The 72,089-nt window shown below is 36.0% G+C and overlaps 1 protein-coding gene across 1 annotated transcript; it reads right to left on the reverse strand.

Moving 5' to 3' along the window:
* Window positions 1–27,517: 27,517 nt before the first annotated feature.
* LOC131860181 (uncharacterized) lies at window positions 27,518–57,961 on the reverse strand. The gene is made up of 3 exons (XM_059214558.1): window positions 57,730–57,961; window positions 31,870–32,418; window positions 27,518–27,522 (listed from the first exon to the last, which is right to left on the reverse strand). The coding sequence occupies exons 1-3, from the start codon at window positions 57,959–57,961 to the stop codon at window positions 27,518–27,520; spliced, it is 786 nt and encodes a 261-aa protein (XP_059070541.1).
* Between the last annotated feature and the right edge of the window lie 14,128 nt (window positions 57,962–72,089).

Consider the following 72,089-nt stretch of genomic DNA (forward strand, 5'->3'; position numbering starts at 1 on the left):
ACCTCCACAACATTGTATACCCAAAACAATTTCATTAACCCTTTCCATAAAAGCAAAAAATATTTCATCTTCTTCCATTTTCAAATTTTCATACCTGACCCAGAAGCATTCTAGTTTTGCAATTTTGACAGTGGTATCTCCTTCATTCAATGTCTCCAATTTATCCCAAATAGCTTTAGCAGCAGATTGGTCTGATAATCCCATGATTTGTTGATCTGACAAGGTGTTCAAAAGTTCTTCTCTTGCTTTGCAATCATTCTCTTGATCCTTACTCAATGTAGGTGGATTAGGTTGACCTGGTGTAGGACCAACATATCCATTCTATGTAACATCCCATATGTCTTTTTCAATGTAATTCAAATGTGTCTCCATTCTGATCTTCCATATACCATAGTTAGCTCCATCATGTTTTATATTGTCCTTCCTGAAATAGTTAGTTGCCATAGAATCTCCTCAAGTTGTTAAACTTCTACAAAAAGAGAACTTGACTCTAATACCAATGGTTAGAACCCGGAGGCAACTAGGAGTGGGGGGGGGGTGAATCAGTTGGCAAATAATTTAAACTCAAATATAACTTAATCAAACTTGATACTTAATATCGGTAAACCAAACTTAATGTCGGTTAATAGATTAACAATCAATATCAATATCGGTGAAACTTAATGCATGAAACGGAAAGAGAAACAACATCCACAACACATAACATAAAGATTTGTTCATGGAAACCCTATAAGGGGAAAAACCACGGTGGGAAACCTTACCCATAATCAAATGATACTACTGTAGATAGTATGTACGTACAAATGGAGTCTGCACATGCAGAAAGGCCAACTGCCTAGAGCTCATTGCTCAATCACAAGATGGGAGTCACACTGACTACAATTGGATGATTAAATCCAATGATAATGTACTGCTGAAAGTAGCATTTTCTATGCTGGATTCAGTACTGGTTAAGCTCTGATAATCTCCTTCAAACCTTCCTTGAATCTTAAAATCATTTTTGCATGAGTAGCTCTACTTATATTGGCATATACCAAATATCAAAACCATACCATACCATATTACATACCATTACATTACATAATCTCACAAATGAGATCTTACATATATACCAAAAGTGTAGGTCAGATCACTAAGAATACTACAATAAAATTAATTACAAATAAGTCAAGATGCGATGCATCATGTTGGCTCAATGTAATTACAATAATAACCAATCAATTAATAATCTCCATAACGTGTCGTGCTGATCTGGAAAAGATAATGCATGTCGGTCCATAACATAGACCAATTTGCCTATAACAACAAATATGTCAGGCCGATTATACCAATAATCAAATCACCAAAACCAAGTGTCCAAACCATGTCTTCAACATAAACACATGATCTCTAGATGATAACAAGTCATCCTCAGTGCTGGTGAACCAAATGCCGGTGACTATGCATAAGTCACTGAACTTGCCGGTGAACATAACCAAAGATCTCCAGAAGGATAAGTGTTGATAAGTGTTGACATCAATGACAAAACCAATGCAACACATCCATAATACCAACACTGATTATTCCTATTTCTACATTGACTTTCTATATGATCATATTTATTGCAAACAAAGCATGTACCATTGAATTTATGAGCATTAGGTTGTCTTATCGATGATTTTTGGTTCCGATTGTTGGCACGATTTTGCTTCTGATAGGATGATTGATCTTGTTGTAAAGTACCAGAGCTTTCTCCTACTTCATATCCAAGACCTCTCTTATCATTAACATCTCTTTAGCTTTTCAACAATTCATCAAGTCTTGCAGAGATGGCTTTGAACTTATCTTTGTACTCATTTACAATGGCCAAATCATCTCTCATGATTATGATTTGTCTTTCAAGTTACTGATTGTTATTTTGGGACTGAATTAGTTCAAGTCTTAGCATATCATTCTCATGTGTTAGTTTGTTGCATTCATATGATCTTTCCTTCAATGCTTGAGATAGGTTTTCTTCATTCTTCTTTCTATCTTCAATCTCCTTGCACATTCTCATAGTTAGGGTTTGAATTTCATTCTTCAAGGAAGTATTCTCTTGAGTGAGTTTCTAACATTGATCTTTCAAAGTATCTTCTTCATTTCTACTCTAATTTTGTAGTTGATCATAGAGTTCCTTCATCTTAGCTTGAGCAACTGATAGCTTTCCCTGTAATGAAATGATGTACTCTCTAGCTTGCCTCAATTCATTCATTAGTTTGTTTCTTTTCTCCTTTTCATCATCAAGATCCTTAAGAGAAAGTTGAAGTTGTTGATGCAAACCGGTTTCATTAACTCCAAGTTCTGGATCTTCCTCAAGTTGTTGAACTTCTTCCAAGGAATTAGGCTCTGATACCAATTGTTAGAATCCAAGAACACTGAGAGGTGGGGGGGGGGGTGAATTAATGTTCTACTAGTAAATGAATCTCTGAATTTATTACTGATCAACCAAATGATAAAATATAAAATTAAAGTGCATAAACAAATCAACACACAAAGCAATACCATAACACCAATATTTTTACATGGAAAATCCTGTAAAGGGAAAAACCACGGCGGGGCTGATACCCACAATATCTATATACTTGATCAAGGTATTCAAATATTACATAAGGGGTATGCACATGCATACAAACTCACAACCTAGAGCTCACTACTCAAATGGAAGTCTCACTGACTTACACAACATTACATAATGATTTCAAACATAAATAAACTTAAATAGTGCATCTGACCATGTTGGATAAGTTTTGGTTTAATCTCTGAGAAACCCCACTGAATCGATGTTTATGTTACTCTGTTTAGCTATGTTCAGCTACAGGTTAGGATTGTGCACGTGTAACTGTGCACAAATGCTCACTCGCACACCAATTCACACACTATCAATTTATGACCTTTTCACATCTCAAATCGCATCACCATAATAATGAAATCCATCGCTAAATAATCTCCCTTATATACCCTTGTAGCTTGTTCATCATGTCGGCCTAATAAAGAAAATATACTTGTTGGCTTCTTGTTGGATTTGGATGTGTATTATGCATTATCTCAATGATCATATTTGATGTTGGCCTACACGCTACCTCCAATTCCACAAATTATTTTACTAGGTCCCATAATAACTTAACCAGATCCTAAATATAAGTTATAGGTACCAAGACTAACCGGTTAACAAGAATAAACAATAGGGTGTATATCGGTTGGCACAATCTAAGAAAAATGATAAAGCAATGTTTCTAGATGAAAAAATACCAACACCTAAAGATGAGTTTCCATCAATGACAACCCAAAATTCAATTTACTCAGAAGGTGGCTACCGGATGAGTGTCAATTGCCAACAATACATTCAAATGATGAATTATAAGATCAAGATCTAAACCTGGCATGTCTACATATGACTAGTAAAAATTTATTTGTCTCTCCTTGAAAAACTCAATGTTGTTTTGTTTCTCTTGCTCTAATAATGATGTCGCTAGATGCAAAATCTTTGGATTGTCTGATGTACCAATATTGATTGTTTATGTTGGCTCAATCAAAATAGAGGATCTTTCCCAATAGTACTTGGGTAAAGTGTCAAATCTCCCATCTTTAGCTACCTCAAGGAGGTTTTCACCATTGGATATGTCCTTTCTTTTTACTTTTCCTTGATCTAATGTTGCCATTAAATTGTTTTCAGCATTAGACTTGATATTTATTTTTTTCTTTTCACTTTTGAGATTGAGAGATTTGGCACTCCCTCGAGTAGAAGATGTGCTACTAGATTCACTAGTGGAAGTTGTTTGAGGTTATACTGCATTGAGGTATATGGAAACGGTATGATCATTAGAGAAGGTATCTACCTCAATGGGTCCATCATTTTCCCAATCAATAAGTTTGGGATGCACTAGACGTAAAGGATCATCATATTATTGTGTGTCAAGGGAACTAAAGATCATGATAGAGATATCAAAGTCTTTGATGATTATTTTGAAGTCCAAGATGTTATTCTCCTTAGAGTGACCGCTCGCGAGTAGTTCCTGATCATCCTCAATGAAGTCAAAATCAATATATTGTGATTCTAATTCAAGTGGTTTGTACTTTGATGTTTTTCCTTCATATGAGTGAACTACATCGACATCAACATATTTTGCATAACATGAATCTTCAAAGGATTGTTTAGAGTGATAGGAATCCCATTCCGACTCATTAGAATTTGTTTCACTAGAAGCTTGTAATCTAAAAATTTATTCATAAAGATTATGAGTAGCTTCTTCTCCCTTTTTAGCAAGTTCTTCTTGTCTTCTTTCCTCAGAATCTTCCTGTCGCCTGCAAGTTGTTTCTTGTTCTTGTTGTTGGCAAATGGATTCTTGTTGTTGTTGTTGTTGGAAAATGGTTTCTTCTTGTTGTTTGTGGATTGCTTCTTGTTGTTGTTTATGTGCAACTTCTTGTTCTCTCTTAATGGAAAGTTCTTGTTTTCATTTTTATTCCTCTTCCTATTGTTGGCGGCTTGCTTCTTGTTCTTGTGGATCTACATTGCTCTACCCAAACCCTAATCCTGATTTATCCTTATCATGTTGAGAAGAAGGTTGTATGGGTTCTAAGATACCTTCTTTTCTTTTGCCTACTAGACCACTATTGCCATATCCCATTTTCTTCATGATATCATACCCTATTCCATATTGCTCTATTGGGATGCTGAAATTGTTAACTTATGGTTGAGTTTCTATTTCATCTTTGTATAACCATTATTAAACTTCTTTTTCCTTAGTTTCCTTAGCTAGAGTTTCTGCTTTTACAAATGATTTGTTGAGTATTTTAAGTTGTTTTGAGACAAGTTGTTGTTTTGATGCGAATGGATTTCTATATGATTTTGGAGAGAGTGGTAAGTCTGGCAATGAATATTCTCCTACCCATTTGTCTTTCAACTGCACCTTTTTCTCAAAACTGGACAATATTGAGGCAAACCCCTTATCTTTGGGTGGTGTACTAGAAGAAGATTCTTCTTTGTTGTGTGGAACAGTGACCTCTTGCACTAGTTTCAGTTTACTACAATAATGAAATAGATTTGAGTCTACTGAAATTGTGATTTCTTTCCCATTGTAGGGAAATTTGAGGCACTGGTGGTAAGTGGAAGGAATAGCCTGCATGTCGTGGATGCGTGGTCTACCTAGGAGTATATTGTAAGATAGATTTAGGTCTAACACTTGACACACTATATCTTTTTCCACAGGTCCGACTCTGATTGGCAATACTGCAAGTCCTTTGGAGGAGCACTCTTCTTCATCATAAGCTTTTATTGTGATCTTTTTGTGAGGGTCAACTACATCTTTAGAATAGCCTAATGCATGAAAAAGACTTAACGAGCAAATATTTAGGCCAACTCCCCCATCTATTAGGACATGTTTTATGCATATTTTATACACTTGACACACTATATCTTTTTCCACGGGTTCGACTCTGATTGGCAATACTGCAATTCCTTTGGAGGAGCACTCTTCTTCATCATAAGCTTTTATTGTGATCTTTTTGTGGGGGTCAACTACATCTTTAGAATAGCCTAATGCATGAAAAAGACTTAATGAGCAAATATTTAGGCCAACTCCCCCATCTATTAGGACATGTTTTATGAATATTTTATGGATGACAACTTTGATATGTAAGGGAGCATTATGTAGATGTTGTAAAGATATATCATCATCTTTAGTGAAGGATAAGAAATGGGGAATTTTTAGGTGTCCCATGTTTTGGATATTAGAGTTGTTGGAATGTGTTGTTGTCATTGATGTCCACATATTCCTGTATTTCATAGAATTGGTTTGTTGCAGAGAGTTGATTTGGTGATCTTTTGCAGATGTGCTAATACAGTTTATTGGGTTTTGAGACACTTATCTCTAGTTGATTCAGTATGATTTGTATAATATTATGTGGTAATCTGATCGAGTTATGACATCCGGCATATGGACTGGTTTTTCAGTATTCTAGGTTGCAGAGTTGTAGTATTTGATCCACATTACTTCGGAATAATGATATCTTGAGTTGCGGATTTTGGATAATGTTTGGGACATTCATGTGTGTCCTCTGATCAAATGGTTCATGATTTGGAACTTCACAAGTTTATCTTTCAATTTTCCATCTGGTGTTCTTGATCTTTGGTAATGTAATAATGATGATTCTTGTTATCTGAGTTGTTGCGATGGAATTCACGTTGCTTATTGACGTTCTCTAATTGTGTCCTATGCATCTTGGTGGTCCGCATTGATTGTGGTGTGTGTTATTGAATATTTTATCGGTCCGATGTTATTCTTCATGGTATGTGGCATATTTGGTTGTGTAGCGTGTTGTGGATGATCTTGGAAAATTATTTGGTGGTGTTGTGTGGTCAAGGATTTGGTTTGGATCCATGCTATGTCGTTGCCGAAATTATATTGGTCTGGTTATGGATTTATATATCGTGTGATATAATTTTGTGATTAGGTCTTATGTGTTGATCCAACCTTAAGGTTAAGGTTGATGACTTATATAAATAAGAATTGTAATCATGTTATTTGTGTGTATGCAATTGGATCTATGACCTGTAAGAGTATTGTATGTGTGAACAAGCGAATCTATCATTTGGAAGTGTGAAGAAAAGCAGAGAAGAGTTGTTGTGCAGATAGTGTCTGTTTAGCCAGTGCGCTTGAATGCATGTATATTCCCCACTGTAATATTTACACATACTACTACAAAGTATCATCTTATTGTGGGTAGGTTCCTACTATGGTTTTTCCCTTAACCGGGTTTTCTACATCAAAAATCCTTGTGTTATGTGTGTTGTTGATGTGGTGTTTATCCTTGTTGTTTCTATTCCTAATCAGATCTACAGTTAAGTTTAATTTGGTTGAGGTTGTTGAAAAATGATTCACCCCCCTCTGAGTTTTCCTGCATTGTTGTTGCCTTGCTATCAACAATTGGTATCGAACCTAGTTCCTCAGGAAGGAGCTTGATCGCTCGAGGAGATCCGGGATGGCAGTTGTTGTTTTCAAGAAGGAGAGTTTGAGATTTTATGGAACTAATTACTTTGTATGGAAGCACTGGATGGAAGTTCACTTGAATTGTCTTGGTGAAGATTATTGGAAGATCATAAAGAATGCATACATTGTTCCCTGGAATGGTCGTGTTACTGTAGTTGAGATCAAGGATGTTGAAAGTAATATAAGGGCTAAGGAAGCATTACTAAGTTCTCTGATTGATCTAAATATGAAAAATGTGATGGGACTGCAAACTGCACATAAGATTTGGGTGAGGCTTGAAACCTTGTATATGAAGTAGATAAACATGTCAAAGTTGCTAAATTGCAAAGCTTAAAAGGAAAATATGAGTTGCTAAGAATGGGGGAAGATGATAATATTACATCATTTATGGCTAAAGTGAATTATCATGTGTTGAACATCAAATGGGTTGGTGGAGTCCTTGAATGAGATGAGATTGTGGCTAAAGTGTTGAGATATTTGCCTCTTGCTTATAAACATAAAGTTTCTATTGTATGCTAGAAATGTGGTATCAACCTGCAAGAAGAGAGAACAATTCAAACACACACATGAAACATTGCATTAGAGGTTAGAAATCCAAACAAAGCAAGTTAAATGAATATAAACTCTTTAAAATCGTTCCATGTTCCTCTATCTCCAAGGATCTTTAAGATTCAAGGTGGCTCTCAGCTTGGAAGAGCACTTGATTCTTTAAGATGACAACCTAAAGAACAAGATTTAAATGATTCTAAGATCTAAATGGAATGAAACCATGATCTTAGTGACGATTTAGATATGAAACTAGATGATGATAGGATGCAAGATATTGATATGAAGCTTGAACTAGTATGAAAATGATATTAAGATGAAGCTAATATGATATGAGATTAACATGATATATCTAAGATTATAATGCTATCAAATGATCTAAAATGTTATTCTATCAAAGAGAGATAATATGCTTAATGTTATGAGACTATAAGTTTGATGCACAAAGACTTGATTGTTTTGAAGAAGGAATGTGGTCTATTTATATGGAAAATAGGGAAATGGAGGCTTGAGATTGATGAATAAATGATGAATAGTTAGTACCAAACCGATACTGAGAGAGGGGGGGGGGGGGGTGAATCAGCACAGGTAAAATCACTTTTACTTAAACTGATTTGACTGCAAACAGTGCACTTGACTGGCAATCACTAACACCAGTCTAAACCAGATTACTACCGGTTAAACACAGTGAGACGGTGAAGGATCTAAACCGGTAACACTAAGCTTTTCACACAATCTAACATCTTATTTCCACTTCACCCATACACATACACTAGTGATAAATCAACAGAAAGTCAAAGACTTACTGGTTCAACATGTTTTACCGCTTGACAGAAAATAGCAAAGCATCACATGAAAAGGCATCACACATAACACACATATTTTTTCACGTGGAAACCCAACTAGGAAAAACCACGGTGGGGATGAATACCCACAAGCTGTTCTTTGAACCCTTTTGAAGTCTGCTCTGTTAGGATCCTAGTCCGGTTAGAGACTTTACAATAGGTTATGTTAGGAATCGATCCTGCTAGGGATCACCTGGTTAAGGGATGGCTAAAATACCCGGTTAAGGGTTAAACCCTGTTAAAGGTTACCTTGTTAGAGGATTTTAAGAACTCAATGATTATGAGTTACCCTGTTAAAGGATTTTACAGCAAGCTGGTTAAAGCTACCCTGTTAAGGGATTTTCCAACTGTTGAAGTGGTTAGAGGTAAATGGGCAATATAATGATCTGGTAGAAGCACTCAATGCCAATGTAGATCCGCTCTAGTTCCTTCCTTCTGCACTCACACTCTGCAGGTATCTATTCTCTTATCTGGTCTGGTAAGAATCACGTATCTCTGCACTTGGATACACACACCACTTTTTCCAACAACCTCAACATGAAGAACAACATCGACCTTATAGGAAACAGATAGGTCGATAGCATAAACCCTAAACCCTAAACATTTTTAGGTTTAGAAATTCAGTCGGTTCAATCCTAACTGTTGAACATATTGCATTGATTACAACAGTTTTGAACAGATCTCAAGACGTTCTCCATCATTCGTTCTTCACCACTTCTAGGAGGCAGATAACCCATCACACGTTCTCCACCATTTATAGTTACTTCGCACATTCCCGAGGTAGATAGGATCAATCTCCTTCATGCAAGATCCTTCACGCGCACAAGGCTGACGTGGAAACACAGTCTATTTTACATTACAATGCTAACTCATCACACAGTGTCATCGGTTGAATCACACATGCTTGAAACACTTCAACCAGAAACCCTAAAGCTAAGACTACCAACCGGTAGTCATACCATATGAAACCTTAATACAATTCATTCCATATATCAGTTCTTGTTTCATCATACCGGTTCGCCTTGAACAAACATACTGCTTCACTTTTTCACAAATATCGGTTCACAACATCATACCGGTTCTCTTGCCAGTTGATTACTTCAATATACTGGTTCACTCTTCAGCATATTGACATCAATGACAACATACAATATCATCATGTCATCATACCAGTTCATATGCCAACAATATATCCCTTTGGCATTGATGGCAATATTTGAGGATATCTCTCCGCTTCACATCTTCTCCCCCAAAGTTGCAGATATCTTCTCTCCATGACATCTTCTCCCCCTTTGACAATAATGTCAAAGTGGAGGCACAAGCTATCCTGTTCCACTATGCTGCTCCCCTGAGGAGTAGCATCCTTCAACACATCAATCCTGAAAAGATTTGACACTGCAATACCTGACTGATGTGGAGCACATACCTTTAGTTCACCTCTTGAAGGGGCAACACCCCTAATTCACCTCTCAAATAGGTAAAGGTAGCCTTCAATAGAGGCTTGGTGAATATGTCTGCTAACTGCTCTTTACTGGAAACATGTTCCAATACAACTTCTTTGTTCTGAACCTTTTCCCTTAAGAAATGATACTTAAGCTCAAAGTGCTTGGTTCTATAATGTAAAACCAGATTCTTAGAAATGTTAATCGCACTTGTTTTGTCGCAAAATATACTTATCGGTTCAGATATAGGGACTTTGAATTCATTTAATACATGCTTCATCCAAATTGTTTGGGTGCAGTTCATAAATGCTGCAACATACTCCGCTTCTGCTATAGACTGAGGGATACAACTCTACTTCTTACTCATCCATGAGACTAGTCTACCACCAAGAAAGAATGCACCACCGGTTGTGCTCTTCTGGTCATCCACATTACCAGCCCAGTTAGCATCTGTAAACACTTTTAGGTTGAAATCATTACTATATGGATACCACAATCCATAGTCAATAGTTCCCTTTAGATATCTCAGAATCCGCTTGACTGCTACCAAGTGGGATTCTCTTGGGCTTTTCTGGAACCATGCAGTAATGCCCACTGCATGTGCAATTTCCGGTCTACTATGTACTACATAGTGCAATTTACCAATCATTGATCGGTATTATTTCTCATTTACCAGCACTGAGTCATCCTCCTTTGATAGTTTGCAACCGGTCACCATCGATGTACCAACCGGTTTGTTGTCTTCCATGCCAAAGGTCTTCAACACCTCTTTGCCATATTTGGACTAAGTGATAAAGATTCCATCCTTCATTTATTGAATCTATAGTCCAATGAAGAACTTAATCTCCCTTGTAAGTGACATCTCAAATTCTTTTTTCATCTCATCTGCAAAGTCATGACTCATCTTGTCATCTCCTCTAAAAATTATGTCATCAACAAATACATCACAGATTAGAATCTGATCTCCTTCTGGCTTTAGGTAGATGTTACTATCCTCACTTGTTCTCTCATATCCAATCTTCACAAGATGGGAGTGCAAGCATTCATACCATGCTCTAGGTGCCTGCTTTAGTCCATACAAGGCTTTATGTAGCCTACACACCATGTCACTATCTTCTGATAGGGAAAACCCATCTAGTTGCTCTATATACACCTCCTCTTCTAGTATTCCATTCAGGAATGCAGACTTTACATCCATTTGATATACCTTGAATCCCTTGAATACTGCATATGCAAGAAGCATACGAACTCCTTCCAATCTGGCTACTGGAGAAAAGGTTTCTCCATAATCTTCTCCTTCTTCTTGAGCATATCCTTTACACACCAGTCTAGCTTTGTTTCTAACCATTGAGCCATCTTCATTTGGCTTATTTCTGAAAACCCATTTGGTGCCAATGACATTTTTATGCTCCGGTCTGGGTACCAAAGACCATGTACCATTCTTTTCTATCTAGTCAAGTTCCTCTTCCATTGCCTTGATCCAGTCTTCATCTTTATGTGCTTCTTTGAATGCTTTAGGCTCAAATTCAGATATCATGCAAGAGTTTTCTCTGACCTTTCTTCTTGTAAGAATTCCTGCATCCTTGTCTCCTATGATCTACTTTGGATCATGATTCAGCTTTACATACCTAGCAATGATCTTAGTTGTTTCCTCTTGTTTTTCTTCTTCATCCTCATCTTCATCAGCATCAACATCTACGGGTGTAGGAGCACTATTACTGGTGCTTGGCTGTTTTGCAACTGGTTCCCAGAAGGTTACTACTAGTTCATCCCCTACTTGCTCATAGCCGGTTTCTTTAGATTTCTCAGAGGTTTCATCAAATCTAACATTGATGCTTTCAACAATTCTCTGAGTCCTTTTGTTGAAACATTTGAGAGCTTTGCTCTTTGTGGAATACCCTAGGAATATTCCCTCACCACATTTAGCATCAAACTTGCTCTAATGTTCACTCCTCTTGATATAGAATTTCCTACCAAACATTCTAAAGTATCTTACCACTGGTGTCTTACCGGTCCAATACTCATAAGGTGTTTTATCTTTACCCTTTTTGATGAGTACCTGGTTCATTATGTAGATTGCAGTGCTCACCGCTTCCCTCCAAAATGTGTGAGCAACTTTTCCTTGGATCAACATAGTTCTAGCTGCTTCAACCACTGTCTGGTTGTTCCTCTCTGCTAGGCCATTCTACTGCGGAGTCTGGGGGCAGACAGTTGCCTCTTGATGCCATTCTCTTCACAGTACTTGTTGAATTCACCAGAAGTGAATTCTCCTCCTTGATCAGTTCTCAGGCACTTAATCCTCTTACTGCTTTCTCTTTCTACTAGTGCTCTGAAGGCTTTGAACTTTCCAAAGGCTTCAAACTTGTCCTTCAAGAACGTGACCCACATCATTCTTGAGCAATCATCAGTAAGAATCATAAAATACCTATCTCCTTGCACACTCCTAGTTTTCATGGGACCACACAAATCAGTATGCACAAGATCAAGTAAATTGTCTGTAGTGAAAGGTTTACCTTTGAAGGTTGAGGAAGACATTTTCCCTAGCTGACACTCTCTGCACAAAGGATTCTCCAGTTCGCTCAGCATAGGCAATCCTCTAACTGCCTTGATTTTACTAGCCTTCACAATATTATCAAAGTTTACATGGCAGAATCTCCTATGCCATATCCAGCTATCCTCAAACTTGGCCAGTAGACATGTACTGACATTAGTATTCAGATGAAATAGGTTAACTTTGGTCTGCATACTGGTAGCCATTAGTTCACCATTCTTTCCTTTGATTTTGCACACTCCATTTTTGAATTCCAAAGTGAGTCCATTATCATTCAATTGAGCAACACTTAGAAGGTTGTGTCTGAGACCTTCTACCCAATACACATTGTCAGCACTGCTTCTTCCATTTAGAGAGATGGACCCTCTGCCTTTTACCATACATGGTGCATCATTACCAAAATGAACCACACCACCATCATACTCTTCTAGAGATAGAAACTTACTCCCGTCACCATTCATATGGTGAGAACAACCACTGTCAATAATCCACTCATTAGAATTATCAAAGCGGGAGACAAGAGCCTTCTTGTCTAACACATCTTCCTTGACCACTACAAACACAATATCTTCATTTTCTTCATCTTTTGATTCCTCATCAGTGACACCTTCATCAACTGCTACAAAACAGTTTCTCCGGTTTCCTCCTTTGAACTTCTTGAACCTCTCTGGTTTGTCCTTGTTGTCACCATTGGGGCAGTTTACAACAATATGTCCTATACAGTTACAAGAAAAGCATTTCAAAGGAAGCTTACCTCTATATTTACTGGTTCCCTTGGGAAGTCTCTTGGCAAGAAGAGCTTTGGATTCCATCAGGATCTCCTCATCATCCATTTCTCTACTTTGCCTTGGTTCACCACTGGTACTAGCTTCTTTGCCTTTTCTAAATGGTGCAATAGATGCTCTGAAGGCTGATTCAGTCTTCTGAATACTGCCATCATAATTATTTAGCTCGTAGTCTATTAACTTTGCAATGATGGAGTCCAGGGATACCTTTGTCCTGTCTACAGACCTCAACTCCTTAATAGAAACAACCCTTATTGCATAGACTGGTAATAAGGATCTCAAAACTTTGCTAACAACGGTGGAATCTTCTATTTTACCACCTGCAATCTTGATATCTCCAACAATAGTTTTGATTCTTATTCCATATTGTTGAATGGTCTCTCCTTCAACCATCCGCATGTCTTCAAACTTTCCCCTAAGGCTTTCTTCCTTAGCTTGTTTCACGTGCTCATCACCACCATAGATATTCTCAAGGGCTTCCCATACATCTTTGGGATTCTCTTTATCTTGAACATCAATAAACTCAATGTCAGATAAGTTGCTGATTAGGGCTTCCATGACTTTCCCATTCTCCCGAATCTCTCTCTTTTGATCATCAGTGAGAGTACCGGTAGGGATAACATAAGCATTCTCAACATAGCTCCAGTGTTGAGTACCCATGCTTATGATGTATATCTTCATTCAGTCCTTCCATATTTTGAAGTTGTCTCTGTTGAACTTAGGACCTTCCCTCTTCATCATTAGAGTAGGATCTTTACCTCAAGTGGTTATGCTTACAACACAGAGGACCTGTAAGATGGTCTGATACCAATTGATGAATAAATGATGAGCAGTTAGTACCAAACCGGTACTGAGAGGGGGGGTGAATCAGTATAGGTAAAATCACTTTTACTTAAACTGGTTTGACTGCAAATAGTGCACTTGACTGGCAATCACTAACACCGGTCTAAACCAGATTACTACCGGTTAAACATAGTGAGACAGTGAAGGATCTAAACTGGTAACACTCAAATTTTCACACAATCTAACATCTTATTTCCACTTCACCCATATGCATACACTAGAGATATATCAACAAAAATGCAAAGACCTACTAGTTCAACATATTTTACTGCTTGACAGAAAACAACAAATCATCACATGAAAAGGTATCACACATAACACATATTTTTTCACGTTGAAACCCAACTGGGAAAAACCACGGTGGGGATGAATACCCACAAGCCGTTCTTTGAACCTTTTTGAAGTTCGCTATATTAGGAGCCTAGTCCAGTTAGAGACTTTACAATAGGTTCTGTTAGGAACCGATCTTGCTAGGGATCACTTGGTTAAGGGATGGCTAAAATACCCAGTTAAGGGTTAAACTATGTTAAAGGTTACCTTGTTAGAGGATTTTAAGAACTCAATGATTATGAGTCACCCTGTTAAATAATTTTACAGCAAGCCAGTTAAAGCTACCCTGTTAAGGGATTTTCCAACTGTTGAAGTGGTTAGAGGTCAACAGGCAATACAATGATCTAGTAGCAGCACTCAATTCCAATGCAGATCCGCTCTAGTTCCTTCCTTCTGCACTCACACTATGCAGGTATCTATTCTCTTATCTAGTCTGGAAAGAATCACATATCTCTATACTTGGATACACACACCACTTTTTCCAACAACCTTAACATGAAGAACAACATTGACCTTATAGGAAACAGATAGGTCGGTAGCATAAACCCTAAACCCTAAACATTTTTAGGTTAAGCAATTCAGTTGGTATATTGCATTGATTACAAGAGTCTTGAACAGATCTCAAGACGTTCTCCATCGTTCGTTCTTCATCGCTTCTAGGAGGCAGATAACCCATCACGCGTTCTCCATCGTTTATAGAGACTTCGCACATTCCCGAGGTAGATAGGGTCAATCTCCTTCATGCAAGATCCTTCACGCACACAAGGTTGACGTGGGAACACAATCTGTTTTACATTACAATTCTAACTCATCACACAGTATCATTGGTTGAATCACACAGGCTTGAAACACTTCAACCGGAAACCCTGAAGCTAATACTACCAACTAGTAGTCATATCATATGAAACCTTAATACAAAACATTCCATATACTGGTTTTTATTTCATCATACCAATTCACCTTGAACAAACATACTGCTTCACTTTTTCACAAATACCGGTTCACAACATCAGACTGGTTCTCTTGCCAGTTGATTACTTCAATATATCGGTTCACTCTTCAACATATTGACATCAATGACAACATACAATATGATCATGTCATCATACCGGTTCATATGCCAACAAAGATTGAATAATCTCAACAAGGGCTAGGATTGAAAGTTATCAATCCATGTTTACAATTCTCACCAATGAAATGGTGACAATTGTCAACAAAAGACCGCTTGAGAGAAGATGTAAGAAGCATTAAATGCTTGAGAAGACATGAAGGTTACCTTAGGAGGTAATGGTTAAGGTTAGGTTAGGGTTATCCAATGGATAAAGCTTTTATCCAAGGGGTAAACTCTTGTGCAAGGGTTAAAGGGATAACCATGGTCAAAGCAATGAATGCTTGATGAGACCCTTGGGTTAGATGAAGGTTGAGTTAGAGAGAAAGTCTCTAATCATGCAAGAAGGTTGAGTTAACCATTAATGGTTAGGAAGACTTTGAGGGTTAACTTGTTGAAGACATAAAGCCTTTAATGGTTTTCAAAGACTTTGGAGACTTTGAGAAGTGACTTCTCTTTGCTTAGGGATGTGACAATATTTAGGAGATGGATTAGGCTAAATTAGAATTGATTAGAAGAATCTAGAAGGGGTTTAGGAGACAAGTGGGAGATGTAGGAAAATGTAAGTGGGTAGGGAAAATAGAATTTAATTAAAATAAAATTAATTTATTTCAATTGTGGTTGCAACTTGCATTTGTAGGATTTTGCAAGTGGGGGGATTTAACTAAATGGGCTAGAAGGGGGATTTAATTAAATGGCTTAGATAGAAGAAGGGTATATTAATTAAATCTTAATTTAATTAATAGACGATTAGAAGAATAGGGATAATTGGAAGAATTAAGAATAACTAAATGAATAAAATTCACTTAATTCATTGTGCAACTTTTAAGTGTCTACATTTTGCCCCTCTTTGAGTTAACGTGTGACCACATGTTGATTCAAAGAAAATCTTGCCAGATATGATGCTTGTGTCGAAATGTTGATATGATGCTGCAGATTTGATGAACGATATTGATGATGCCCCCTCGGGAGATGAATCAAGGATTTTGAAAAATTTGTTGATTTGATAATCGTTTGCATTTTTAAATTTTTCTTGTGTTGAATATAGAGTTGTTTGATTCATCTCCCAAAAATGACATTTGATAGGGTTAAAAGTGAGAAAAATGAGCAAAATACATGCCCCACCTAGTAACCCTAGTTGACTTTTACCCTATAAAAGGTAAAAAGTGATTTCATTTGAATTATTTGTATCGTTTGACTTCTTGCAAGAGTGACACGTGGAGAGTGAAAAAACTGTTGGTTCCCTATGCTTCTCACCGTTTAGGGCGTGTTCACCGATACTGGAGGCCTGTCGCGTATGGTCCACTTGTAAGTCATCTTAATTTTGCCCTGTTTGATTTTGTTTTGTCAATTTTAGTCACATTTTTTATTTTTTGCTTTGAATTTTCGTGGTTTAGCGCATACGAGATAAACTTTAGCGCATAGGGTTTTTTAGCTACGGTAGCGTCTAGGAGTCATCTTGTAGTGCGTTGTAGGTTTTGGGTAGCACATAGGGAGTTCTAGCGCATAGGGCTAATAGGTTGGTGCATGCAGTGCACAGGGTAGCGTGTAGGGTTAACCTAGCGCATGGGGTTCTTAGGTTAGCGCGAGGGAAGATTTGGGTAGTGCATAGGGTTAACCTAGCACATAGAGTAAAGGTCTTAGCGCCTAGCCGAGTTTAGCTGGCGCATAGGTGGCAGTGTAGCGCATGGGAGGGTTATCTTAGCGCATGAGCAGGAAAAAAAGCTGGAAAGAAGTGGGAAGATTGTGTTGCAGGGAAAAATAGATGAGGGAAATGATTTAGGGGTGAATAGGTGCCTGCTGAGCTGTGTCAAGGTCATGCCTGCTATCTTAATGTCTGATTTTTCTACTTTGATATGGATTACTAGATTGAGGGTTTGTTTTTTATGAGGATCCTGATGTCCTTTCGATATGGATCTTTGATTTTTGCCTTGCAATTGAATTTGATGTTCGATATGAGTTTCGATTCATGATTTACGATATGGTTCCTGATATGATTTTTGTGATATGGATTTGTGAGTTGCTTGCGTTATGGGTCTTTCAGTTTGATTTCTTGATATGGTGCTTGCATTATGGCACTTGCATTATAGGTCTTTGATTTGATTTCTCGATATGGGTTTTGATTTTCGATATGTAACTTGATTTGATATTTCATTGTTTCAAGTTGTTTTTTATTTAGATATGGGATTTGATTTTCGATATGGAACTTGATTTGATATTTCGTTGTTTCAAGTTGTTTTTTATTTCGATATGGGATTTGATGTTCGATATGGAACTTGATTTGATATTTGTTTTTGATTTCGATATGGGATTTGATGTTTGATATTCAACTTGATTTGATATTTCATTGTTTCAAGTTGATTTTGATGATGTTCGATATGGAACTTGATTTGATATTTCATTGTTTCAAGTTGATTTTGTTTTGATTGGATATATCGGATAGATATGGGAACTGATGCTGGACATTTGTTGTTTTGCAGGCATAGCTTGGCGTACTCCATTCATGAGAGCGATTTCTGAGACCATGGTCCTTGATTCCGTGTTTGACACAGGTGGATAGAGATGTTATTAAGAGGTGTGGTTTATCCTCTTTGTTGGACATGCCTCGGTATATCATTAACTGGGGTTTGCTAACAACTTTGGTAGAGAGGTGGCACAGTGACACAAACACCTTTCATTTGGCTACTGGCGAGATAACAGTCACTCCAGAGGACTGTTATCAGATTCTATGAATTCCAGTGATTGGGGCACTATTGCCATATGAGAAGACGGAGGAGGATGGGACAGAGGCTCTTTGCTGGATATTCCATGATGATCAGATTTACGAATATGAGATCTCTTGGTTGGAGTTCATAGATTTTGATTATGCTCCACTACCCTCTGTACTGACAGGTTTTATAGGTGGATTCTTGTGTCCCGACCATAGGTCGAAGGGACTCACAGTGGGTTGGGGATTGGTGTTGGAGGACATCGTGACATAGGGACGCAGGTTCACTTGGGGATCCTATATGTTATCACACCTATACAAGGAGCTACACCAAGTAGTGTATCTGGGATACACGAGCTTATCATTTAGGGTTACATTATTATAGGTGTGGGCCTGGGAGCACATTCCTATAGGGAGGCCACTTGCAGATATGTATCTAGGTTGATTGGTCGATCCTATGCATATGGGTATACAGGTATAGTTGTCCAACGTAAGTTGGGAAAACTAGAGCATTGGAGGAGGGCGTTGGATGATATTGATACGGTCATCTGGAGAGCGTATATGGAGTGCGAGGTATGGGCTGAGGATGGGCTAGAGATGCCCTGTGTTTACATTTTGAGATACTTGATTGGGCAGTTGCCTTTTATCTTTGAGAGGTTCTTGCATTGCCAAGTTCAATGGCAATATGGTCGACAACAGGGTATACCGCAGGGAGCATGCTTATATGCTCATCGGAGACAAGATGTGCCAGAGTGGGGTCTGACTGTTGATAGTGCAATAGTTGTGGAGGAGTACATGCATTTGGCTAGACATATATGGGATTACGGGTTTGGATTGGTGGATGTTGAGATGACAGAGGAGTTTGCAATGTTCTTTGTGGCCCATGCCATGGCACAAATATCAGATCTGACAGAGATGATTCCTACCTTTGATGATGATGAGGATGAGCAGCCAAAGAGGCTAGTGAGATGAAGAGATGAGTGAGAGGAGATGGAGGAGGGATATGGGGATGATGGAGGAGATGATGAGGGAGATGGGAGGGGAGGTGGTAGAGGGAGACGAGGAGATAGAGGAGGGGATGGAGGAGATAGAGGGAGGATTGGAGGAGGGGATGGGGGGAGGAGAGGTGATGGGGGGAGGAGAGGAGATAGAGGGGGATGGGAGGGGAGATGGAGGAGACGGAGGGAGGATTGGATTAGTTAGATGATTGGGTGGTGATGGAGGTAGGGGAGGTTTGGTTCTTGGAGCTGGTGGGGTTGGCAGAGCAGGAGAGGTGCCAGCAGCTGTGGGTGGCATAGAGGAGTTTAGGAGGCTGACCCAGCGGAGGAGATCAGATGTGTTACCTCTACTAGGGCCTAGGACAGGGATAGGTAGCGTTACCACCAGGTACCAGTGTACATCAGGGTACCATCGCATCAACAAGATTCACAGATTTGAGCTTTGCATGTTATAGTGCAGGAGTTGTAGGTGCAGATACTAGCTCAACAATGTCAGATTACGCAGATTACCATAGAGCGAGATACGGTGATAGAGTGACTAGGTCAAGTAGAGGAGCTAGTAGAGAGACTACAAAGAGTGACAACTGGTGCCCCTATGAGAGACACTCTGAGGGAGATACAGTACATGACCATGGTGGTTGAGTAATATAGGCAACTATATGAGAATCTAGTCCCTAGAGAGCAAAGGGCTCCTAGTTTTACTGCTAGTCGATCAGCTCAGAGTCAGTTAGGGACAGAGAGAAAAGGTGTTACAGGGCCTTCTTGACGTGATCCACTCAGAGATCTGGGAGTTGGGACATCTGTTGTGAGACCGTCAGCCTCAGGAGATAGTCATACCTAAGAGACTTGTCTCTATTGTATTTTGATCATTGTTGTATTTTGAAAGACATGACATCCCTTGTATATTTTCACCATTTTAGATGTATCTTGAAAATTAGATGTATGATAATGATATGATGTGAGATGTATCTTGAAAATGAGATGTATGATAATGATATAATGTGAGATGTATCTTGAAAATGAGATGTATGATAATGATACAATGTGAGATTTATCTTGAAAATGAGATGTATGATGATGATATGATGTGAGATGTATCTTGAAAATGATATGCATGATGATGAAATGATGTTAGATGTATCTTGAAAATGATATGCAACTAATGCAATTTTTAAAATGATATGCAACTAATGCAAGTTTTAAAATGATATGCAACTAAATTGATCACCCTCTTTTTCTTGTTGTCATTCCCGTATAGTCACATGTTTCTACTTTGCTTTTGTTTATCATCATTGAGCTTTTGATATGTTGAAAGTTAATACAAGCATAATGGTATAGTTGAACCATAATGACCTGAGAAAAACTTACATGGATTTTGATATTGCAAGATGGCACAAGCGTCGATGTATAATTGAGCCAAGATGAGTTTCGCGTTGCTTGTGTATAAACAGACAAGATTGAACCATTTGTATGCACAAAGTGGAACAATGTCTTCAGTGATATGTCAAATCACGTCTCGAGACAAAATTTGCACAGTACAAGTGATCGCCTCAGAGACAGAAAACCAAAAAAAATAAAAATAAATAAAAAATATCACCCTCCGGCCACTTCCTCTAGCTTGATGCATCGTTGAGAAAATTTAGGAGATCTAATAATTCAAAAAGTTCAAGTGCAAAATAGTCAAAACTTCATGCGAGATGTAAACAAAGTATATTTTAGAAAATCATCCATCATGTGTTTTGAATTTGTTAATTGGGATCAGTGTTTTGTTTTCTCGTCTGTTGAGCTATTGTTGATAGGATTTCTCAACATGTTGTGATTCTTGTTGGCTTGTTGTTGGAATGCTTGAAGTCAGAGGAATGTTGCCCCTAGTTATAGATACCGATTTATGTGGATATTTACAGTGATTACCAAGCCATGGTGGGATATAATGAACTGATCTTCAGATAAGCAAGGACAATGACTACACTAAGTATGTCCAGGATAATATTGCGTATAAAGTATTGGGCGATGGCCATTAGTTATGACTTTGGATGCAAAACATATAAGTAATGATAGATAGAGGAGCTATTCCCTCACAAATAGTGCCTATTGCCAGGTTTTCACCATTTTTTTTAATTGCACCTTTTTGTTGTTTTTCTGATTTTTTTTTGTATTTATTTTATTTTTCACTTTTTTTGTGCATTAGACCACTCAAGTATAGAATTTATTCACTTGGATGTTGTTGGTTGGTTCATCCAGCACATCTCCTTTTGAAGTTGTAAGTTGATAGGCACCTGATCCATAGGCTGACATGATGACATAGGGACCTAACCAATTAGGTTCAAATATCCCCTTCTTTTCTCGATCCTGTTGATTTCAGAGATTTTCTTTGAGTACGAGATCATTGACTTTGAAAATCCTAGGGATGAATTTGTGGTTGTAGCTTCTACACATGCGGTGCTGGTATGCTTTGAGGTGATTATAGGCATGTTGTCGTTTCTCATCCAGAAGCTCTAGTTCTTACAATCTATTGACCTGATACTCCTCATCTGAAATGAGGCCTTTCAAAGATACTCAAAGTGATGGAATTTCTACCTCAAGAGGTAAAATTGCTTATGATCCATACACCAATGAATATGGCGTAGCTCCTATAGGTGTTTGGATGCTAGTCCTGTATGCCCAGAGTGTCGGATTGAGTTGAACATGCCAATCCTTTCCTGCATCATTTACTGTCTTCTTTAGGATTTTCAATATTATTTTATTTAATGCCTCTACTTGACCATTTCCCTGGGGGTAGTAAGGTGTAGAAAAACAATGTTGGATTTTGAATCATTCACATAATTCTCACACATCTTGATTTTTGAAGGGATGCCCATTGTCTATTATAATAGAACTGGGGATGCCATATCTGCAAATTAGATAATTGAGAATAAAAGAGGCAATTTGCTTTCCTGTTACTGTGGTCATTGGGACTACTTCAATCCATTTTGTGAAATACTCTATTGTAGTGATAATGAACTTGTGTCCATTTGAAGAGGAACGGTGTATTTTTCCTACTAATTCAAGTCCCCATTGATAGAAAGGCCAAGAAGTTGTAAATGGTTGCAATTCTTGTGTTGGTGCATGGACAAGATTGCCATGGATTTGGCATTTAGGAAATTTCTTGGCAAATTGATAAGAGTCTTTCTCCATTGTCGGCCGGTAATATCCCATTCTCAGAAGTTTTTTTAGTGAGAGTAGGAGCACTTGAATGTGTGCCACAGATACCCTCATGAAGCTCATGTAAAGCAGAGTCAGATTCATTATGATCAAGGAAATGAAGAAGAGTACCATCTAGACCTCAACAGTAAAGGGTATCAATAGTTAAGGTATACCGGGCAGCTTGCCGGATAAAGTTGTGTTTTTTATTCTGAGCTAGGTCAATGGGTAGGTTATTGGTTTTAAGATACTCATATATTGTCCCATATAAAGGAGAGTCTAAACCGGTTAAGGCATAGATAACATGGGATGCAGAATTGTCATAGGCTAGGGAAAACAATTGCTCTACCAGAAACTCATAACGAATCTGTTGCTCTAGAATTTGTAGTAGTGAAGTGATAGTAGCCATTGCATCAGCTACTTTGTTGTCCAACCTTGGTATTTTCTCGAAGGTGATGTGTATAAAATATCGTTCGAAGTCATCTACCATTCTTTTGTATGGCAGCAACTTGTCATCCTTTGTTTGATATTCATTGTTGATTTGATTTATAACTAGTTGGGAATCTCCATAGACCTTTAATTCTATGATTCTCCATTCCACAACCATTTTGATTCATGTGACCAGTGCTTCATACTTAGTGATGTTATTTGTGCATGGGAACATGAGTCTATATGATCTTGGTATGGCATGTCCTTTAGGAGTGATGAACAAGATGTCGACACCTGAGCCATGTTGAGTGTAGGAACCATCAAAGTACAGGGTCCATTGCTTGGGGTAACAGTAAGGATATCCCTATCTATAAATTCAACCTCCATTGGTTTCTTATCTGGTAGTGGTGCTTCAGCTAATTGATCTGCAATTACATGTCCCTTGATAACCCGACGCTCTGAGTATTGGATATCAAATTCACCGAGAATCATGACCCATTTAGCTAATCTGCATGTAAGAGCTGCTTTGCTGAGTAAATACTTGAGAGGATCAATTTTTTCTACTAGTTTGATTGTGTAAGCTAGCATGTAATGTCGAAACTTTTGGGAGGCGAATACAATAGCTAAACAAGCCTTCTCAATGAATGTGTAATTCAACTCATATCCATTTAATGTTTTGATAATGTAATAGATAGCTCGTTCCTTGCCTTCTTGATCTTCTCAGGCTAATAGTGCCCCCAATGATATGTTCATTGTTGATATGTAGAGAATAAGTGGCTTCCCTTCTATTGGTGGTACTAGAACTGTTGGATTCATTAGATATTGCTTGATTTGATAGAACGATTCTGCACACTTGGCTTCCCATCTGAATGGTATGTTTTTATGTAGAAAATGATTGAATGGTAGACTTTTATCTGCTAATTGGGCTATGAATCGCTGGATAGACTGTAGCCATCCTTGTAGAGATCAGAGTTGGTTAATGTTCTTCGGAGGTGGCATCTCCATGATAGCCTGTACCTTCGCTGGATCTACTTCAATGCCTTTTGCTGACACAATGTAGCCTAATAATTTGCCTGATGTCACCCCAAAAACACATTTCTTAGGGTTTAGCCTAACTTGGAATTTCTCCAATCTTTGAAAGATTTTATCTAATATGCCCAAATGTTCTGCCCAGGTAAATGACTTAGCTAGTAAATCATCCACATAGTCCTCCATGAAGTCATGCATAATATCATGAAAGATTGTTGTCATTGCTCTTTGATAAGTTGCCCCAACATTCTTCAAGCCAAAATGCATGACATTCCAACAATACATTCCCCAAGGATAGGTGAACGTTGTTTTATCTTGATCTTTCAGAGCTATCTTGATTTGATTATAGCTAGAGAAACTGTCCATTAATGATAGTATTGCATGGCTTGCTGTGAGGTCTACAATTATGTCGATGCTAGGCAAAGGAAAGTCATCCTTTGGATAGGCTTTGTTAACATCTCTAAAATTTGTGCATATCCTGATGCTTCCATCTAGTTTTGAAATTGGCACAATGTTTGAAATCCATTCAACATAGTCTATAGGTCGAATAAATCTGACATCTAATAACTTCTTTAGTTCAACTTTGACCATTAATGCTACATACGAATTAATCTTTCTTAACTTTTTCTTGATTGGCTTAGCTCCTGGAGCAATAGACAAATGATGCATGATTAAGTTTGGATCTATTCCAGGCATATCTACATAGGACCAAGCAAAATTTATTTTCTTTTCTTTGAAGAATCTGATAAACTGGTTTTTCTTCTTCTGTCAGAGATTCTACTAGGTGTATGTTTTTAGTTGTTTCTTCTGTACCAATGTTGATTGATTGAGTGGGCTCAATCAATATGGGTGATCACTCCTGATAGTGTTCAAGAAGAGTGTTAAGTCTCCCATCTTTAGGTGCCTTAAAATGGTTTTCACCCTCAGATGAGTCCTTTATTTTGACTTTTTTGTGTTCGAGTGCTGCCATTGGCTGGTTTTCAGCATTAGATCCCTTATTTCTTTCATTTTTGTGACTGAGAGACTCGACACCCTCCCAATTGTAGATATTGTTATTTTGTTTGCTGGTAGAGTCTGTTTCTAGGTTGACAGTACATAGGTAATGGACAATAGATTCATCATTTGGGAAAATAGGTATGTCATGGTGTTTAGGTTCATCCCAATCTATGAGATCAGGAAATATGAGCGGTAAAGAGTCATTGGGTGGGTCGAGGTCGGCTGCGGTAAGTGTCATGATAGAGGTACCGTTAAGGTTGTCTAAGATATTGGATAAGTTAATGATATTGTCAAGGTCTTCGATGGTATCATCTTCCATGTAGACTTGCGCGTAGTGTCGCTACTCATTTTCCTTAGATTCGTAGATATCTTGTGGACCAAATTCAAGTAATCTAGATTATGTGCCTTGTCCTTCTTGAGAAAGGGGTGTATGAATAGCACCTTCAGGAATATCTTTAGTAACATTTGAACAATGACCCCATTCATAGTCATTAGAATTAGTTTTAGAAGTATTATCTCAGAGTCTTTCAGTGCTATTGACAGGTATGTTGTAAGGTGAAAAGAGATCTCTGATAATTGATACTAGTCTGGTAGTTTTCTTTGATTCTGAATCAGAACCTGCTTATACTCTTTGCATATGTTCATATACTGTTTCTCCTTGGGGAGTAGTGATTTATTCAGGAGGTGATTCTGCCTTGTTTTGAATAGGTTCCTGAACGTGGTGTACTTCCTTATAAGATGCTTCTTCTCTTTGAATGGCCAACTCCTCTATTTGTTTCTCTTTTTCCTTGTATTCTCACTCTTTCCTTATTGTTTCTACTGCTTAGTGTAGTGCCTCTTGCCATGAGTCCTTGTTGTATTTCGTTTTTCCTTTCCACTGAGGTTTTTGATATTTATTTTGCTTCTGCCTTGGGGGTAGACTGTGTCCATATCCCAATCCTGGTTTGTCTCTGGAAAACTATGAAGGAGGGTCCAATGGTTCTGTAATGCCTTCTTGATGATTGCCTATAGGTCCTTTTCCATTGTATCCCATCCGTTGCATGATCAAGAATCCTTTTCCATACTATTGTATTGGTATGGCTACCTCCATAGTAGCAACTCTGACTTCTTCCTCATCCTTGTATAGCCAGCTAAGGATGTCTTTCTCTTCTAATTCATGCGCTAGTGTATCCAATTGAATGAACTTGCCATCAAACTTGGTGATGGGATGCGTTGCTTGATGTGTTGATGCAGAAGGTTGTCCATGAGATTTTGGTGATGCTGGTAACTTGGATAGACACATGGGTTCAAAATAGTATTCTCCCATGCCTTGCTCTTTGATTTTCATCTTTTGTTTGAAATCCATGGATAAAGATTTGAGCTTTTCTTGATGATGATCTGGTGCTGAGGAAGTTTGGGCTTCCCTGTTGTGTGGAACCAAGCTGTCTTGGGCTGCCCCCATAGCATTGCAATATTGAAAGGGGTTATTGTCAGTAGAGATGGAAATCTCCTGCCCATTATATGGGAATTTGAGACATTGATGGTAAGTTGATGGTACCGCTTGCATTTCATGTATCCAAGGACAACCCAATAAAATATTGTATGTGAGGTCTATGTCTAAGACTTGGCACATAGTGTCTCTTTGTATTGGTCCTACCTGAATATGTAGTATCACTGTTCCCTTGTATGATCTCTCTTCACCATCATATACCTTGATGGTGATGTTTTTGTGTGGATTAATAGACTGCTTAGAGAATCCTAATGCACGGATAAGTTTTAAGGTATAGATATTGAGACCGGCTCCTCCATCTATTAATTTTCTTTCAACTCGTTGTTTATAGACTAAGACTTCAATGTGAAGGGGAGTATTGTTTGGATGGCTCAAAGAGATATTATCATGTTCAGAAAAGGTGTGATAATGAGGCCCTGTCATGTGAGCTACCATGGCTTGAAATTTGTCAATATCTAGATCTTGAGGTACATTTGTTTCAACAAGTGCTTGTTCCAATATGTCCTTATGTTTTGGTGAGAGTTTGAGCAACTCGAGTATGGATATCTGAGTAGGAGTTCTCCGCAGTAGACTTACCAAATCATATTGAGTCTTGGGGATGGTGGTTGATGTTGATGTATGCCCTTTCAAGACATATTTTTGAGCTTGAGTTGTCATATTGATTGATGTATGGTCTTGTCTATTTTTTATCTTTATGATGTTTATATGATTATCCTCTATTGATATGTGATTGATAGTGTTGTTGTACAGATGATTTATGCGAGCTCCCTATGTATCGTTTGATGATGAAGCTCCTTCTTTGTTGTAATTTAGAAGAGAATTTTTAAAGGCGTCATGATCACCATTCGTCTTAAGACCATCAATTGTTAAATCACCTCTATTGATCATATCTTGAACAATGTTTTTAAGCCTCATACAATCATTTATGTGATGTCCTTTATTTTGATGAAAATCATAGAAATACGAGTCATTCCACCAAGGTGGTTTGATCTGGGGTTCAAAATTATTGATGGTTGGTAATGTGATTATCTTGTTTGCCTGGAGTTCATGGAATGTTGATTCTAAGGATTGCCCCAAGGGTGTGTAAATGCATCTATTTGGGAAATTGTTGGTGTTACCCTTGGGATTCGGATTAGTTCCTTGATTTGTGTTGTTGCCTTGGGTATTGTTGGTGGTGTTTATATTTGAAGGTTCCTGATTGGTATTTGCCAGAAATGTATGCTGGAAATGTGGTATCAACCTGCAAGAGGAGAAAAAAATTCAAACACACACATGAAACATTGCATTAGAGGTTAGAAATCCAAACAAAGCAAGTTAAATGAATCTAAACTCTTTAAAATAGTTTTATGTTCCTCTATCTCCAAGGATCTTCAAGATTCAAGGTGGCTCTCAGCTTGGAAGAGCACTTGATTCTTTAAGATGACAACCTAAAGAACAAGATTTAAATGATTCTAAGATCTAAATGGAATGCAACCATGATCTTAGTGATGATTTATATATGAAACTAGATGATGATAGGATGCAAGATATTGATATGAAGCTTGAACTAGTATGAAAATGATACTAAGATGAAGCTAACATGATATGAGATTAACATAATATATCTAAGATTATAATGCTATCAAAATGATCTAAAATGCTATTCTATCAAAGAGAGATAATATGCTTAATGTTATGAGACTATAATTTTGATGCACAAAGACTTGATTGTTTTGAAGAAGGAATGTGGTCTATTTATAGTGAAAATAGGGCAATCGAGGCTTCAGATTGACTAATCTCAACAAGAGCTAGGATTGAAAGTTATCAATCCATGTTTATAATTATCACCAATTAAATGGTGATAATTGTCAACAAAAGATTGCTTGAGAGGAGATGTAAGAAGCATTAAATACTTGAGAAGACATGAAGGTTACCTTAGGAGGTAAGGGTTAAGGTTAGGTTAGGGTTATCCAATGGATAAAGATTTTATCCAAGGGGTAAACTCTTGTGCAAGGGTTAAAGGGATAACCATGGTCAAAGCAATGAGTGCTTGATGAGACCCTTGGGTTAGATGAAGGTTGAGTTAGAGAGAAAGTCTCTAATCATGCAAGAAGGTTGAGTTAATCATTAATGGTTAGGAAGACTTTGAGGGTTAACTTGTTGAAGACATAAAGCCTTTAATGGTTTTTGAAGACTTTGGAGACTTTGAGAAGTGACTTGTCTTTGCTTAGGGATGTGACAATATTTAGGAGATGGATTAGGCTAAATTAGAATTGATTAGAAGAATCTAGAAGGGGTTTAGGAGACAAGTGGGAGATGTAGGAAAATGCAAGTGGGTGGGGAAAATAGAATTTAATTAAAATAAAATTTATTTCTTTCAATTGTGGTTGCAACTTGCATTTGTAAGATTTTGCAAGTGGGGGGATTTAATTAAATGGGCTAGAAGGGGGATTTTAATTAAATGGGATAGAAGGGGGATTTAATTAAATGGCTTAGATAGAAGAAGGGTATATTAATTAAATCTTAATTTAATTAACAGGTGATTAGAAGAATAGGGATATTAATTAAATCTTAATTTAATTAATTGGATGAGATCCAGACTGTGACAACTGTGACAAGAGATATGCTAGTTGGCAAGCTTGCTTCTTTTGAATTAAGCGAACTTGGTGAATCACATGGTAAAACTAAGACTGCATATAAATCTAGTGTATCCAAGAAGCTAAAGTATGATCCAGGAGAAAGTTCAACTAGGGTTTCCAAATATGAAAGAGAAATGAGAGAGATGGAAGAGCAAGAAAGAGAATTGGAAGAGATTGAATCACTTATTGCTAGAAGATTTCCTAAGGAAGCTAGTAAGTATGAAGGGAAGTTACCTTTGAAATTTTTTCCATGCAATAAGATTGGTCATTTTTCTTCTAGGTGTCCTAAAAGAGCGGAAAAAGTATCAAAGTATGATAAGCCTTACAAGACTAACCAAAAGTATACATATCAGAAGAAATGTTATTATGCTATTGTAGGTGTTTAAAAACGGTCAACGCTTGCAGCACCATACTCTAACATGTTTGTGTAACCTTATTTTAGGGTTTTTGCATCTTATTAACATTTATTCTATGTCGCACACTTGATCTTCATCATTTCTTGACATCTTGATATTCCTATGCCTTTCTTCCTCTTTCGATTGTATTTCTCGCATTTTCAATTAGGTCTTGTCGATATCATCATGACTTTCAATCTTTGGTCATTATTAATCTTTATCATATCAATTGGACATTGTCAACCCTTCACCATGTCGAATAAGGATTTTTGTCCTTAATATTTATCATTTTCATTCATTTAATCATGTCCCTTGGACATCGTCAACCTTTCTTGATGTCGAATTGAGCTTTTGTCCTTGATCTTTTTCGTCTTCAACCAATCTTCAATCTATTATCAGTCATTTTGGATAATTTTGCATCCTTGTCAATAATCAGTTTGTCAATTCCTTATCAATTTGTGACCGATTCATTATTTGTCTATTGTCATTCAACCTTTATCAAGTCGATCATTTTATCAATTTTTGATCAATTTGTCATCTATCTCAATCAATCATCATTTCTCATCAATTTGGACTGATCAGTCATTGGTCCTCATTAATTGGTGCCTATCACTTTTATCCTTGGTCAATTATTGATCAATTTATCATTGTTCCTTGTCAGCCAATATTGACACTTTATCAATTATCAGTTCTCATCATTTAACCATGATTAAATAAACATTATATCAATTGCATCAATCATTCCAATCTTGTCATGACCTAATCAACATTCTTTCATCTCTAATTTTCTCCTAGGGTTTTATGATTTATTCATCTAATCCTATTCACCATTTCCCTTTTTAGTTAAATAAATTTATTTATTTAACGCTACGTCTCCTCTTGTCACAATTAAATATTCATTTGATTGGCTAATTATTCTCCCCTTTGTGAATTAATTAGTGAATGACAATTTATTAATTAATTTCACCTTTTTTCCTAATTTCCTAATTTCCTAATTTTCCCTCATTTACTAATTTCCTAATTTCTAATTCCCTTTTTTTCAACCTATTTTCCTAATTTTTCCAATTCTAATTTCAAACTAATTTGTTCCTCTCTAGTTGTCCCTATTTTCATGCTTCGCTTGTCATAGAGTGGAGGCATGAATTGCTCATGCATCATAGTGCTTGACATAGCAACATGTCATAGCACTTAACTTGGCATTTAGTTATTGCACTTTGCATTGAAATATGTCATGATATATGACATAGAAGGTGTCATAACCTTCTTCTTTCAATCCTTTTTCCCAATTTTCAAATCAAATTGCCTCCTTAACTCTTTTCATGCTAATTTTCTCATCTCTCCAATTTGCCTATAAATTGGATGCATTTCTTCAATCTTTTCAATCAACCACATCTCAAGTATCCTCACACTAGCTTTCTATCATCTTGCTTCTATCACACTTGCATTTTGTAGGTGATAGCTACAACACATTTGGAGGAGAAAGAAGGACAATGGAGGTCAATTGAAGGAGACATTGGTGATGGTTTTCATTTCTTTTGAATGTCTTGTTTTTAATTCTTCTATTGATTGTGATAGGAGTTACTTTCATAGCATTTTAACTTTGTGCTTGGCTAATTTTTTGTGCTCTGAATCTTATGCTCATTTTCCTACCTCATATTTTTTGGTGAACCCGACATGAACACATTAAATTTGATAATTTTGGGAGTCTAATATTTTCATGCAGGCTTTATGTGTGGATTTGTTCTTGCATGAAAGTTTTTGGTGCTAATATGTTGTTGCATGTAGGTTTCAAGCGTTTATTTTGTTAGAGTATTCGGGTATTTACTTGATTAATTAAACATTCTTTGTTTAATTATTTAAGTTCCCTTTATCTCTTTTACACTTAAGCTAACTTTAGGTGCATATAATTAATTATTTTAATTAATTATTATGTGCAAACCTAGGTTTTCCCTTTTTAGGGTTTCTTGACCTATTAAAGGTTGAGTTCTTTCTTTTCATTGTAAGAATCACATTACATATTTTTGTGAATATTGAGCTCTCTCTTTTTGAGCATATTCTCTATGTTTTGTATGTTCTTCAGATTTTGCTTCATTGCTTCTTCTTGTAACAGGTTATTCGGCTTACAGAAGATCTTCAGGCTCCTATGGTGTTATATTTTCTCAACTCCTTTATGGTATCAGAGCGTCGGATCTACAACTGCCTGTTCTTGTTTTGAGAATTTTTTGCTTTGGAAGCAGATCTGGGGTTTCAAGAATTTTTTATGTACCTAGGGTTTGAGTTTTTTTTTTCTGAGCACTTTGGGCCTAAACGGACCTCACCATCATGCTTAGAAGGCCTGAAAACCCCTATGGTCATATAAAATTTGACCTATTTTGGTTCCTGAGCCTCTGGAAGCATTTTTTTTCTCAGATCCAGGGCGTACGACCTTGGCACGCAGATCGAGAAAAAAATTCAAAAAAATTAAAAATTTGCCTTTTTACGGCATGCAGGCTGAAATTTGCTTTTAAAATTTTTTTTTTTTCAAAAAAGTGAAAAAAAAAAGGGAAATTTTTTTTTTTGGGGGTTTGGGGGTACCGCAGGGTATCGGACTGACAGGCCTGTCAGACCTGTCAATCCGGCCTCTGCAGCCCCCACTGGCGGCCCTTTCCAGTGTTTTTTTCTGGTCTCTGGCCACCGCCGGCCCGGTCTCCGGCCCCGCCGGCCGCTTCTCCTCGCCGGTCGTTGCAGGTCCCTGGCTTCCGTCCCCACCGGCCGTCGCTTCTCCTCGCCGGCCGCCGCTCCGCTCGCCGGCCGTCGCTTCTCCCCGTCGGCCGCCGCTCGCAACTCCTCTCCCCAGCCGCTGCCTCTCCCTGCGCCCCCCGCCTGCGGCCCCCAGCTCACCGCTCAGTTCTCGGCCGCCGCCCACAGCTCGTCTCCCCGGCCGCCGCCTCTCCTTGCGCCCGCCGCCTTCCGCTGCCGCCTGCGGCCCCCACCTGCCTGCGGCCCCAGCTCGCCGCTCAGTTCCTGGCCGCCACTCCGGCTCCCTGGTTTTTTTTTGATCGGCCACTGCTCGGCCACCGGGCCGCCACCCGGTCACCGCCCTGCCACCTGGCCGCCACCGGTGCGCCACCGGAGCTCCGCCCACTGGCCATCGGACCACCAACAAGCAACCAGACCCCCTTTTTTGGCTTTTTCAGGGGGGGTTTGGTTTTTTGGCCCTATCTTAGGCATACAGAGTCATTTTTTTGAAAACAAATAGGCATCAAAAAGCTGGTTCCGAGGCCGACCTCATGGTGTTGGTAATTTTTTCCAATTTTTCTATTTGACTTTGTTTTTTTACAGTCAAAGTGAGGTCTCTTTTTTGCACTCCGGGAGATGTAGAATGAGCATCCGAACTCCATTTTTCAAAAACTTTATATTTTTGGAAAGCTTGTGCTGTGTACTTTCCAAAAAAATGGGTTTTATTTCCAGCTTTTGTTCCATGCATATTTTATTCAATTTTTCGCTTTTCAGCACTCTAGTGGATATCGTGGTTGTTTCAGGTCCTGGGATCTCTTTTCTGAGTAGGGTGTCTCTGTTTTGATTCTCGTTTCTATTTCTAGTCTTCTTATAATTGTAGCTTGTAATTATGCAAACGCACTGAGATAAAGTGCCATAATGCATTGTTTACTTGGAATCTTGCACATATTGTGTCTTGTTGTACATGCACTGTTGATCAAGTGCCATGAGGGGGTTGATGTTTGCCTTTGTTTGCCATCTTCCTTTGTCAAGTGAGTGTTCCTTCCATGACATTCGCCTCATGATGATGTGTCTCAGCACCTTTGATGTTCTTGGTTCTTCATCATGCAGTTGTTTTTGGCTGTCCTTTTCAGTGTTCCTGTCCCTCTCCCACTTCCACATTATTGGGAGGTTTATCCTGTTGGTTCTAATGCTTCCGTGGTTCGATTGATCAGCTCTTCAGGCTTTGGTTTCTCATGCCATTTGCATCTTCGATTTCAGTTGTTTTTGCCTTGTTTGCCTCCTGATTCGAGTAGTGTCATTTGAGGGCACTCATGTAGATTACAGTCTTCTCTACCTGGTCATGTTCTAGTTCAGTGGATGTTCTTCAGATCAACAGTTATTCTTTGACAGAGTTTGCAGGGTCTTCATGCTTCAGTGATATTATTTTCCATCTCTTTTTGGAGTAGAGTTTTGTTCCCATGTGGTTTTCTCTATTTCTCCAGTTCATAGAGATTTCATTGTATTTGGGTACCTGATCAGGCCTTGTTGCCGGGAACCCATCTTTATTGCTTTCAGTAGCTATTCTAGGTTTTAGCTTCTCCCTAAGTCTAGCTTAAGGGGGGGTGTTAGACTGTTCAGGTATTTACTTGATTAATTAAATATTCTTTGTTTAATTATTTAAGTTCCCTTTATCTCTTTTACACTTAAGCTAACTTTAGGTGCATATAATTAATTATTTTAATTAATTATTATGTGCAAACCTAGGTTTTCCCTTTTTAGGGTTTCTTGACCTATTAAAGGTTGAGTTCTTTCTTTTCATTGTAAGAATCACATTACATATTTTTGTGAATATTGAGCTCTCTCTTTTTGAGCATATTCTCTGTGTTTTGTATGTTCTTCAGATTTTGCTTCATTTCTTCTCCTTGTAACAGGTTATTCAGCTTGCAGAAGATCTTCAGGCTCCTATGGTGTTGTATTTTCTCAACTCCTTTATATTTGTTGTTGCATGTGTGTTTTTTGCACTAATCCATTGTTGCATGCAGGTTTTTTGCACTAATCCATTGTTGTATGCAGGTTTTTTGAACTAATTTGTTATTCCATGCTGGATTTATGAGAGGATCTATTGTTGCATGTGGGTTTTATGGAGTCTAAACAATGATTTATGTAGGATTTCTTAAAATGCAATAAATAACAATTCTTCACATAGTTTAATTAGAGGGTTTTAATGAACAACAATTCTTCACATAGTTTAGTTAGAGGGTTTTAATTAACAACAATTCTTCACATAGCCTAATTAGGAAGTTTTAATGAACAACAATTCCTCACATAGCCTAATTAGGAGGTCAATCAAAAATAATATCTCATTACAATCTACTAAGGGTTTCAAAATGAATCATCACATAGTCTAATGAGGGGACTGAATGAACAATAAATTATCATTTCAATTCATAAGGTATTAAAATTAACCCCACAATCTTCATCTAGCTTTCTAAGTAGGGGTACACATTGGATATTTTATTGATGATTTATGCAGCATATTGGCATTCGTGGGAAAAATATGTCATTGAAACTACTAATTTATTTGATGTAGGACGCAGTCAAAGAATTTCATCAAAACTAATTGTTTGCAATTTTTAGAATAGTTGCACATTTTGTTTTCTAAGGGTTAATGAATACCATGTATGCTATGTTTTCTTTCATCTTTCTTATGTATTTTTACCCTTAGAAGTGGGCCTGCCTCTCAACTTTCCTGACACTTCGCATAGGCATTAGTGAGAGGGAATGACCCAAAGTGGTGAAAGATTAAGGCCAAGCTCTTCCAAACTACTCTAAATAACTGTGTTTGCAACAAAAGTTATAAACAACGGGTGCTGGAATGGCATAGCGATGATTAAATTCACCAGATCTATGCCCACCCAGATGCATGCCCTGACTAAAACCTCTTGTGTCTAGAGACCAAAATCCCTCTATTTTTTGACTCAGGCATTGTGATACGTGCATGTCAAAGAAACCTCTCATGTACCCCTCAATTAGAGATAGTAAATTCTTAGGAAGTGATCTCCCTTGAATTCAAAGCTTGGTATGCCCATAAAAGTGAGTGTCATGGAGGGGAGCCAGTGCTACCAAGCTTCTAGCTATCCAGTTGAATATGATATTTTATGATAAGAGGATTCAATAATTATTGTCCTTGCCAGCCTTAGGAAATGTTATGAATGTGAACGATTGGTTTGGGTCAAAGTCCAACAAACATTTTGTCTTCTATGTTTGCCAAAAGTTGAATAAAAAATATAAGTGTCACAAAAAGTCATTTTCAAGCAAGTCCAAACATTCTCCAAACCAAATTCAAAACAATGTTCAAACAAAGGTCCAAATTCTTGTCCAAATATTCATCCAACATTCAAACATGGCTCTTCAAAACATTGGAAATCCTTGTCTTGAAATACATGTCACTTAGGGTAAGACTTTGCATAGTCCAAACTTAGATCTTAGGACATAATCATTACTCTTCATTTTAGTCCATTTAATTTGTGGTTAAGAATCATTTCCCAAAGTTTTCATTGCATTGTCATACCATATCTAGGTTTTCACTTAGGTCATATTATTGCCTTGCATATCCTTCTCTTGTATTAGATCATATCATTGCAAAGTCCAAAACCGTAGGTCTTGCCTTAGGTTGACATTGTCATGCATTTGAATTCATATCCTTGGTTCATATAATTTTTCCATATCATATCATATCCTTAGATCATTTTCATATCATACCATATCCTTATTTCACATCACATTCTTGGTTCAAATCATACCCTAGGTCTTTGCCATTATCATTGTCCTCTTACATTTAGTCTCAAAATTAGGTTTTGCCAAACTTCAAATATTCAAATCTCTAGATTAAACCCTAAGTTGTTGTTGGGGAGTCTTGACCTTGTTTAAAACTTATGTTCTTGTCAAACATCATTTTGTCAAACCTAGCTTAGTATCCAAGCATATAGGTGAGACATCCTCATTTTATCCTATTGTCATTTGGTCCTTTGTCCTCTTGTTTTTTTAAGGTCTTGGCTTCATTTAAATTTCCCAAGGTTGTGTCTTTAGGTTTTCATTCAAAAAAAAGTTTGTCCAAATCTTCAAAAGTGAAAAAACATAAGTTGCATTGTCAATCATCTAGGTAGTATTTAGTTGCATACCCTCATCCTTCCAAAAATAAAACATATGTTGCATTGTTATCCTTTTAGGTTGCATTAGTTTCATACATCAATCTTAAAATCAAAATCCAAAAAAGTATTGTATTGCATAGTGACATGCCTATTGAAACAAGGTCTAAGTATAGGAAATCACACGAATCAACATATCAAGCCATGTCTTTTCCAATGGATGATACCCAGTTGAGACAATCACAATTCTATCCAATCCAACAACAAGAAAATATCATACAACCAAACTTCAATCCAAATGTTGGTGCACCTACAAACATGTTACCAGAGTATGAAATCATTCAATTGGGACCACCACCAAATTTTGAACCAATCTTCCAACCATTGCAACCAGGACCTGGCAGATCATCCTCAAATAAAGCAATCATTCAAAACCAAACCTCAAGTTTGCATCTAAAACATCAAAATCTTAGTTCAAACAAGACTGATCCTAGCCCACATGCAATTTGGTTAGAGAAAATGATGAGAGAAAATCAAATACCATCAATCATAAGAGAATTAAACTTTGACTCAGACTCAAAATCAGAATTGGAATTGGAGTCATACCAACCTTCATATTCTTATGAGACTCAACCTTCACAAGTAATATATCCTTCCTACTAGTCTAACTTACACATGGTCCAACAAATCCAACCAACACAACCAATGGTGCAATTTAAACAATATGTCCAACTATCCATACAACCTCAACAAGTGGTTCAACCAATTGTGGAATATCAACAAGAAGTTCAATCAACATATCAATGTCAACAACTACAACCAACAATTCAAAAAAAAAAGTTGCAACACAAATCAAACCAAATTCTAAACATTTTAGAGCAATTCAACCAAAAACTAATTCAACATCAAAACATGACATCAAATCAAGACCAAATTCTTTCCAAACAAGCTGAAAATCAAAACCCAATCATGTCAAAACCTCGCAAGGATTCAAATGTGTCTCGAAAGAAAGGTAGATCTTTTATACAACTCTTAAAGAAAATCTTAAGCGATCCTTCTGAGAAAGATAAAAATCATATACCTATGTCTAGCAATGGCTTATCCCCTCATAAGCAAATTGAATATCCAGTGGCATCTATCCCTACACCTTTCAAAGTTTCAAAAGAACCTTCCATAACACCCTCATCAAACAATGCACCCAAGGATGAAATTTCCCAAGGGCTATCCAAAATTGATTGCCAAGCTAATCCAATTCATGATGCACATCCTTGCCATGCTTAGAAAATGCTAGACCCAATGTCACCATGTGCTTCATTAGCTGTCAAACTTATTTTAGAGGATTCATTCAAAGTCCCTTTCCTTCATGTCAAAGCATTGATTCCTTTCCAAAATCCCCCACACATGTTCAAAGTCCAAACCCATCTCAAGAGGACGATTTAGAGCACAAAGAAATGAGTCCTAAAACAAATCAGGATCAAGATCATGAAACTTTATGATTCCCTCCAATCGATGACCAAGATCCCATTTTCCCACACACTCATGATGATTCCCTTATTCTTGTCCATCCTACCCAAAATCTCATTGACATTCCACTACCTGAGAAAGATCAAGATATCCCCTCCATCCTTTCCAATGATCCCATTGAAATTCAAGAGAATAGCACCTTTAAAGAGGAATCCAATGATCTTCCTCCTTGTCAAGATACAATTATCCCTTTAAATCCTCCACAAGAATCCTTTGTTCCTCCATCTCCATGTCTTAATCCTCCATGTCTTCCATAGGACCCCATCATCCCTTTAAATCCTCCACAAGATCCATTGTTCCTCCATCTCCATGCCTTAATCCTCCATATACACTCCAAGATCCCATTTCTTTTGATGATCCCATTATTCTTCCCACTCTATCTCATGAAGATCCTATCATTGATCCTAGTCCCCCTCATGATCTTGATCTCCCTAGTGATATTTATTCTCCTCATGATTCTAATATGTTGGTGAAAGATGTTCAATAACCCCCTACATGCATAATTGGTTCCTCAACTTTGGCCAAGTCTGATCCTCTTCATGATCCCATATCACATCCACTTCATAATAGACTCATGTCTTCTTCCCAAAGCAAAGAGTATCCTACAGGTCAAAATATTCATAAAGGCAAAGGGGCTTACCTTCACAAGAAAGAACCCCTCCTTATTAAAGAGAATATTAATGGTCATGGCCCCAATGACATTCCTCAAGACATTGGTATCCCTCCATCAAAATCCAAACATACACCTAGCCCTTCATCTCTTCCATCCATCTTAGGTCCATATATCCCTTCATCCCCTATGCGGGATAAAAAAAGGCACACATCTTTGAGCACCTTCCATCCATCCAAATGAAATCCATTTCATTCCTATCCATCCATGCGTTCCTTTCCTTCTACAAGCAATTTGGATGCCATGCATAAAAGTCATAAGTATAGAAATCCATATACAGTCAAGGATCAACATGTCCAGTCTAATTGACATGTCAAAACAAAGTAAAATATGATACAAAAAGAAAAAAAAATGTTCAAATGGCCACAAAGGCCCGCCGAGAGAAAGAAAGAAAAGACAAGATCTATATGGGTTCCTAAATCACTCGTGCAAGCAATGCATTTTGAGGAACCACAACATAATGAAAAATAAAAAACCACATGGATTCCCAAGTGGCTCCTTGAAGCACAACATTTTAAAGAGAAATCAAACTTGGCATCCAAAATTTCTATTCCTCCATTCAAACCTTTCAAATCTATTCCTCGATCGCCTTCTTCATCCATTTTGGGTCCTTATGTCCTGCCTATTCCTCCATCAAAACCCCAAAATTAAAAATTCACTTTTCCTCCATCAGTCCATCACCCCTCAAGGTGTGTATCAATGCTGATCTTGGCAATGTTCCCATCTACTCAAGCCCAAATATTCCACCCCCTCTTTTCCATCCTTTCGTCCGTTTGATCCGATATTTTGCATAAGTCATTTACCTTAGTCCCATTTTATTTCCATGTCGTTATCCTGACAACATCTTTGCACATGATTTAATTTCTCATGGTCCACTTTTTTCACAGTTTATATCCAAATGAAAATATGCTTGATTCCTTCTTCTATCCCCTGTTCTATGTCGACTTTCTGCTAAAAAGTCAAAAATACAAAAAAAAAAGAAAAGAAAAAAAGAAAACGAAAAGAATAAAGAAAAATAATTCATCCTCTTGTGAGAACTTGGCAAACAGGCACCTTGGGAAAGTAACATGATGAAAACTTGGCAAACATGCATCATGTATAATATGTGAACATCTTGCATACCATACTTGGGGGAAATTTTCATTTATGCTATCCTATCATATCATATTTCCCTATCATGTCCTATTATCCTATCATTTGTCATATCCTATCGTATCCTTGTCATAACTTCCATTATCCTATTTTTTCCACATTCCCTTTTTCACCTTTGATCTTGACAAGGTTGAGGATCTTCATGAATGTCATGCTTCCTGTTTGTAGACTTCAGTCTATCATAGCTTTTGGTCTTTATCCATTGGCTTATTATAACCTTTCGTCCATATTCCTTGGCTTATTTCGACCTTCTTTCACTATCCCTTAGCCTATCACAACCTTTCATCCATATCCCTTATCCATTTTTTATCTTTCTTATCTTTTTGACATCCATACACTCTTTTCCGTCCCTTGATCTTGATCTGACATAAGGATGTAAAATACTAAACATGGTTTCGATAACCTCTTGACATGTCCCTCATGGCCTGTCATTGCTTTATATTGTCATAGGCAGTCCCTTATCCCATCGCATGATAGGCCTTGAAAATTGCATCTATCATGTCTCCTTCATAAATGGCCTTCATCGTCTATCTATCCACCAACATTTTAGGAAGCTTATTTATCCTTTTTTCATACACCTTGCCTTGCTAGACACTAGGGCAAAAATCATAAAAAACCAAAAAAAATCAAATAAAGTCTTGAAAAAATTCAAAAGACATCCATAAAATGTCTTGAAAGAACCAAAAAATTTGGAAATGTCTTGAAATAAAACAAAAAATTGTAAAATGGCATGAAAAAAGTACAAAAAAATCTAAAAAGTTCAAAGACTCTAAAAATCAGAAAACGTCAAAAATCCAAAAAACAATCACTTTTGTTCATTTTGCCAATAAACTGTCCCTTTTGTACATAGACAGACATTTGAGTAGACATAAAATGGAAACATGATAAACATTTCACCTTAACAAAATCACGTATTAATAGATGAACTATTCAGTAAACCAAGATTTCAAACTGGTTGAAGTTGTCATATCAATCAAAACAATATGAGTATTATCAGTCCTTTGCCAACCATTATCATGGGTTTTATATAGGGTGTGGTATACTCAAAGCCATATATTGTCCTATCTTAGATGGGGTACTGCATTTCCTAAAACCAAATAACATGATTGTCCTTTCATCTTATCAAAACTATCACTTTGGCAACAAAAATCAAAATGTTTGTTTGACTTGTTTGAATTGGTGAGTCTTATTTTTCTTTGATTTATCTTTGATCATGTTCCTATGTTACTCAATGATGTCACTAAGTGATTTAGGGTGACCGGGATGTCTCATCGTCCTTTTTTATTTTTGTCTTTTGTTTGTGGAGTGTTTCTAGCATTCCGAGGCATGTATATTTTGGGTGTCGCTGATAAGTACATTCGCTTTGTGAATGCCGCACATACCTCAACCCTTGACACATGTAATGTCTTAGGTTATTTTTGAATCATTCCTTGTCTGTGATGTGTCTATTTTACACAAAGGGATTGAATTGTCACCTTGGCCTTCATTTCCATGGTGCGCTACATCTGTTTTACCATATTAAATAAAGGTTCTCACCTACTTTTTGTGCATTTTTGAAAATAATTTTTTCTTCACCATTAACTGTTCTTCATCTAATTTCTTCTTATTAACATTTCTTCCGTCAGTCCTTGAAGTCGTCTTGGTCTAGTCCTAGCATTATTTTTGACAAATCGGCCTCTTTTCTTGCTTTTTCCGACCAATTCCTTGAGGGGGCATACATATATCCTAATTGTTGTTTGGGGCATATTTATTGTTCTTTGAAACACTCAAAATCGCATTGTCTCAAAGAGGGGCAAAGTGTAGGCATTTAAAAATGGTCAATTCTTGCGGTGCCATACTCTAACATGTCTGCGTGACCTTATTTTAGGGTTTTTTCATCTTATCAACATTTCTTCTATGTCACGTACTTGATCTTCATCATTTGTCGATATCTTATTATTCCTCTCCATTTCTTCCTCTTTTGATTGCGTTTCTCACATTTTTAATTAGGTCTTGTCAATATCATCATGACTTTCAATATTTGATCATTATTAATCTTTATCGTATCAATTAGATATTGTCAACCCCTTGCCATGTCGAGTTAGGATTTTTTTCCTCAATCTTTATCATTGTCAATCATTTTATCACGTCCCTTGGACATCGTCAACCATTTCTTGATGTCGAATTGAGGTTTTGTCCTTGATCTTTGTCATCTTCAACCAATCTTCAATCTATTATCAGTCATTATGGATCATTTTTCATCCTTTTCAATCATCAATTTGTCATCCTTATCAATTTGCGACTGATTTGTCATTGGTCTATTGTCATTCAACCTTTATCAAGTCAACCAGTTTATCAATATTTGATCAATCTTTCATCAATCTCAATCAATCATCATTTCTCATCAATTTGGACTGATCAGTCATTGGTCCTCATTAATTGGTGCCTATCAGTTTTATCCTTGGTCAATTATTGATCAATTTATCATTGATCCTTGTCAACCAATATCGACACTTTATCAATTATCAGTTCTCATCATTTAACCATGATCAAATCAACATTATATCAATTGCATCAATCATTCTAATCTTGTCATGACCTAATCAACATCCTTTCATCTCTAATTTTCTCCTATGGTTTTATGATTTATTCATCTAATCCTATTCATCATTTCCCTTTTAGGTTAAATAAATTTTTTTATTTAACCCTAAGTCTCCTCTTGTCACACTTAAATATTCATTTAATTGGCTAATTATTCTCCCCTTTGTGAATTAATTAGTGAATGATAATTTATTAACTAATTTCACCTTTTTTCCTAATTTCCTAATTTTCCCTCATTTACTAATCTCCTAATTTCTAATTCCCTTTTTTCCACCCATTTTCCTAATTTTTCCAATTCTAATTTTCAACTAATTTGTTCCTCTCTAGTTGTCCCTATTTTCGTGCTTTGCTTGTCATAGAGTGGAGGCATTAATTTCTCATGCGTCATAGTGCTTGAGATAGCAACATGTCATAGCACTTAACTTGACATTTAGTCCTTTCACTTTGCATTGGAAAGGTGTCATAACCTTCTTCTTTCAATCCTTTTTCTCATTTTTCGAATCGAATTGCCTCCTTAACTCTTTTCATGCTAATTTGCTCATCTCTCCAATTTTCCTATAAATTGGATGCATTTATTCAATCTTTTCAATCAGCCAAATATCAAGTATCTTCACACTGGCGATTTTTCTATCATCTTGCTTCTATCATAGTTACATTTTGTAGGTAATAGCCACAACACATTTGGAGAAGAAAGAAGGACAATGGAGGTCAATTGAAGGATACATTTGTGATAGTTTTAATTTCTTTTGAATGTCTTGTTTTCAATTCTTCTATTGTTTGTGATAGAAGTTACTTTCATAGTATTTAGTTTTGTGGTTAGCTAATTGTTTGTGCTTTGAATCTTATGCTCATTTTCCTACCTCACAACTACTGATGAAGGTGAGACTGATGAGAAGTTTGAGAAAGTGAATTTTGAAGATGAATTTGTTTTCATTTCTATCAAGGAGGATGATCCGATATCTGTTGATTCTACAAGTTGTATTGTTGAAGAGAAATCTTTGGTTGGTAAGATCGATGAGAACCATGAATGGGTGATTGACAGTGGTTGTTCACATCATATGACATGTGATAAAGGTAAATTTTTGAGTATGGAGAAGTATGATGGCGATGTAGTAAGATTTGGAGATAACAAACCTTGTGTAATCCATGGTGGAGGTTTTATTTGTTTTGATGGTAAGCATAATACTGATGATGTTTATATGTTTAAGGTTTGAAGCATAATATTTTTAGTGTTGGATAGATGGTTGATAAGGGATATGATTTGCGAAATGGGAAATGTAAGATCTTGAATAGCTTCGGTATACAAATTGCATTAGGTACTAAGATTAAAAGTAATATCTTTCATCTAAATGCTAGTGAGAAATGTTGCTTGATTGCTCAAATTGATTAGAGTTGGTTGTGGCATAGGATAATGTCTGATGTTAATTTTGACTGCATGATTAAGATAAGTTCTACTCAAGTTGTTAGAGATTTTTCTAACATAGTAAAGCCTACTAATCCAGTATGTAAAGATTGTAAATTGGGAAAGCAAACAAGAATTTCATTCAAGAGAAAATTGTATTTATGTAATGGATTGTTAGATCTTGTACATATTGATTTATGTGGACCGTCTAGAGTGAGAAGCTAGCAGGGTGGCGAATACTTTATGTTGCTACTTGATGACTATTCTAGGATGATGTGGGTCACTTTTCTAAGGGAAAACTTTGAAGCATTGGAGAAGTTCAAAATATTCAAGGCTAAAGTGGAGACAAAGACTAGATTGAAGTTGAAGTGCCTGAGGTCTCACAGAGGTGGAGAATTCACCTCTAGTGAGTTTAATTCCTTTTGTGAAGAGCACGAAATCATAAGACAATTATCTGCTCTGAGAACCCTTCAACATAATGGATTTGTTGAAAGGAAGAAAAAAATTGTTTTAGATGTTGTTAAAACTATGTTAATTGAAAGAAATGTTCTGCATATCTATTGGAGATAATCTATTAGCACTATTGTATACACATTCAACTAGGTGCATATAAAAGGTGATTCTGAGAAGACCCCTTATGAGCTATGGTTTGGTCATATTCCTATAGTTAGATATTTCAAAATCTTTGGAAGTAAATGTTATATCAAAAGAGATGAGGATATAGGAAAGTTTTATGCAAGATGTGATGAAGGAATCTTTTTGGGATATTCCACTGAGAGCAAAGCCTATCGGTGTTACAACAAGAGACTAAGAAAGATAGTGGAAAGTGCAAATGTGAAGGTAGATGAGAATCATGAAAAGCAAATTAGAGCATGCTAATATGAGTCTGATGATCAGGATGTTACTTCAAAGCAGGTGAAGACTCCAAGCATGAAGTAGAGTGATCCAGAAGAGATAGTAATTCAAGATGCTATTGTCGGTGAACAAGTTCAAGAGCCTAAAAATTAGAATAATCAGAAGACCCTGAGGTATGTAAGATTAAATAATTCAGAAAATCAGATTATTGGTGATAAAATAAAGGTGTGATGACTAGGAGAAGGATTGTTGCTTAAAAGACATGTTTGATTTCCTAGAATAATGAACAATAACCTGAAAGACAAATCATAATCATGAGAGATGATTTGGCCATTGCAAATGAGTACGAAGACAAGTTCAATCAATTTTTCTATTGATTGTGATAAGAGTTACTTTCATAGAATTTAGTTTTGTGTCTGGCTAGTTGTGTGTACTTTGAATCTTATGCTCATTTTCCTACGTCACAACTACTGATGAAGGTGTGATTGATGAGGAGTATGAGAAAGTGAATTCCTGAAGATGAATTTGTGTTCATTTCTATCAAGGAGGATGATTTGGTATCTGTTGATTCTACAAGTTGTATTGTTAAAGAGAAAGCTTTGGCAGCTAAGATTGATGAGAATTATGAATGGGTGATTGATAATGGTTGTTCACATCATATGATAGGTGATAAAGGTAAATTTTTTAATATGGAGAAGTATGATGGTGGTGTAGTAATATTTGGAGATAAAAAATCTTATTTAATCCGTGGTAGAGGTTCTATTTCTTTTGATGGTAAACATAATACTGATGATGTTTATATGTTGAAGGTTTGAAGCATAATCTTTTGAGTGTTAGATAGATGGTTGATAAGGGATATGATTTTCAATTTAAGAATGGGAAATATAAGATCTTGAATAGATTCAATATAGAGATTGCATTAGGTACTAAGACTAAAATTAATATCTTTCATCTAAATGGTGGTGAGAAAAGTTGTTTGATTGGTCAGATTGATGATAGTTGGTTGTGGCATAGGAGAATGTGTCAAATTAATTTTGATAGAATTTTTAAGATAAGTTCTAGTCGAGTTGTTAGAGATTTGCCTAAGATAGTAAAGCCTACTAATCCAGTATGTAAATATTTTCAATTGGGAAACCAAACAATAATTCAATTCAAGAGAAAATTGTATTCATGTAATGCATTGTTAGATGTTGTGCATATTGATTTATGTGGACCGTCTAGAGTGAGAAGCTTGATGGGTGACATATAATTTTTGTTGCTGCTTGATGATTATTCTAGGATGATTTGGGTTACTTTTCTAAGGGAAAAATTTGAAGCACTGGAGAAGTTCAAGATATTCAAGGCTAAAGTGGAGACAAAGACTAGATTGAAGCTCAAGTGCCTGAGGTTTCATAGAGGTGGATAATTCACCTCCGGTGAGTATAATTCCTTTTGTGAAGAGTACAGGATTAGGAGACAATTATCTGCTCTGAGAACCCTTCAACATAATGGATTTGTTGAAAGGAAGAACAAAACTATTTTAGATGTTATTAAAATTATGTTGATTGAAAGAAATGTTTTGCATATCTATTGGAGAGAAGTTGTTAGCACTGTTGTATACACATTCAACCAGGTGCATATAAAAGGTGACTCTGATAAGACTCCTTATGAGCTATGGTTTGGTCATATTCCTATAGTTGGATATTTCAAAATCTTTGGAAGAAAATGTTATATCAAAAGAGATGAGGATATAAGAAAGTTTGATGCAAGATGTGATGGAGGAATCTTTTTGGGATATTCAACTGAGAGCAAAGCCTATCGGTGTCACAACAAGAGACTGAGAAAGATAGTGGAAAGTGCAAATGTGAAGGTAGATGCGAATCATGAAAAGCAAATTAGAGAATGCAGATATGAGTTTGATGATTAGGATGTTACTTCAAAGCAATTGCAGACTCCAAGCATGAAGCAGAGTGATTCGGAAGAGATAGTAATTCAAGATGCCATTTCCGGTGAACAAGTTCAAGATCCTAAAAATCAGAATAATAAGAAGACCTCGAGGTATGTAAGATTAAATAATTCAGAAAATCAGATTATTGGTGATGAAAATAAAGGTGTGATGACTAGGAGAAGGATTGTTGCTGAAGAGACATGTTTGATTTCCTATAATAATGCACAGTAACTTGAAAGACAAATCATAATCACGAGAGATGATTTGGCCATTGCAAATGAGTACAAAGACAAGCTCAATCAATTCTTCTATTGATTGTGATGGGAGTTGCTTTCATAGAATTTAGTTTTGTGGTATGCTAATTGTGTGTGCTTTGAATCTTATGCTCATTTTCCTACCTCACAACTATTGATGAAGGTGTGATTGATGACAAGTCTGAGAAAGTGAATTTTGAAGATGAATTTGTGTTCATTTCTATCAAGGAGGATGATCCGGTATCTGCTGATTTTACAAGCTGTATTGTTGAAGAGAAACCTTTGGCTCCTAAGATTGATGACAAAAATGAATGGGTAATTGACAATGGTTATTCACATCATATGATAGGTGATAAAGGTAAATTTTTTAATATGGAGAAGTATGATGGGGGTGTAGTAATATTTGGAGATAACAAGCTTGTGTAATCCGTGTTAGAGGTTCTATTTCTTTTGACGGTAAGCATAATACTGATGATGTTTATATGTTGAAGGTTTGAAGCATAATCTTTTTGAGTGTTGGATAGATGGTTGATAAGGGATATGATTTGCAATTTAATAATGGGAAATAAAAGATCTTGAATAGATTTAGTATAGAGATTGCATTAGGTACTAAGACTAAAAATAATATCTTTCATCTAAATGATGGTGAGAAAAGTTATTTGATTGCTCAGATTGATGAGAGTTGGTTGCGGCGTAGGAGAATGTGTCATATTAATTTTGACGGAAGGATTAAGATAAATTCTACTCAAGTTGTTAGAGATTTGCCTAAGATAGTAAAGCCTACTAATCCAATATGTAAAGAATGTCAATTGGGAAACCAGACAATAATTTCATTAAAGAGAAAATTGTATTCATGTAATGAATTGTTAGATCTTGTGCATATTGATTTATGTGGACCGTCTAGAGTGAGAAGCTTGTAGGGTGATAGATACTTTATGTTGTTGCTTGGTGACTATTCTAGGATGATGTGGGTCACTTTTCTAAGGGAGAAAATTGAAGCACTAGAGAAGTTCAAAATATTCAAGGCTAAAGTGGAGACAAAGACTAGATTGAAGCTGAAGTGCCCGAGGTCTCACAGAGGTGGAGAATTCACCTCTGGTGAGTTTAATTCCTTTTGTGAAGAGCATAGAATTAGGAGACAATTATCTTCTCTGAGAACCCTTCAACATAATGGATTTGTTGAAAGGAAGAACAAAATTGTTTTAGATGTTGTTAAAAGTATGTTGATTGAAAGAAATGTTCTTCATATCTATTGGAGAGAATTTGTTAGCACTATTGTATACACATTCAATCAGGTGCATTTAAAAGGTGATTTTGATAAGGCCCCTTATGAGTTATGGTTTGGTCATATTCCTACAGCTAGATATTTGAAAATCTTTGGAAGCAAATGTTATATCAAAAGAGATGAGGATATAGGAAAGTTCGATGCAAGATATGATGAAGGAATCTTTTTGGGATATTCTACTGAGAGAAAAACCCACCAGTGTTACAAAAAGAGACCGAGAAAGAGAGTGGAAAGTGCAAATGTGAAGGTAGATGAGAATCATGAAAAGCAAATTAGAGCACAGATAATTATGGGGTAGTAGATGTAAATGTTGTAAAACTAAAAGTAACTTTCTCCGATGCAAGTTCATCTGATACAAGCAATCAAGTGAACACTCAAAGACCATCAAAGCCCCAAAGAAAATACACTCCATTGGGAGAGCCAATTGAGACAACATTCAAGAAATTGGTTACAAATAATCTCTTAACACTACCAGATAATTCATCTTATGAACCAAAAGTAAAACTTGCATGGTGGAATGATGATGAGTATTGTGAGTATCACAAAAGCAAAGGACACACAACTAGAAATAGTCATAGATTGAATGATGTTATACAATATCTCATTGACAAGGGTGACAAAGAAGTTGATGGTCATACCTCCAATGAAGAACATGTGATGTTTAAGGAGCCATTCCCTAAACATGATAAAGGAAAATCCAAAATAGATAATCAAGCCAACTATGCTAAGATGTCCTATGATTATGAATTAGTCGTTAACCACATTTCAATAGATAATTATGTTTCTACCATTATCATAAAGGAAAAAACTCTCGAAGGTTCTACCCAAAGGAGTAAGGTTGCTTTAAAAGGCATTGGACCATCTACTTCATCCTCCAAATGAAACCTCTGAATGTAATGTCACAACCTGTCGAGGTAAAGTTACCTTGAAAGGTGATCCATCTAAGACCACAACTTCATCATCTACCAAGAATGAGTATGACCTTGAAGAGCAGTTAGGGAAGACACCCGCCCATATTTCCATCCTTGAGATTTTGCATATATCCCCTTCACATAAGGCCATTCTTGACAAAGAATTGAGAGAGACCTCAGTACCCACTGATCTGAATGTGGACCAGTTTCAAGCCATGGTGGGATACCTTTCCACTCCATGTTGCATTACATTCAAAGAAGCTGATGATGTCTCCATATGCCAACCACACAATGCAACCCTCTACATTGAGGCCTTTCTTCATAAAAACTGTATCAAACAAGTCTTGATAGATGGAGGAGTAGGTCTGAATATTTGTACATTGAACACTATTAAACAATTGGGATATTCTAAACAAATTGTGAATTCAAATAATAAGATCACCATTAAAGCATATGATGATGAAGAACGCTCATCCAAGTGAACAATCACCTTACCTTTAAGAATTGGGCCAATCACGAGGGATGTGGTTTGTCAAGTCCTTGATTTTGATCTCACATACACCATACTTTTGGGACGTATGTGGATTCATGAAATGAGAGCAGTACCATCAACATATCATCAATGTATCAAATTCCCTTATAATGGAGTTGAAGTTACAATAAGAGGAGATCCAAATCCATTCATGTATTGTAATAACATGCAACTAGGATCATAAATAATAATTATAATCAACAGCGAAGTGACTCCATTATCAACATATGTGGATCCCGAATCATTAAAACCTTCAACATCAAAACAAGCAGAGCTCAAAGAAAAATTCAAGGTTAAAGACATGGGATGTGGTGAGTATATATTTCATGTTGATCAACTCCCACTATCTCCTAAGATATTTAGTTGATAATAACAACCTACAAAGAATTTTTAATATCAAGGAATTGGGTGTGAACCACCTAGTGTTATGGCTACTAAGTCTGAATGCAAATCTCCTCTTGCAATGCAAGTGACTCTTGATATCAATAGTCCTAAGAGTGGTTCCAACAAAGAATCTATTGAATATATTGAGAACACTCTTGAGAACTCCTATAGCCTTACCATTTAATCCACTCATTCTATTTCTACTCCTCTCCTAGACTTGGATCAACAAGAACCACAAAAGCCCTTACTAATTGGGCATAAAAAATCAAGCCTTGAAAAGAAAAATCTAAAAGTAAAAAATAAAGAAATGTCCTATAGTTCAAATCAAAATCAAAAGCTATTGGACTCTACAAAAATCAAAGTCAAGGATAAAAATCCTATGAAGAAAAAAGAAGAAGAGTTGATCTTAAAATAATTGGGGGCAAAATTTATAATATTTCAAGTCTTGTTGATCCTAATTCTCCATCATGCCATCTTACTTTCACTTCTTTTTGCAATCACAAGCCTTCATCACTCATCCACTTATTCCACACATCCATCCTTTTTTGGTGATATATCACATCAATGGACCTTTAATTGAACTTACTCAAAGGAATTTTCTATCAAGGATGACCAAACTTCTTTAGGTGACACACATATGGGCCTACGTAGTTCACACATTAGTAATTCTACCTTTGTTCTTTCATCAAGGAAGACAATCAGGGGAGCAACATATCATTCAGTTAAGGAACAATGCAGCTACAATAATAAAGGTAAAGCCTCACACATTTGAGGGGGGTGACTTAGTTCTCAGAGAAAATCTTAAAAAATCAACAGGACAGAGAGAAGAAGGGCAAGTTTGAACCAAATTGACTTGGTCATTACGTCATCACAACAATCTATGGATCAAGTGCATATCATCTCTCAACACCAAATAGAGAACCTTTGGAGGATCCTATCCATAGCATGCACCTTCACAGGTTTTACACATAGTTTTTCAAAATATCCCATTGTCAAAAATACAAAAAAAATTAAAAAAATAGAAAAATCGTTACTTGGTGAAAACTTGGCAAACAGGTGCCTTGTGACTCAAAAAATTTGAAAAATAAAAAAAGTAAAGAGAGATAAATCCGTCCAATGGTGAAAACCACTTCAGTGGCACCCTGGGCAAGTACCATGGTGAAAATTGGGTTACTGACGTCATGTGTAGAGACATTTCTCCTCTCTCCTTCAGGATTCAATCTCATCCTTTCATTTTGTACACACTCAAAACCTATCCATCCATAACAAATTTACCCATTCCCATCATGTCTTGTTATTAATCTACCTAAGATTGGTTAGCCATTCATAATAAACCTCCCTTTTCACCCTTTCCTCCATAATAAATCAGGACCAATCTATAACTGGGGCAAAATCCTAAATCTAGTGATGGAGCATTGTTTTTTCGTTCCTCTTTTTCACACACAATCCGCAATAAGAAGTCATTTGCATCACCAAACCACAATAAATTTTCAATCTTATTCACAATAAAGTATCAGTTTCATGGATTCAGTCAGTTTCAGATGAGACACAAGCAGAAGTGGGCTTTCAACAAATCAAATCTTTCAATAGACTTTGGCAACAACATGGTTTTCAACATGGTCTGTCTTTTATCAGGATAACAACATGGTGACCAAATCAAACATGATAAACTATGTGGCAAGAAGCACAAATAATTTGAAGATTTCCTTGTATGTTGGTGTCAAGCCTTGGTTTTCTTTTGATTTTATCTTTTTGGTGACATATCTTTGACTAGAGATTATATCTCCAGGATGTCTTTGACTAGAAAGGCGAGGATGGGATATGATTCACCTACTATTGTTTTGTTCTCTATGGATTGTCTTGTAGTAATGCTATGACTTGTCCAAGGATATGAGGACATTATGAGTATAGTGTGAAGTGGGGTATTCCTTGTTTATGACTTTCTAATCTCCATGCAAATGGGTACAACAACTTTTTGGGTCAAACCTATACCTTGATTGTCATAAGCTTGTTGGTAAACAGATTTGTCACTACGCTCATTTATTTGAAACTAACCCTGCTTGCCCGATGAGCAGTGACAAACGTTCCAATAGTTGGAGAGATTGGAGTGAAACCACAATCTTCCTCTATGTTTGAGAGGGGCAACTCCCTTGTATGATGGAGTATTTAGGATTTTTATGTACTTTTAACCTGAAATTACATAAAGGAGGAAATATAGAACTTAAACCAAGATTAATAATAGAAACCCTACTCAAAGACATACAAATACCAAGTAGGATTCCATAAAGGATGATGAAATAAGTACAATAAACCTTGACACACGAAGAGATAGTTTGCACTAGCACATGCAAGTCAAGATACCATGAAATGACGTGTTCCATCAACAAATTTTACTGATACATAAAGGGATTACTAATTCAACATACAAGAAATTAGTAACAATAACTCATGAATACATTCAAGACACATGAACACAATGCATTCTTCATTATTCTTTTTGAAAATATACAAGTTCAAAAACCCCTTATTGCAAAGGTATGAACATCAGAAGTTCTCACTTAGTTCCTCTACAAAATTTTGCAGAGTCTCCCCCCTATCGTAAAAGTTCCCTCGTAGATATTCCTATTTGTGTGGCTTCCAAGTGAAGATACTGTACTCTAGGAGTCTTCCACCATAATATATCTCCTATATTACCTCCATCAATATGAAGGTGAGAGATCTCCATATTTTCATGGAAATCGCTGTTGAATAGGCTTTTTATGTTAGTGGTATTTGACAGTCAGGAACACTGGCAACCACCATTTGTAATTTCTAGTCCAACAATCCTTATCCTCATCTGTATTTCACGTGGCATTTTGTCAAACATTCCATGTGCATTGTCTATGCTTCCACATCTGCAGCTACCGCATTCTGTCGAACATGGCATGTTGTGAGATGACATCAATTTGAGGCATTCAATCGAACAATTTGCATGCGTGCTGATATGCTTTGATGGATGTCAATACCCCGTTTCAAAGCTGCTTTTTTTTAACAAATCTATTTTGCGGATATCCTGCAATCATCACATTTCACCAAATAATATTTCTTTTGAAGCATATTGTAAAATGGTTCACAGACCTTTTCTATGCTTCTACGCTTTGCTGAATACCATGACTAGTTTTATGCATATCCTGCAATCATTGCATTAAATGAGACCACATTTCTTTAAGGCATTCAGTCAAACAATTCATTGGCAATGTAATTTCCATGTTCAACGTATATGTCATTCAAGGCAGCTGCAACTTCAACCTCTGATAAAATTCCTCTATCTCTTGTGCTTTGTTGAATGTTGTGACAAGTTTGAAGATATTCACCGTTTGATTATCGGGCAAAGAGGGAATAAAAATATGATTGCCATGACATAACTTCCATATTCTGCGATATTTAAACCATAGTTTGTATGCGTCTTAACTATACATCATTCCCTGGGATAATAATTCATTGAGGCATTCTATCAAATAATTCACAGTTTATCTATGCCTTCCACATTTTGCATACATATTTAGATTTCACAGCATGTATATGCTTCCTTAGCTTTGGTTTATCAAACATGCCAATGCGTTGTTTACTCTTATTCATTATGAAAAAAACATAGCAGCCAAAAAATTTCTCATTACACTTTAGTGGACGTTGATACTTATTCCAGAGCTTCCATTTCAGCACAGGCAGGGAGGATGATGGCATAGGTTACAAAGTTTGCCAATGCAATGCGTGGTGGAATCTTGTCTCCACGTTGGCATGTGTATTTCCTTAGCAGCAGCAACTTCAACATCTCATTAATGCCTCAATGGATGTCCATACTGATATTTCAAGGTTCTCATTTTGTTCAACTTGGGATGATGCAGCCAAAGGTTGTAGAGGATTTCATTACCCTTGCCAACTGCAATCACTTGAAAATTTCAGAAGTCTATTCAAATACATTATGTATGTATTCTGCCATTATTGCAACCATGAGATGAAATCTCTTTCAGAGGCTCCCATAATTCACTTTCATATCTAGAGAGTAGCTGCAACTTCAACTTCTGATGAAACCACTTTCTCTTCAATACAGTTGTTTGAACATTCATAACCTGTTGTTTGAATCTTCTTCCTTTTTTTTAAAACTCTTATGGAAGAGGTTAAGAATGCTCTAGAACGAAGCATTTCTAACCTTCTTGACAAAAGAGTGATCCCACAAGGTTAGGAAATAATGTTAGGAATGCTCTGTTTTGGAGCATTCTTAACCTTTTTTTTTAAATGCTCTTGAGGTTATGAAAATGGGTTAGGAATACTCCAAAATGAAGCATCTTTAACCATTACTTAAAAATACAATAACCCCAACCTCACAAACCATCGACCATGGAGACAAAATAGAAGAGAAATTGAAAAGACATTTTTATACGACTTATACCTCCTTAAGTGACTTCACATATTAAAATAATTTAAAATATTAAATTATTTATTTGAAAAATAATTTAAATATTTTAAATTTAATGCTCAGGCTTGAGAAAAAGGACCATATCTTCTAAACGGTAGAGAGTTAGGTCCTAAAATTTGAAACACGCATTGATGGTAGGGAAAAGAGATAACAACATCATTTAATCCTTATGAAGAAACCTAAAATGATATATTTTAATCATTTTTGGGTGAGAAACACCAAAATTTGAAAGTTTAATATATGATAAAATATGAACTGGCTTCAAGCAAAAATTAGCCACATGACACTAAATGATGCTAAGGACATGTCTATCAAATGATTTCCCTCAATTGTTGGTAATTTCTAAAATTCATCCATTTTTCATATTTTGACTGGTAACGACCTTGGATCACATGCTCACTGCTTACACATAAACACATATTTGGGCCTTTATTCAACATTGGGACCAATTTGAAGTTCAAATTTTAGATATGCCAAATATGGGGGCAACAACTGGCTCTGATTGGGGAGAAGGACTACAAAGGACGTAGGATGAATCTAAAATCTTTGGTCTCACAGACTAGTGTAGTATTCATTGGGCAATAGAGTCAAAGAGGAAACAACATAGGGAATAGCTGAAGAAACCAGACACAAACCAAAAATGGGACGAACACAACAAAACTTCTAACTAAAGTATGTACATGGTAGGGAAATCCTACCTCAAATTTCTCTAGGATTGTTATATAAAACCATTCATAGGCTGAGAGAAATAGGAACCTTTGTGAAAAAGTGGCATGCATCCATGTGACACATGTAAGCTCAGCAGGTTGGCAACATCAACATGTACAAGATGAGAAATATCTTTGAGAAATGAACCAAACAACCATCTCTCATCATAAAAATGCGGGCTCTCTTGAATCAAATTGGTATTACCTTGAACATTATTGGCAATTTGTGGAATATTCTCAAGCATAACCATATCCTCTATCTGAAGATCCCTCTGATAGTCTGGTTTGCAACAATTTAACCCACAAATTGGACAACCCTCATATAATATGTAATGTCAAGAAACTTGAGTAGACACAACCATCCAATCCTGTTCTTGAGTATCAACTTGAAAATCACCTGTAGAAATACACTCATCTAAAAATAAATGATTGAGGTACACACTTTCATCATAGGAGAAGTCATCATTTGAAGCCTTCAAACACCAATCTAGAATATAAACATTATGAGAATTAACTTCATTGATTTCCTTCATTAGATCATCCATTACCTCATTTATCTCTACGTTTTTGGTACAATTCCCAAAACTATCCTCTTGAATAAGGATGTCTTCTTGATCCAAATATTCAAAAGGAGGATTGCTTTGAACCTTGAATACTTCATATGGCATATATGCCAATTCCATCAAAATAGGGACATTTATTGATATACCTACATAGATTTCATCTTCAACCCATTCATAGACATCTGTATTAATTTTTGTGTTCTCTTGTCCCAATGATTCCTCTTCATCACATTCTTCATGAAATTTGAAAACTTCATACTCAGGTGGCATATATGGTAAAGAGTGGATTCTTTGTGGTTCATCGTCTTTCACTTGAGGTTGATCTAGAAGTTATGTAGAGGTCTCCATTTTTTAGGATAAAGAATATGTCTGTAAAATTTTACTTATGGTTGCTTCTCCATTGGTCATATCCATACAAGGTTGTCCATTAGGTATCATACCTTTGATTTCCTCAAAAAAGTTTTCATCTTCAACTGTTAGTGATGGATGAGAATATCTTCTCCAAATAGAAAGTCATCGTCTGAATCATTGAGAAACCAACTAGGAATAAAGACTACTTGAGATTCATCTTAGGATGCTCTTTCTTCATCATCTTCTTCAAGCTTCAGTTGCATGCATGTCTGAAAAGAATTTGATTCATCATCTTCAAGATCTTTGTTTTCAAGTTGATAGAAGACTTTTTCTTTTCTATGACAATCTTCATAGTGCTCATGGCATTTTTCAATACAATCTTCTTTCTCTATCTCACTCACCTTTAGATCTTTCTCTTGACATGTATCCTTACAAGTAGATGTGAATTCATCTTCTTCTGCATATACACATTCTAATGAGCTCCTTTCATTACTTTTCTCATAGGAATTTATATCAATGAGAAAATGACTCTCACTCTCATCTTTTTATTCAATCTTTTGCAACTTTTGAAGCAACGAAGGGTGCACCTTATTAGGATCAAGATGTCTATTTCCATAGAAGTTTTTCAAAAACTCGATCGGTTTTGAATCATTGAGAATTTGATTTTGTTGAGAAATAGGTGGAAGAGAATGAGCATTATTATCCATTGTTGATTCAAGAATACAATCACGAGAAAAAATTTGGTTCTCTCTTCCATCTTTTTCCTCAATCTTTTGTAGAGTCTAGAGTAGAGAAGGATTAATTTTATGATGATCAAGTTTCTTTCCATTGTAGAAACTCTTTGAGAAGTTGACTTGTTTAGGATCATCATGAATTTGATTCTGTTGAGCAATTGGTTCAGGAGAAAGATCACTTTTATCTTCATCTTTCTTGATTGTTGTTGATTTAGGTAAATGATCACAAGCAAGAAAACCAATTTCCTTTCCATCCTTTTCTTCAATATCTGGCAACACTTGACATAAAGAGGGATGAATCTTATCACGACTAAACTACATGCCACCATAAAAGCTCTTCAAGAATTCAACTTGTATGAGCTCATTAGAAACTTGCTTCTTTTGATATATATCATTTTCATCATCACTTTCATTGTCACTTTCTAACTTTCCTTTGTACCAAACCATTGTTCTAAATTCGATCTTTCAGACAAAGTCGCCAACCTTCATTATGAAGAAGGTACCTTGAAATTTCTGAGGAACAAAGCACACTGGTATTTTGATTCCCAACAGAGTCACCAAAAATCTGTTGGTAAACAAATTTGTCACTGCGGTCGTTTATCTGAAACTGACCATGTTTGCTCAATGAGCAGTGACAAATGTTCCAATAGTTGGAGAGATTGGAGTGAAACCACAATCTTCCTCTACGTTTGAGAGAGGCAGCTCCCTCGTATGATGGAGTATTTAGCATTTTTGTGTACTTTTAACCTAAAATTACATAAAGGAGGAAACATAGAACTTAAACCAAGATTAATAACAGAAACCCTAGTCGAAGACATACGAATACCAAGTAGGATTCCATAAAGGATAACAATTACAAAAGGGGTCACCACCAAATAGGTTAGTCATGAAACGATGATGAAAGAATTACAATACACCTCGATACACAAAGAGATAGGTTGCACTAGCACATGCAAGTCAAGATACCATGAAATGATGTGTTCCATCAACAAATTTCACCGATACATAAAGGGATTACTAATTCAACATACGAGAAATTAGTAACAATAACTCATGAATACATTCAAGACACACAAACTCAATGCATTCTTCATTATTCTTTTTGAAAATATACAAGTTCAAAAACTCCTTAGTACAAAGGTATGAACATCAAAAGTTCTCACTTAGTTCCTCTACAAAATTCTGTGTAGTCTCCCCCCTATTGTAAAAGTTCCCCCATAGCTATTCCTATTTGTGTGGCTTCCAAGTGAAGATATTGTACTCTAGGAGTCTTCCACCACAAGATATCTCCTGTATTACCTCCATCAATACGAAGGTGAGAGATCTTCATATTTTCATGACAATCACTATTGAATAGGCTTTTTATGTTAGTGGCATTTGACAGTTGGGAACGCTGGCAACCACCATCTATAATTTCTAGTCCAACAATCCTTATCCTCATCTGCATTTCACGTGGCATTTTGTCAAACATTCCATGTGCATTGTCTATGCTTCCACATCTGCAGCTGCCACATTTAGTTGAACATGGCATGTCGTGAGATGACATCAATTTGAGGCATTCAATCAAACAATTTGCATGTGTTTTGATATGCTTTGATGGATATCAATACCCCATTTCAAAGATTTTTTTTTAAACAAATCTATTTTGCAAATATCCTACAATCATCGCATTTCACCGGATAACATTTCTTTTGAAGCATATTGTAAAATGGTTCCCAGGCCTTTTCTATGCTTCTATGCTTTGCTGAATACCGTGACTGGTTTTATGCATATCCTGCGATCATTGCATTAAATGAGACCACATTTCTTTAAGGCATTCAATCAAATACTTCACTGGTCGTGTAAGTTCCACGTTCAACGTATATGTCATTCAAGGCAGCTGCAACTTCAACCTCTGATAAAATTCCTCTATCTCCTATGCTTTGTTGAATGTCGTGACAAATTTGAAGACATTCGCATTTGATTATTGAGAAAAGAGGGAATAAAACTATGATTTCCATGACAAAAGTTCCATATTCTACGATATTTAAACCATAGTTTGTATGCATGTTAACTATACATCATTCCCTGGTATAGTAATTCATTGAGGCATTCTATCAAATAATTCATAGTTTATCTATGCCTTCCACATTTTGCATACATATTTACATTTCATGGCATGTCTATGCTTCCTTATCTCTGGTTTATCAAACATGCCAATGCGTTGTTTACTCTTATTCATTCTGCAAACATAGTGGCCAAAAACCTGCTCATTACACTTTGGTGGATGTCGATACTATTCCAGAGCTTCCATTTCAACATGGGTAGGGAGGATGTTGGCGTAGGTTACAAAGTTTGCCAATGCAGTGCGTGGTGTAATATTGTCTCAATGTTGGCATGTGTATTTCCTTAGCAGCTGCAACTTCAACATCTCATTAATGCCTTGATGGATGTCCATATTGATATTTCAAGGCTCTTATTTTGTTCAAATTGGGATGATGCGGCCAAAGGTTGCAGAGGATTTCATTACCCTTGCCAACTGCAATCACTTGAAAATTTTCAAAGTCTATTCAAATACATTATGTATGTATTATGTCATTATTGCAACCGTGAGATGAAATCTCTTTCAGAGGCTCCCATAATTCGCTTTCATATCCGGAGAGTAGCTGCAACTTCAACTTCTGATGAAACCACTTTCTCTTCAATACAATTGTTTGAACATTCATAACCTGTTGTTTGAAGCTTCTTCCTCTTTTTTTAAAACTCTTATGGAAGAGGTTAAGAATGCTCCAGAACGGAGCATTTCTAACCTTCTTGACAAAAGAGTGAGCCCACAAGGTTAGGAAATAAGGTTAGGAATACTCTTTTTTGGAGCATTCTTAACCTTTTTTTTGAAATGCTCTTGAGGTTATGAAAATGGGTTAGGAATGCTCCAAAACGAAGCATCTTTAACCATTACTTAAAAATACAATAACCCCAACCTCAAAAACCATCGACCATGGAGGCGAAATAGAAGAGAAATTCAAAAGACATTTTTATTTGACTTATACCTCCTTAAGTGACTTCACATATTAAAATAATTTAAAATATTAAATTATTTATTTGAAAAATAATTTAAATATTTTAAATTTAATGCTCAGGTTTGAGAAAAATGACTATATTTTCCAAACGATAGGGTTTTAGGTCCTAAAATTTGAAACACACATCGATGGTAGGGAAATGAGCCAATACTATTATTTAATCCTCATTAAGATACCTAAATTGAGATATTTTAATCATTTTTGGGCGACAAAAACCTAAATTTGAAAGTTTAATATATGGTAAAATATAAACTGGCTTCAAGTAAAAATTGGCCACATGACACTAAATGATGCTAAGGACATGTCTATCAAATGATTTCCCTCAATTTTTGTTAATTTCCAAAATTTATCCATTTTTCATATTTTGACTGGTAACGACCTTGGATCACATGCTCACTGCTTACGCATAAACACATATTTGGGCCTTCATTCAACATTGGGACCAGTTTTAAGTTCAAAATTTAGGCATGCCAAATATGTTGGCAACAAACCTATTTGCCATAAATGATGATAATAGCCCAAGAATCTCTTTCATTTCCATATCTTCCACCTTCCATCCTCCTTTCTTGATTGACCTCCATTGTCCTTCCTAAGTCTGTTTATCTTGCTATTACATGACTGAGTATAATGACACACCAAAAATATCTGCATTTCATGTAGTTTTCACCTACATTACCACATATTAGCATTTCATGCATACATATAGATATTACAATCACATCACATCCTGCATGTATCATTGATTAGCATTTTCATTCTCATATAAAATGTAAAAAGACAAAAAATAATATTATATGTATCATACATCTCATCATGTAAATAAATCATAAGCAGACTGGCATAACCCTCTTTTCCAACGTGACAAGACTTGATTATTATTATCACTATTTTCATTATTAAATTTAAAAGTAATGTTAGTTAGAAATTATAAATTTAAAAAGGTTGAAATATTTTAAAGGAAAAATAAATAAAATTAATAAGTGGTGATACACATGAGGTCATAAACTTAATTGGAAAAAAAAAAAATCCATTAAAATATCAATTGAGAACATGTCATAGGAAAAAAGGAGAAGTTTCTAGAAGAGGCTTTTCAAATTCCATTTCTTGCATGTAACCCCCACTTTGTCAATAATTAATTATGCATGGAGTTTGTTTTGGAAAAAGGAATCCCTAATCAATTAATTCATTTAGTAGTGGGAAAATGACTCCCTTTCTATATAATGGATTTCAGTTTTCGAAATAAGGGAGGACAGTTTTGATGAAAGCATTCTTGAATTTTATTTTTTTCATGTTAGAAGTGGTAGGATTTTGTGAGTACTTTGTATGGTAGAAGATAGGATTTTCCAAACACTTTTGGAGGATATTTATCAAGCTACAAGGACGAGATGAAGAAGACTAGATGAGAGATTTGGAGGCAAATCATTCAACAAGTTCTTCATTCAATCCAGGTTCGATCCTTGTTCATTTGTTATTTCTCTTTCAAATGGAAAAAAAAAGAAGGGGATTTTATTATACGCATGATATTTTTTTTTGTAGGAATTTGTGGGTAGGAGACCCAATCTTATTCTATTTTGCATGCATGCAATTTCTGTAGTAGATTTTAAGTAGTTTTAGGGAAAATAATTTCAACTACATACTTATTTATTCTATCAAAAATTAAGTAGTTCTTGCAAATCTATTAATTTTGTTTTTTTCCTTCATCGAACTAGAATCATAATAGGAAATAATATGGATTTAAGAAATGAGATTGTGTGTTATCTTTCACTTTAAATTCTTAGAGGAATCCTAAATTTCAAAATCTTAATTTTTTTTTTAATAGAATGCATATTAGGATAAAATGAAATGACAAACTTTGTGGAATTGTATTTAGATCTAGAAAGAATTAAAATATATCCTTTTGAATGCATAATTTTTGAGTTGTTCAACTCTTTGTGAAAAATAAATAAATCTTTATCCCCCCCCAATTATAAATTGTGAGTAATATATCTCTTGAAAATCTTTATTTCTCAAAATGTATTTTGTATTCTCAAAATGAACCTTTTGAAATCTATCTCTGTGTTCTTTTAATTTTTTTTCAAAATTTAATTTGTGAGAGTCTCTTTCTTTTTGTTTTATTTCTCAAAGTAAAATTTGTCATAACCTTTCTCTCTGTGGAAATCTTTCGAAAATAAGTTCTTTGTGCAAATCAAACCCTTTACCTCTCAAAAACATAATCTACAAAATTCTAGATTATTCATATTTGGTGATTCGTTCCTGTGTTTAGAATTTCTGGGAAGACAAGATCAGGAATTTTTGTCTCTGTATATAATCAGAAAAGAAATAAAATACAAAACCATGCATATAAAAAATAATAAATAGACACATATAATCTCTGCATTTTCATTGGTTGAATTTAATATGATTTATCCTTGCATAATTAATAAGGAAACAAAATGTTTGAACTTTATATATATATATATAGGCATATTAGCATATATTTCTATTTAGCATGTTGATTTTTTAAATAATAATAAAAAAAACAGCAATGAATGCTTTTAGGGGGCTGTTTTATAGGGAAGTCTTTTTCAAAAAAAGAAGTAAACCATAGGTAGGAAGTGGCGGGCCACTTCCCCACTCCCTTCCCTAACTTCCTCCACTATTGTATTAAATTTTATTAAATATTTTTGAGTTGGATATAAAAAATTGATTTAGTTTATAAATAAAGATTTGTTAGTATGATAATATGTATGCGATTTTTATAAATTAGTTTATAAATAAAAATTGTTAATATAAAATTGATTTATCAGTTTATAAATATAGATTATTAATACTTGAAAAAAAAATTATTTTACATTAATTTTGTTATTAAATAAATTATATTTGGGTGTTAATTATAATTTTATTTAAAATATATTTGTTAAAATTAAGAATTTAGGATTTATATCATTAGACTTAATTTATATTTAATAGTTGTAAGAGCTTCATCCTATTTAAATTAATTTGTATATTTGGCAATTAAAATTTATTTGGGAATTAAATTGTAAATTTTGGACCTTTCCTTCAATAAATTTCTTAGAATTGATTATCTCCCTAATGCGGGATAAGACAACCTTTTGGATATCAAAAGAGTAATTTTGCAAGAGGCGAATGACAACATTAAGAGGCTCACTTTACCTTAATATAGTGGTTAAACCTTCTTATTGAATAAATTAGTTTGAATTAGGAAAACAAAGTATTTATGGTGCACCTTGGTAAGCTTGGCATAGTTAATGGAATTATTAAAAAAAATATATTGTTTTCTCTTCATTAAGAATCACTAGCTAACCTCGGATAAATTTTTAGTAGATAGATCAAAACATTCAAATTAAGTCTTTTATGAGTCATCAAAATCGCTTGTAATATTTCCGATTGGTGCAAAAATTAAAGGTTAAAGATTTTACCTGTCCAATGAATGTGTTAGACTCATAGTTATCCTCTTTTGTACTTCAAGAAATATGGAATAATGTTTAGTTAACAGTTTTCCCTCAATTCGAGAAGATTGTTTCTTAAATTTCAAAATATAGTATACAAGGCTAAAACATTCACCTTCTAGTTACAAAAGAACCTTAAGACTAGAAAAAGGGAGAAGTCACATTTAAATTACAAGTAACTAAAGATAAATTTAATTAGCGTTTAGAAATTAGATGTGAATTTCATAGTTGAATATTCATACAACCTAGAAGGGTATAATTTATTTTGGATGAACTTTTGTATTAATTAAGATGTAAGTAAATTATTGAAAAGCAAATAGTTTTAGCAATGGAAATAGAATAAAAATTGTTATCTTTTCACAAGATGTTGTTAAACTCGACCTCATCTTGCGTAATCTTAATTCTAGTACTCATCTTTTGTGAATGTTTAAGGAAACTTAGCTTGAATGATGAAATAAGTTATAAGTGGATTATCACCTTAATATGAGTTTGAGTAATCTGCCCTTTTGACCACTTAGGGAGTTAAATTGGAGTAAATTATAGAGAAACCATTAGCTCACTTTTAAGAAATTGATGTTGATAGGATTGAGTTAATATAACATTGAGTGGATGCTATAGTTAGTTACTTCCTTATAATATTGTAAAGGAATTGACATTATTTCAAAAAATAACTAGAAGTAGTTATTTCAATTATTTACACTTTGCAATGTCTAATTATGCACGTTCATTTCATAATTGTTTCAAGCATGATGCTAATTAAAAGTTTTCATAGCCTTTTAGTTAGAAAACTAAATAAAGGGAGTTGGAAAACAAAAACCTAGTAGCGTTCGGTATTTACTGTAATGCCCCGCCAGAAACCCTAAAGGAAAAAACATCACAATCTATGCAACTAAGGGTGAAATAATTTTTTTTTTTTTTTGAAAGAACAAGTGATTGAATTAAACCATAGCACATCTAATAACACAGCAAAAGTCTAACTCCTGAATTTCCTAAGGGTCACCAACGAAGATTACTTTGTAAATTATATTAACACCATGGGAAAACCTACTGTTCGGCTTTATAGGAAAATTAAAAGTTTAAGATAAAATTTCCACAATGAAAGAATTCAAAGTACTCCAAAACAATCATTTAATATATACAAAATACTTAAGGAACTGAAATAGCATACATTACAATGTTTCTTTGCTTTACAATATTCAAAAATACATGTTTTCAAAAAAATTACATAATGAGTTAAAATGTTACAAAATGAAAGTTACATAAAGTTTTGATTCAAGACCTCAAGTTTCCAACTGAAGAATGGTTATGAACAAGAGCTGGTACATGAACCACGAACTGAGGACATCAGTGAAGTCCTTCCTCACCTGAAGATACATTCCAGTACATCCGATGGGAAGTGACACTACCACCCAACCATGTGATTCTGAAAGGAACCACCCCACCGTGTTGGAGATAGTAGATAACCCTCAAGCAAGCAAAGTAAGACAAGAACGAAAGGACTACAAGACTCTACACACAACCATGTGACTCAACTCACAAAACACTAGTGACTCTAAGGAGAAAGTGTCATCGCATGTCTTACGGTGGATACCATGGTACAACCTCCATAGGTCCCGACCCCCATCTTGGGTTATCCTGGTAACCTCTCCCGAACCTCCGATTCCATCTAAGTCTCATGCAAACCCTACCAATCCTTTCATGAAGACAAGGTGGTAAGTTTTCCATTCCAGGCCTTCTCCCTACATTATGAGCCCTGTACTAGCACACCTATGTGCGAGGCACATTATTTCATTTAACATTTATTCTACCCTCCCCTAATTATTTATTAGGTTATCACTTCCTTAACCAACTCCCAACGGGTTATCCTGTCACCACTTCGGGCACGGCCCCCGCTCGAAAGCCACTCTCTCTCTTAGGACACTACTAGATAGTTCTCTCTACGGAACTCTATGGTGACATAGATAGCCATACCTAATCCTGACATACCACAGGTGAAAGATACATAATTACTAACCTAAGGTTGACCATTTGGACCAAATCACAATGGCTCATTTCCTTAAGGTTATACATCTATATATCTGGCCAAAACACAGTAACACAGGGCATAATGACCACATACTCAATGTACGATAAAATTTGGACTTGACTGCAACCACCATTTAACAAGACAATCTTACGTAATAACATCAAAACACATAAATAACTTGCAGAAGCATAAACATTGCCATTTGGTTGAGAAAAGAGATAATTTAACCCAAGACACTAAGGATAGTTTAGACGGCATAAACTCAGAGTTTAATACCTTACAACATGATTAAGAGATCAATTACTCTCTGTTAACTATTATAGGGAAGCAACATTATATTAGGGCAACCTTGATAATTTCCAAATTCCACTTATACCATAATTTAGGACAAAAGTAGATATATTTATTTCTTCATAAAAGTCTTACAAGAAGACATAGTACATTTCTCAACTTATAATAGATAGAAAGATGTCTTTATTTCTTGACACTAGAAGGGATACAACCCGTTACATCATTCTTCCAGAGAAGACAGAGAAGTGCACTCGTCAAACTCTATAGGATCTAAAGGAGTATAACCTTCAAATTCACTTTCACTCAGGGGAAAATACCCCACGGATTCATTATCGCTTAAGGGGGTATACCCCTCCGATGAGTCAGAACTTATAACTATCGGCCTTACTGGCGAGCATTCTAGCTCAGGCTCTTTTCCTTTTTCAATAGTAATTTCTTTTGTTGGACACTGAATAGGATCTTCTCCTATCTCTTTGCTCTCTTCAGGAGCTGGGTTCACCTCAATAGGGATGCCAATCAAGATAGGCTTGACAGGTGTCAGAGAATCTTTCTTGACTTTCAGACTATGGGCATATCCAGCTACGGATTTTCGAGCTGTCTATTTGACATGCACCATTTCTATAACATTTCAAACAATAAGCCATTACTTCCTAGACTCTCCTAGAGCAACGTCTAATAAATCTTAATAACTAGGTTTTGAACGAAAACATAAAATTTCTTTTATATAATAACTAGTGTGCAATATGTTCTAAAACAAGATTCCACTACTAGAGCTACAATGTAATTACTCTTAATATCCTAACTCAAACAATAAAAGATACTTCACCATAACTATAACATAAGCAAGATCTTAATCATTACTTATAACTAAGACTTTGTAAATAATAATGAACCCAAACCCAAAGAAATTCCTGACCTTTTACAAAGTTAACATGAATGCAAGACCTCAACGCCCTTCTGCTGAATGATAGCACGCCTTGCTTATGAACCTTATCTTCAATTTGCTTCCAAAACTCTATCACCAAAACCAACTCTCTTTGATTCTTCCTAAAATATTCTCTCTATATCTCTATTTTACTCTATCTTTCTCCTCTATTCTAATTCTTTCCTCTCGAGTACACCATCCTTCCTTCGATGCAAAATAAATTCCCTTTCCACTTCCTTACTCCCCACCTCTATTTATACTAGAATTACCCATGAATTCTCCTATGTCTAAGGCTCGGTTATGGAGTTTGATGATGAGTCTTTTAATGAATTACTTTCAGTTTCATCTTCACTTAATCTCCACTCTTCAGTTATATGCCAAAAATCATGGTAGAATGATACAAAGGATGGAAGGATCGACAAGTTACAAGCAACCGTCAAACAAGTAAGTGTTTGTCATGGGTGAGATAATAGTCCTCGCTGCCAAGTCTCCTTACTCTTATGTCACGTATGCCTTGCATTAAACTTACCACTCGGTGTCCCTTCCTACATAGTCTCTATTATCGCCATGAGGAGTTGGTTCAATACAAACTGTTTTTACTATGCCTCCACCGCATTTACCAATGTGGATTTTGGTTCCATCGTGAAGGAGAAGTGGCGGTTGAGTGTGTTGAAAAGCGAGGGGGGGGTGTCATTGTTTACTGCGTTGGCGTGACCAAAGGAAGAGAGGAAGCATGTGAGCTATGAGGGAGGAGGGTGGTCGGTGGTAATACCGACCCCTCCCTTTATTAAGGGGGGTAGTCAATAATACTATCGACCACCCTATATATTATATATTAGTTTACACTATAACCCCCGCCACCACCTTTTAAATAAAGTTTGTTTTATTTGTTTAATTATAATTTCTTTATTATATTTTAATAATTAATTAATGACCTCTATTTAAACATTCAACCCTTAATCCCTCCTTAGCAAATTTAAATATATTTTGATTTTCCAACATTTATAATTAACAGCTTTTCATATGTATATTCAAACAACTGATTTAGATATATATATTACATGTTTGAAAAGTATATTATATGTGACATTTTAATAATTCTAATTTTATATACATGTATCTTCTCAACATAATAGTTCGAATTGGCAATATTATCTAATGATAGTTCAATCACTTAATCTTTATTCAAATAACTACCTATAATTGACAATCGCCCCCCGTGTAAATAATTTCTATACATATATTCAAATGATCAAGTCACAATTATCGAACTAACATGCTGATGAGATTCATATCTACTTATACCAAGATATTAACTCATCCTTTGTAAACAATGTTAGGTCACTAGATTACTTGACTCTTTTTCCTCCAAATACCAAAACTACTCTTTACTCTTATAGATGTAATAAATGTAACAATTACCAATGGCATACAATAATTAAGAACACTAAACACACAAATTGAGCAAGCATCAAGCGACTTTTCATAAAGATCAAACAATTAAATATGAAGACCGAACAAATTGACATAATGACTAACTGACGACACTCACCCAAGTGTAACTGAATAAGAATAGGGTCAACTACTATCTCCTTTACTTCCGTCGAAAAATATAAGGCACACTCAGACCTGTGTAGCCTGGTGGAGACGTTACCCCGTACCTACCCGGTACTTGTACCTACAATATCCTGCATCACCGAACCACACATGCATATACACCATATATAAAACACAACATACACACCGATGAAGGAGAATCACGACGTTCCCTATCTCACTGAAATGAGTGAAGGAAAATCATCCCGTTGCATCCAATACACTAGCAGATACACAACATACATTGCATAAATAAAGTAAAGTGTCAGTACATTGCAATAAACCATATTATGCCATAAATCACAAGTACAGAAATAGTGTAAATAAATCATGCATCTCATATTCAGATTAAGCATGGAATAATGTCATATATATCTGAATAACAACTGATGGTAATGTATCCACTGAAAACAACAAGAACAAAATATGAGTCCAAACGAGTAGGGGTACTGCATTCTCCCCCCAAGACTAGGCTTACTCCTGGAAGCCTAAAACAAATATGAATACAACTCTCTCATCTTCACTGCATCCTCCCAAGTTGCTGAGGTCTCATCATTTGGGTCCCATAAGACCCTTACTTGGTCAATGGTACGACCCGTGAGGATCAAATCCTGACGTTGAAGAATGTGCATGGGCTCCATGGAAAGCTGCCCGTCCTCGACCTGCAAAGAGTTCCAATCAAGAACATGTGTCACATCAGGGTGATAAGGTTGAAGAACTGAAACATGAAAGACATCGTGCATGTGGGATAGACTCAGTGGCAAGGCAAGACGGTAGGCAACAGGACCTATCCTCTGAAGAATCTCAAAAGGGCCAACAAACCGAGGTGCCAACTTAGAACCCTTTCCATAACGGATTGAACTCTTCCGTAGACGCACTCTCAGAAACACACGGTCGCTAACTGAAAACTGACGATCTACCCTATGAGCATATGCATACTTCTTCTGCCTATCATGTGCAGCTACCAAATGAATCACGGCGTTCCCTATCTCACCAAAATGAGTGAAGGAAAATCATCCCCTTGCATCCCATACACTTGCAGATACACAACATACATTGCATAAATAAAGTGTCAGTACATTGCAATAAACCATACTATGCCATAAATCACAAGTATAGAAATAGTGTACATAAATCATGCATCTCATATTCAGATTAAGCATGGAATAATGTCATATATGTCTGAATAACAATTGACGATAATGTATCCACTGAAAACAACAAGAACAAAATATGAGTCCAAACGAGTAGGGGTACTACATTTATGGTGCCTCTAGGTCACGCTTACGGGTAATGTCATCGTGTTGAACTACTACACTTAACGCCTAATAAAGTTGCATCAACGACGTCTGTGGCATCGTCCCTATAAATCATCGGGGAGTAATAAGGGACACTTGGAAGTTAAAATCCAAGGGGAGGGTAATCCCCCTTGGATCGATAATCTAATAAGAAAATCCTTAAATGATTTTACATCCACTAAGTTAAACCATAGTAAACCCCTTTAGGGTTGATTGAGTGAAATACTTTTATAAATTTGATTTAATCTCAAAGAGTTGTTGACGATTGACAATTGGGTCAAGGGTGACACTTATGATAGGTATTAGGATCTAGTTGTTTTAGGTCACAAGCAATAGGCCATCTTGATCCTTTGCTTAAGTGCTACCATCGTGGGTAGCAACCACAGAGAAACTGTCTGGGACATTGACCCTAGAAAGGGTTGTGTACCCACCAAATAGTTTACATTAAACCATAGATTAGAAAATAGAACTACATACTTTATGCCTTGATGTCGTGCCGAAGCGGGTATGTAGGCAGTCTAGGGACGAAGTTGTCCCTAGTACTCAGGCATTCGTGGATGGGATCTAGGTTTTGGTAAGAAAAAGGATTGAGAAGAATCCTAATTTGAAAGAAAAGTGAAATAAAAGAAAAAAGTAATTCAATGCATACTCGGAAGGAATCCCGTATGGATTCGCTTGACTTCCCGAGGCTTTAAGCCAAATTCTGAGGTAGAATTCAAGCTTGCACTATGTTATTTTGATTTCTCCTAAGGATGGCGACCTCGGTGCACTCCTATTAGGGGAGTGTAGTACTTAGTGAGTGACTCAGGACCCGAATGGTCCCGATGAGTCTAAGTCTCTGGCTACCTCCTATCCCAATTGGATAGATGCCTACCCCGTATGGGTAGATGCTTATCCTGTATTGGATAGATGAAACCTTTTGTTTTGTACGGACAAATACCTAACCCGCATGGTTAGATACTCATCCCAGATGGATGAATGCCTAATCCAAATGGATGGATACCCAGAGTATGTGATTGAATCAAACACAAATGATTAAATTAAGAATTAAAAAAAAAGAGGTCAAAATTTTGTTGGGTTAAGTATAGTGGGTCATTACACAGACATCCACTTGTATTTTACATTTGCATCATTCACAACATACATATATATTGCATTCCATCATGTATGTAATGCCCCGCCAGGAAACCCCAAAGGGATAAAGCTAAGACACAAGATTAGAGTGCAATTTGTTTTAAAAAAAAGTTAAAACAAAAACAAAGATACATTGAGATAACATTAAGCTTAGATTACACAACGAAAGACTTAACTAACACCTAAAGAGTTTCCCAACGTGATTAATTGATTCAACACCTAACTCAACTCACTCTAATTAATCCAATTAAGTTAATTAACTTAATGACATGATAATACTATAAACAAGGATAATTCGTTCGGTAAGTTAAAATTATAGATAAAATGAGAAGTTCATCCATTACAATTTAACCATACATTACATTCCATCTTATAATTAAACACATGTCATGCATTTAATTTCTTTACATACTTCAATTGCATTAAAAACTAATGAATACTTTCCATTATACCAACCTACATCCTTCATGATCCATATTACTACATTTAATAAGATAACTACATACATGCATTTAAGATTAACATAATCTAATCCACATTATATGTTTTAACCATAATGTCATTCATACATGCTAAATAAAAAGGAAACAGATGAACACAAACACCACATAACACCAAACTGATATCGGAGTTCACCCCTAGTGGGCTACATCTTCAGATCTGCTCAACTGCAAGACCCATCTAATAAATAATAGGGTAAATAATACATAAGGTGCACATCCATTGCAACCTGCCAATAAGGCGTACATAAAAAAATAATACATACGACCACATTGGTCCAATAGATACATGAATGACCCCTAAAAAAGGAAAAGATCCATTTGAACATGATAAGAAGCAAATATAAAAGAACAACTGGAGCACCCGTGAAACTAAGTCCTCGCAACCCATCATAAGCAACCCATGGTCTAACATGAATATCAAGTACTCACAAGGGCATAAACAACCAGACATGACTCCACAACAATGTTCTTTAGCAAAGACAACACAAACTGCACACTAGTGAACATAAGGGACAAGTGTCATCACATAACTTGGTATGGTTACCTTGACAGGCCTCCATAGGTTCCGACCCCATCTACTGGGTTACCCTGGCAACCTTTCCCGAACCTCTGGCCCATTCAAGTCTCATGTGGACCCAACACATCCTTTCATGAAGACAAGATTGTTGGTTTGCCATTTCAGGCTTTCTCATTGCATGTCGAGTACGTACTAGCCCTTATCCCATGTGTGAGGCACAATTATCTTAGTGTTTTCATTAACTAAACTCTCTAATAATCCATTAGGTTATCACTTATTTAGACACACTTTCAATGGGTTACCCTGCAACCACTTTGGGCACAACCCCTACTCAAAAGTCACTCTCCCATATGATACCAGACCAAAATCAAACGAACTCCTAAAACCAAGGAATACACCAGGACAAGCAGATGGAGTTAAATATGGTAGAAATACCCACTTGATCAAACAAGTCCTCATATGAGGTGCACTGACTGATGGTTCTTTGACTAGAGACATGACCCACTACAATCAAACACATAACGACAACCAACACTCGCATAAAAGGACATAACTAGATATAAACAATCACATGAAAATAGTCAATACTCGATATCGAGGATAGAACCAGATACAAACTAACCATATGATGATATCCAACACTCGCAATCAAGGACTTGCCATTCTTAATCAAATGCGAATACAAAAAATTAAACATGCATTGACATAAATCTGAAATGACAATCTTTTCCCATGTCATTTAGAAAAATACAGATCGATCAAGTTTTCTAATTGATCTAAATTTCCAAATACAGTTTTAGACAAAATCACCATTACATAATAATTTCAATGCCAAAATTGCAATCGTATGATCATGCCTAT

Source organism: Cryptomeria japonica, chromosome 11 (assembly GCF_030272615.1).
Source record: "Cryptomeria japonica chromosome 11, Sugi_1.0, whole genome shotgun sequence".
Lineage (NCBI taxonomy): Eukaryota > Viridiplantae > Streptophyta > Pinopsida > Cupressales > Cupressaceae > Cryptomeria > Cryptomeria japonica.

Bases quoted from the DNA above. Each gene is read 5' to 3' on its own strand.
- LOC131860181 (XM_059214558.1), bottom strand. From the start codon at position 57,961: ATGCCATGTTCAACTAAATGTGGCAGCTGCAGATGTGGAAGCATAGAC. The intron at 32,419-57,729 runs GTAATACAGGAG...TCCGATGGCCAG, and splicing joins TCACCTTCGTATTGATGGAG to TGGGCGGAGCTCCGGTGGCG.